The sequence below is a fragment of the Equus przewalskii genome, chromosome X (assembly GCF_037783145.1).
Source record: "Equus przewalskii isolate Varuska chromosome X, EquPr2, whole genome shotgun sequence".
Classification (NCBI taxonomy): Eukaryota; Metazoa; Chordata; class Mammalia; order Perissodactyla; family Equidae; genus Equus; species Equus przewalskii.
This window is the reverse complement of record NC_091863.1, coordinates 36,233,724-36,294,671: the sequence shown is the minus strand read 5'-3', so window position 1 is coordinate 36,294,671 and position 60,948 is coordinate 36,233,724. Positions and strand designations below refer to the sequence as shown.

The 60,948-nt window shown below is 41.4% G+C and overlaps 1 long non-coding RNA gene across 1 annotated transcript; it reads right to left on the bottom strand.

The window, feature by feature from the left end:
- Window positions 1-731: 731 nt before the first annotated feature.
- LOC139080971 (uncharacterized) lies at window positions 732-35,427 on the bottom strand. The gene is made up of 2 exons (XR_011535860.1): window positions 35,119-35,427; window positions 732-2,067 (listed from the first exon to the last, which is right to left on the bottom strand). It is a non-coding gene; the product is annotated as an uncharacterized lncRNA (long non-coding RNA).
- Window positions 35,428-60,948: the final 25,521 nt, after the last annotated feature.

Below are 60,948 nucleotides of genomic sequence, written 5' to 3'. Positions count from 1 at the left end.
ATTAGGTACCACCTTTATGATGTCATTTAATCTTGATTGCTTCCTAAAGGCCCTGTCTCCAAATACAGTCACATTGAGGGTTGGGGCTTCAACAGATGGATTTTGGGGGACACAATTCAGTCCGTAGCATTAGGCATATGATCTTCACATTAAGTGCCAATGCTACATTAGATAAACTCCATTCATTTCTTATGAAAAGTGCTTCAAAAGTTAGCGATATATGAACACTTTCTTAGCAAGATAGAGAAGATCTATTTCAAATCAATAGCTAACATCATTCTTAGTGAAATATGAAAGGTATTCATGTTAAATCTTAAACCAAGCAAGGATGACCCAGTGTTCCTATTATTATTTGATATTATTTAGGGGAAGATATGGCAAAGATCATAAAATATGTAACAGAAATGAGAAACAGTACTACTGGATAGGATAAGATAATTCTTTTATTTTTCTTTTAAAGAGAATTTATTCTGGAATTCTTATAGGAAACATTACTTGGCTACTAATTTATATAGATGTTTCCGCAATTAAACAAAATCCTTTGAATTTTGATTTCTTGCTCTGGACATTCAAATAAAAGTGTGACTTATACAGTAATAATTGCGTTTTAAAAGTCTTTATAGTATACAATGACAAATGGAAATATATTTATAATCTGTTGAACTTTGGTGAGTCAGACTGCCACAATTATTTTGGTGAAAGTAAGTAATTTTCCAGGGAATCTGGTCTTGTTTTGTTTTTTTTCCATCATGGAAGGATTATGGGTTTTTTCTTTTTTATTGTGGTAAAAAACACATAACATGAAAATTTACCATTTTAACCATTTTTAAGTGTACAGTAGTGTTGACTATATGCATGTTTGTTGTGCAACAGATCTCTAGAACTTTTTCATCTTGCAAAGTTGAAACTCTATGCCTACTGAACAACTCTTCATTTCCCCCCCCCCCCCCAGCTCCTGGTAACCACATTCTACTTTCTGTTTCTATGAGTTTGACTGCTTTAGATACCTCATATAAATCTAATCATGCAGTATTTGTTTTTTTATGACTAGCTTTTTCACTTAGCATAATGTCCTTAAGATTAATCCATGTTGTAGCATATGACAGGATTTCCTTCTTTTTTAAGGCTAAATAATATTCCATAAATAATAATGTGGTATGTGTGCACCACATTTCTTTATCCATGTTGATGGACATTTGGGTTGCTTCTGCCACTTAGCTATTGTGAATAATGCTGAAACGAACATGGGTGTGCAAATATCTCAAGATCCTGTTTTCAATTCTTTTAGATATATACCAAGAAGTGGGATTGCTGATTCATATGGTAGTTATATTTTTAATTTTTGAGGAAATTCCACTACTTTTCTCTAGTGGCTGCACCATTTTACATTCCCACCAACAGTCCACAAGGGTTCCAATTTCTCCATGTTCTCATCAGCACTTGTTATTTTCTGCGTTTTGCTTTTTTTTTTTTTTTTTTTAATAGTGGCCATCCTAATGGGTGTGAGGTGATACCTCATTGTGGCTTTGATTTGCGTTGCTCTGATGATTAATGATATTGAGCATCTTCTCATATGCTTGTTGGCATTTGTACATCTTCTTTGGAGAAATGTCTATTCTATTCTAAAATGAACAGACAGTTTTCAGTTGGGTGTTTTCTGTTGCTACTGAGTTGTAAAGTTCTTTATATATTCTGGATATTAATCTGTTATCAGGTATATGGTTTGAAAATATTTTCTCCCATTCTGGAGGTTTTCTTTTAACTCTGTTGATTGTTTCCTTTGCTGCACAGAAGCTTTTAAGTATGTTGTAGTGCCATTTGTCTATTTTTGCTTTTGTTGCTTGTGCTTTTGGCGTCATATTCAAGAAATCATTGCCAAATCAAATGCCATGAAGCTTCTCCCTTATGTTTTCTTCTTGTAATTTTATAGTTTCGGGTCTTACATTTAGGTCTTTATTCCATTTTGAGTTGGTTTTTGTATGTGGTGTAAGGTATGGATTGAACTTCATTCTTTTGCATGTACATAGAATAAGATGATTCTTATTTTCAGATGATAAGATAGGCTACCTAGAAAATCCAAAAGAGTAATTTTTAAAGACCATCTTACAAGTAATGAGACAATTCAGAAAAGTTATGAGTGTAGGATAAATATATAGAAATCAACAGCTTTCTGGTAAAAAAGTAATAACCATTTAAACAACACAATGGAAAAATCACTTTCATAATAACAAAGATATCTCTTAGAAGACCCAGAAATAACCTTAGGTTGAAACATAGAGCAACCATTTAAAACACACTAAAAATTAGCAAGAAATAAAAATGAAGACGTGGAGAAAAATACTATGTTCCTGGATAGGAAGTTTGAATATGCTTAAGATGTCAATTTTTCCCAAATTAAATTGCAGGCTTAACATAGTATAAGTAAAAATCCCAGTGAGGTTTGAAGAGAGAACTTAACAAAATGATTATGACGTATTTGGAAATATAAATATATGAAAATAGTTTTAAAACATGAAAAAGTTAATGAGCAGAGACTCTTCCTCCCCAGGTTTTAAAGTTTTAATAATTGAAGCAGTATGAGAGTAACATAGGAATAAATTGCAGATCCATGAAGCAAGTAACAGACTTCTCTGTGTGTGTGTGTGTATGTGTGTGTGTGTGTGTGTGATTGTCTATAAAGGCAACATTGACAATTAGTAAAAGAACTTCAGTTTCCCTGGTGATGATGGAGTAACAGGGTCCAAATTCACCCTTGCACCTTAAACAACTAGAAAACAAAATTGTGAAACAATTGTTTTCAGATATTGGTCAATAAGCAGAGCAAGACTGTAATTTCTGAAAACAAAGAATCAAGGGAGTTGAGCCCTATGATTGTCCCAGATTACTATCTTGAGGCAGTTTCTCTGCCACAGTAAAAGGAGGGGCAATATAAAGAAAGCCTGGTGGTCTCACCAAGTTCAGAAGACAAGAATTGGAGTTCAGGGAAGCCAAGGAGTTTGGAATTTGTGGGGAAGCGTCCTGGAGATGAGGGAGCTCTGGTTATTTGTAGACAGGTCAACTCTAGCATTTTGCTGTGGCTGACTTCTGGTCTTCTAATGGGTGAGAAACAATTACTCAAGTTGGGAGAAAGAATCACCAGACAGCAGTAAGCCAAAGAATTCCCAGAGCTCATCAAGGGCTGGAAATAATTTGTGTTCCCACAGAGTGGAAAGACCTTGTCATAGGTGGAAGGCTTGGGTAGAGTCCTCCTCAGGGGACTATTGCTTTAGTAGTAAGACTAGGTTAATCCTAGACTACAGACTATTCTAGATCTGCACTAACAAAGCTTAAAGGCAAGACTCAAAAGGATACAGCTGGCCCCAAGTGACTTAATGGTATACCAGAACAAAGTCCAATACTATTTTAAAGGAATAAAAAAAAAAAAAGCATTCACCAAAGTAAAATTCAAAATGTCTAGCATCCAATCAAAACTTCTCAGGCAGGCAAAGAGACAAGAAAATATCATCCACAACCAGGAGAAAATTTAATCAATAGAAACGAAGCCAGAAATGATAATGATGATGGAAGTCAGAAACAAGAATATTAAATCAGCTAATGTAAATATATTTATATGTTCAAGAAGGCAGGGGAAAACATGAACATGATGGAAAGAGAGGACGATATTAAAAAGGCCAAAATGGGACTTCTAGAGGTGAAAAATACAATATCTGAAAGGAGAAATATACTGGACAGGATTAGTAGCAGATTAGACATTGCAGAAGAAAAGATTAGTGAACATGAAACACAGAGAGAAAATTGATTAATTGAACTTGATCAAAATTTAAAACTTTTGTTCTTCAAAATATATAGTTAAGAACATTAAAAAAGAAGCCACAGACTGGGAGAAAATATTTGTAAATTACATATCCAACAAAGGACTTGTATCTAGAATAAATAGAGAACTTTGAAAACTCAGCAAACAGCCCAATTAAAAAAATAGGCCCAAAACTTGAAGAGACACTTCACCAGAGAACATATTTGAATGGCAAATAAACACACGAAAAGGGGTTCAAGAGCCAGCCTGATGGCCTATTAGTGAAAGTTTGGCAGTCTCACTGCTTTGGTGGCCCAGGTTCATTTCTCAGTCACAGAACCACACCACCCATCTGTCAGTTGCCATGCTGTGATGGCTGCTCACATAGAAGGACCTACAGCTAGGATATACAACCATGCACTGGAGCTTTGGGGAGGAAAAAAAATAAAAAGGGTGTTCAACATTATTTGCCATTAAGGAAATGCAAATTAAAGCCACAATGTGCCACCATTACACACCCATTAGAATGGCTAAAATAAAAACTATATATATTAACAATACCAGGTGCTGGCTAGGATGTAGAGCAACTGGTAGATATGCAAAATGGTCCAGCCACTTCGGAAAACAGTTTGGAAATCTCTTGTAAAGTTAAACATACTTACCATATGACCCAGTGATCCCATGCCTAGGTATATACCCAAGAGAAATGAAAACGTATTTCTGCACAAACATACTCAAATATTCATAGCAGCTTTATTAATAGTAGCCCCGAGTTGGAAAGAATTCGAACGTCAATTAACTAGTGAGTGAATAAACAAACTGTGATATAGATATACAATTGAATGCTACTCACCAAAAAAGGGGAACAAACTATTGATACATGCAACAACATGGATGACTCTCGAAAGCATTATGTTAAGTGAAAGAAGATGGAGAAGAAAAGTCTGTATGATCTATTCGTATAACATTCTAGAAAAGGCAAAACTGTAGTGGTAGAAAACAGATCAATGGATGCCAGGGGTGTGGGCAGGGGACTGATAGCAAAAGGTCACATGGGAGCTTTTGCAGATGTTGCAGGTGTTCTAAATCATGATTGAATTGGTGGTTACATGACTGTATGTCAATATTCATCCAATTTTACACTTAAAATTGGTGAATTTTAGTGCATGTAAATTATACCTCAATTAAGCTGATTAAAAAAAATCAGGAGTCTCCTGATGTGGTGCCTTGAGAGAGAAACAACATCACCTCTGAAATTTTTCTAACAAAAATATTTAACTAGGATCTACCCTTGAATAAACTCTCAGGCTAACCAGGTGGTGAGACATTCTACAAGACAACTTGCCTGAAATATTAAAAAACTGTCAGTATCATCAAAGACAACAAAAGGAGACTAAAGGCCCACAATACCTAAATACAATGTGTAATCCTTGAATTGGTTCTAGATCAGGAAAAATAAAACTATAAAGTATATAATTGGAATAACTGGGGAGATTTGAATATGGACAGTTTATTAGATAACAATGCTGTGTGAATGTTATTTCCCAAGTATTTTGTTTATATAAGAAGAATGCTCTTGTTTTTAGGAGATACATGGTGAAGATTTTTAGGTGAAGTTCAAGTGTCAAAATGACTGCATCTATCAAGTTGTTCAGGAAAAAAAACAAAACAAAGAGAGAAGGGGGAGGGGAGGAAGGCGGGGAGAAGAGACAAAGAGTTAAAGGAAATATGCCAAAATACTAACAATTGGTGAATATAGGTAAAGGGTATATGGATATTCATTGTATTATTGTTTTAATGTTTTTTAAATCTTTCTGTAATTTTGAAATTTTCAAAATGAAAAATTAAGAAATAACAAGTATTACAATGAAGTTAACTTAGCTTAAGACTTTAAGATAACTTACTGCAAGTTTTAAAGCAAGAATTAAAAAACATGATGCATGGTCAGTCGTATGCTGTTCACTAGAAACATTGATAAACTTTTAGAGAGCGAAGTGTTTTGGACCTTTAATAAACAAAAGCTTTAAATGTAAAGGACTTCAGTGGGAGAAGACAATACATTGACTAGAAAAAGAGCTCTTCAGAACAGAAAACTATGTAGTCCACCTTAACAGTAATTATAAGTGGATTAAATTCACTGTCAAAATTCAAACCATAGAAACTGAACGTTTACTGACTACGTATACTCTGACTAAAGAAGAACTTCCCACGTACAAAAGAAATTGAAGGCAACAGATAAAGATTAATGGATTTGTTAATGAAATTAAAACTTTGGAACATCAAAAACATAAAATCAGACCGTAGGTATTTTAAGCAGATACAACAAATGATGGCTTATCAGATTTATCTTCGATAGGTAAAACGTATGTCATACACAGTCCATGAGGAATATTCTAGAACTAATGGAAAATAAGTGAAGAACTCAGTCACAAAACAGAGAAATAAAAATGATTGACAAACCTAAAATTGTATTTAACCTTGAATGTAATCAGAGAAATATTAATGAAATACTATAATAAAGTTCTATTTCTATGAAATCATTGTCGTAAATTTTTAAAAGTGGTAATATCCTTACTGCTGAGGAAAATGGGGAATCCGTACTTTCTCCCATTTCTGCTGGTACAGCTTTTCTGAAAAGCTATTGGGGAATATCTATGTAGAGCCTGAAAATATCCATACTGTAGTAAGTCTTCCGAAGGAAATACTCAGAGATGCAGACCAAAGTTTATGCACTAAGTTAGTCTTTGTAACATTAGGTAAAATAGTGAAGATATGGAAATAGCAGAAATGGCCTACGATTAGAGGTTGATTAAATCCATTTCAATACATACAAGGAAACAATATGATGCAGCCATTAAGAAGCATTATGAAGCATTTTTTAATGACATGAGCAATTACTTAAGATATAAATTCTAAGGGAAAATAGTCAGAGTTCAAAATTTTATATAGAGAAAACTTCAGCTATTTAAATATGTATGCTCAGAAAAGGGCTTGAAGGAAATAGTCTAAAATGTTCACAGTAGTTATCTCTGGGTTATAGGATTTAATTGATTTTCACTTTTCCTTTGTACTTTTATGATTTCATATTTTCCTTAGGATATATGTCTTACCTATATTTGGAACATTGACAACATTATTAATAAGAATGAGACGTGGTCTCTGCTCTCATTTGGGGAAGGAAAGACTGTAGTACTTAAACCTTGCTGAATCAACCCTGGAACCATCTGGATTGGATCGTTTCATTCAGGATTCTTTCCTGCGATACCTCTGCCCAGCGGTCCCTCATCTGCAGCAACACTTCCAAGGCTGGGGGAGGTGGGGCGTGCCCGGGTATTTTGAGGCAACCCATTTACTGCATAGATGATTCCGATTCCTTGGAAGTTCCTCTCTAATGAGCTGAAATTGAAATCTTCTAAACATAATATGGCTTCCTCTCACTGTCCCTGGGCCAGCTAAGCTAAATGCACCACTCCTCGCCTTCAAATATCCAAAGCTGGCCACACACTGTGTCACAGTTTTCAGACCTTTCAAGACCATGGGCACCCTAACCACGCTACTCAAAGTGTGGTCTGTGGACCAGCAGCATGGACATCACCTGGGAGCTTGTAAGAATTTAGAATCCTGAATGGAATCTGCATTTTAACAAGATCCTCAGGTAGTTTGTGTGCACATTACAACAGTTTAAGAGGCGTTGGTCTTGAGGAGTACCCATTCTCATTTGTGAGCATTTCATTTAATAGGTGCTCTCCAGACGGAAAAATATTCCAATATTCTTGTAAACAAAGCAATTGTTAGCGCTTCTGTTCCATTCATTATGGAAACGAATAGTTATGGAGCTTGTTGCTTTATGCAAGCCGCTGTTGTCGGGCACTGTTACCTTTACTGTTAAGTGTAAGACAAATGTGAAAAATTAAGTCACTGCAAAGGTCTAAGAGTTTCAGGCCCCAGTGGAAGAATTGCCATAAGACATAAGTGATAAGTTGGCAAAAGGATTATATAAACAATGATGGCTATTGGGACTAAGAAGAGGAAGAGATCATCTGAGTACAGGAAGGTTACAGCTGGGTGAGCTTGTATCTGGGCTTGTAATGATTAAATACCCCTGGTAGGGGCCAAGCTGTAGTCAGCTCATCTCTGGATACGGTCATGGTGGATTTGTGGTCTAGGGCAGGGGTTCTCAAACTTTCAGGAGCATCAGCATTACCTGGAGGGCTTGTTAAGCCACAAACTGGTGAACTTCTGAAATTGTCTGAGTTTCTCATCCAGTAGATCCCGAGCAAGGCCTGAGAATCTGCATTTCTAAGCAGTTCTTAGGTGATGCTCATGCTGCTGGTCTGGGGAATCACACTTTAAGAATCACTAATCTAGTAGAAATGACATGGATCTTGGAGCTAGTTTTGGTTCTACCACTCATTCATTTAGGTGGCAAGTATTTTTTTCTTTTTGAGGTTTCTCTTTGAGAAGTGGAGAATTACAACACCCATCTTACATGTGTTTGTGACAAGCAAAGGAAATAAAGGTCTATGGAAGCAGCTTAGTACACTACCTGGTACATTGCAGGTACTCCTAGTAAAACTTAATTTCCATTCCTTTCCCCAAAGTAATCCTACATGACAATGTCAGCTGCAACGTCTTCTTCAGGGGTGAAGGAATAATGTTTTTGGTGTGAAGGTCACTTGGGAGCAGACGTAGGCCCTTTTTGGAGGGTCTTGGGTGGGAGAGCCTTCCATGCCATTGGCACAAACTCGTTAGTGTCTTTTGAGTGGCTGTGTTGGCCATCTTTTACTTTGATGACAATTTGTATTGCCTGGCAGCAAGTCTACACAAAGATACCTTAAGGCTTAGAGAGAGCAGTACCATTCCAGCACCCTACCTAAAGGAGTGATTTGAGAAATAGAAACTAGATTTTACATTCTACCAGAGAAATATAAAATCTATTTCTAATTTATTAGAACTAGAAATTCTAAGGTAACTCCCTTAGACTTTTTATTTTTGGGAAATTCAAGCAAGGCTGTTTATTTGGACAAATGTGAATATAGACTTTTCTCCTCTTTTTGTCTAATAAGGATCCTCTAATTTCAACACCATGAACAAAATGATTTGACAACTGAATCTATTCATCCCCGTCACAACTTCTTTGGGAACTACTAGAATCCTTAAAACGAGTTGTTTTTATTTGGGTGTCTTTATTCGCTTCAATTTTAGTGTTCACACTAACAGGATCCATTAAGAAAAATGAGACCTTCCTATGTGATATCCAGATTGAAATGGGAAGTCGATGAATTCTCCTTGTACCGCCATTAGTCCTTGACTCTTTATGGGAATTTGTTTATTAGATTATAGATGATAGCTAAAATCACATAGTGAACTTTTGAAGATTGAGACACAGAACAGGTACATTTTGGTGGATGTGGAGGAGAAAAAGGATCATCCTGAAGCTGGAGTCATTGCCTAGTTGAGTTTGGGACACTTAGTGGTCATGCTCAGGACAGTGGGCCTCTGAGGGAAGGACGTCAAGCAGAAGAATGAGATAGGAAAGGGGATGAAGTTTTCCCACTCTGCAGTCTCACTTGAGGTTTCTAAACTAGACAGAGCTTATTCTTGTTTCTTTACCCTCTCAATAGCTGAACTTTCACAGAGAAAACATGGCACCTCCCAGATTACGTGTCTTTACTGGCTGCACTGGTTGCCTTCTGGATCGAATTTAAACTGCCTATTTCAAGAGCAACCGGTATCCCTTCACTCCAGTGGTGCGTTGTATAAATAGCTATCGTGGGCAATTAGTGTCTCAGATTTTCTTCTTTCTAAATAATGTGGTTGAGTGACGTTTAATATATTTCAGTTTTTCTCTCCCCAAATCATGTCAAGTAAATTACATTTTTGTATGCCTTGCAAAGTTCACGCATATATCACTTGAACTGTGATTAAAAAGGATAAGAGGATTTTTTTAAAAAAAGGATATGACCCAGCTACTCACTAACATTTTATAAGCATAAGACTATTTCGGTCAGAAGATTTCCTCAGGAAAAAAACTTCTATTTTTCTTAGAGAAGACAATTTATTTTTTATATAGCACATATTAAGTTACTATATAACATTAAATGGGAATTTTGGTTGTTTATTATTCTTGTCTTTCTTGTCCACCCACCCACACCAATGTTACACACATTTGTTGCTCTGAATCACTTTAAGGTACCCATAAATCTGCACTCTCATAACCCTAATAGCAGAAAAAGTAGTCTGTCTGAAAATCAAGGGTGAGAATGCTCTTGACTGGTTGGGTTCTCTCAAGAAATTAACAATTTCTGAGGCTCAATTTCTGAGGGGGTTCTAACAGCACTTGGAAGGGGTGGCGCTTCACCTAAGTGCCAGGGTGCAGTCGCCGTGACCACACTTGTGAGCGATGTGCAGGCTCTTCTTTCCCAGCTAACCCTCTTTAAGAGCATCTATTTGGGCAATAGGAGGATCTAATTCCACTATTTTCTCTTACATTCTATTGTATTTCATAATCACTGCAGAGCAGGTGGCCAGCACTGGCCTAAAGAAGGCAAAAGGGCTCAAAATTTGTCCCAAAGGATGACTTCAAAAGACTGTGCCTGCAGACACCCCCTCGGTTGCTTTGTCAGCACCCCAAGCCACCACCCCATCATTGCAGCCTCTTTTCATAGTGCTCCTTGCCCTCTTGGTGCTGCTGTTTCTATTCACCACCAGCCCCCGGGCTCCTTAGCTTCGTTTAGTCACACAAACTTCTGTGCGTCACCCAGGCTGCTGCCCACCCAAGCTCTAAAGAATCAGCTGAGCCCCATCCAAAGCTCTGTCTTCCAGAGAGCCAGAGCAGAAGGCGTGCTTGGGCCTTTCTGTGCAGAAGAGCAGATGTGTGAAAGAGCTGAGTCTTAAGAGGGTGGGTTGACTTGTGGAGCAGAAGCTGCTGGTGGCCCCATTAAAGAACCCTCAACACTCACCATGCCCATGTACCCCGACCTGATGACTCCCTCCATCAACTGCATAGGGCTCTACCTGAGGGCTTTCTCTGGCCTCTGAGTTAGCTAGACTCGTGCAGGGGCACCGTGGAAGTGATGGGCAGTTAATGGGTCTAGAAGTAGCCCTCAACCAATACTGGGAGAAATTGGTGGATTTCTGTGCTCTCTGGCCTCTGGCAGGATAACTCTGAAGTGTGCTCTATGCAGTCCTCCAGAGGCCCCAGTGAGGCTGAGCCCCAGTTGCCCCCAGCAGTAATCTTCTCATTAGCTAACCCTGCATTAGTGTCCTTTCTTTCCCTGTCTCACTTACTGCCCCCTGGACCATTGCTTCCTGGCATTACCCTTCAAATCCTTGTCTCAGGCTTTGCCTCTGAGGGAACCCAGTCTAAGAGCTAGAACATGGGATATGTGAGGTGGTGGCTGCACACACCATCTGGGACCGTGTTGTGCAGGTGAGACTCCACACATTGAGGTGAGACTTTATTCCATGGTGACTGGGTGAGTACTTGATTGGACTCCTATGCTGGAGGATCATTCCAAAAACAGGGAGAATGGATTAGAGCAGTGGTTCTTGAAGTATGGTCCCTGGTCCATGAATCATCTGGAAACTTGTTAATAATGCAAATTCTTGCCTCTGCCCCAGACCTACTATATCAGACAATATGGGGCTGGGGCCCAGAAACCTGTGTTTTAATAATCCTCCCAGGTGAATCTCATGCCCCTAAAGTTTGAGAACCATTGGATTAGAGAGTGGAGGAGACGTTGGCAGCTTGGAGACCAGTTATCAGGCTATAGTGAGAGCCCTGGCGAGAGACTGTGAAGGCCCAAGCTGTCGGTTTTGATTCCCTTCTCCCTGTTCTTTATGCCGTGGAATGTGTTCTGCATGCAGGGTGTGCTTAATAAATATTTTGGCTTGATGTCTCCCATCCCATTCTCAAGTAAGTGTGAGTGGTAATGAGAGGGGAAGGGTTGGAGAGAGGTGGTGTCAGGTGACTCAGTTCATATGAGGTTCAGCTACCACTGACCACATGTCGTTTTGAGCATTATCCCCTTCTCAGTTCCAGGGACAAAGTCTTCCCCTAAAGAAATCATGACATTGGCCAAATCTGACGTCTTCTTCAGCAGCTACTCCCTCTTTGAGATCCCATGGCTTATGTGTATGGAGCTGAGGAATATTGTAAATCTGAGTCCCCATAAACTGGGCAATAAAAGCTTTTTAACTGAAATTACTTCCTGAGAAAGGGAACATTGTGTGTGGACAAGGGAAGGGAAAGAGTCTGGGAAGATGGATAGGAAGTCTCTTGCTAAGTGGCCTAAAATTCCAAATTAGTTTGTGTTAGTTTGAGACCTAATCCATATTATTATTATTTTCTGTTGCTTGAAAACCTTTTATTTTCTATTTTTAGAGTCAGCTTGACCCAGGTCTTATAAGTCATGAGTTTCTGAACCCCGTAATTATGCCCTGCAACCTTGTCCAATGGCATCCTAGACTTTCAGTGCCTGCTTATGTGGTTGTGGGAACTCAAAATGCTCCAACAGTCCCCAGGGTTGGGGTGGGTAAGGGAGACGTGGTTGGCAATGGCCCATCCCACTGGGGTACCAGCTCCCAGAACAACAAGGCCTTTGACTGAGGCCTTCACTGGAAACTGGATGACATTCTCTGGGCCAAAAGGAGCAATTGGAAAGGTAGTTTTGTGGGTTGGCTTCTGAGCCAGAGTTGAAACTAGGCTGTAGCAAGTTTGAAAGAAACCTGGCAGGGGAGGAAAAGGCCCTCCCTGTGCCAGGAACTGCATAGACTCACGACCAATCAAACAGAACCAGTGTAGCGAGGAAATCTTTCTGACTGGCAAAGATGGCTCCACTGTCTAGTGATTTACCGTAAGTGGTGACAACCAGTGTCCTGCTTGGTGGAGTGTGGCCTGTTGGAGGAGAGCCTGGCTGGAATGATTACTGTGTTATTTTTCTTCGACCTGGAAAAAAGCATGCCTTTTCAAGAGGAACTAAAGAGGGGAAATCTTTTGTGATTGCAAAATCTTAAAAGGGCATTGTGTGCCCTTCTTAACCAGACAGATTGAGTTATTGCTTGAGCTATGTTGCATAAAATTAATGAAAATAGAGATATACATGGACAAGAATTTACTAGGCGTATGTATATTTTTCATAAACAAAGAGAAATAATTAGTTTGAAGAACAGGCTGTGGTTGGCTACACCAAGGGACTTTTCGAGTCCACCAGGGTTGCTTTGTAGATTAAATACAAAGCTGTTGTAAAATGAGTAAGCACAAAACTTTGTATCAGATAGAAAGACTAATGGGGCCAGTGTTGGCCCTGGGCTGGAGAGAACAAATCCGAAGGGCCAACTCAGCCCCTTTAAAGGTCCCATAGCAGAGGGGCCTCTGGTTGTGTCCATTTCTCTCCACTGAGTCCTTGGCTTTTGCAGCAATGCTTCTGGTTGTCATAGCAACCACCCCATCATCACGTTTCTCCTTCTATAGTGACTTCCTAGCCTGTGGAATGATCGATCTAGATATTGAACGGACTACCCAGCTCAGTCATTAAAAACTAACTAATAGGTTTTAACTATTTCAGTGAGTTTCATGACTGATGTGAACAAATCTGGCAGCGATTGGCTTGATTGTTTAGTTATCAATCTGAGGGTGGTCAAAGAACCAGGGAAAGGGCCCCAGAGATTGGCTAGTCCAACTTCTTCTTTTTCCAGAACTGAGGCCCAGAGGGGAAAAATTACACCCCAGTCACCGGGCTAGTATGTGGTAGCACCAAAATGAGACCCCAGGTCAGAGTTCTGCACTTCTCTTTACCATCTGGTCAACCCGTAGCGCCTACTCTTTATTCACAGAAGTAAAACAAAGCTATTTTTTAAAATTCTGCTTTTTCCAAACAGAAGTTAATCCCCCAAAGACGTATCTTAATTAAGGTAACATAAGAAAAATAGCGGCAATAACTGTAAAAATGATGCAAGATAAATACGGGCATTCTTTGCAGCTTAATTTATTATGACTTTAAAAGGATTGCCAGAGCTCGCTTTGCTTCTGTGAAACATAGTGTTTTTTTGCAATTCCCCTCAGTTATAAATGAATACAGGCCATTAGGGATGAAGCTAATAGTGGATGAAGACTATCTCAGAGGGAATACACAGCACCTGAGAAAATGAACAGCTGTGGTATATGGACTCCCAAGTAGTCCTACAAATGACACAACTTGTCACAAAACTAGTCCCCACGGAGGCATATTAATTTCTAATAAATAAACCCAGCCACATTTTAAAATTTTGCTTTCCTCTATAAGCACGTTCCCATGTTGCTCTACCCGGAGTTTTGGTATAGGTATCTGGATGCTATGTAGGCCCATTTTAAGCCAACCTGCGTGAATGCTCTATGCTGACACTTGGCTCTTCCCTCTTGGAAAGTCAAAATTCACAGCTGAGATTATGTGCTAATGAGAAGAAAAGCTAACATATTTGCAGGCTGGTTAGCCATTGTCAGCATGCCCCAAAGTTTCCCTTTCAGAAATAGAAGAAAGCCTCAGAATCTTTCTAATTCCCAATGCAACAAAGTAAAATCTAGGGAGCTTTAGGAGAAATAAGGATTAGATGAAACAATGTATCAGAAAGTTTTTTTCCCCCTCATACAGTTACACAATGTTGCTGAGAGAGGCTTGAGCGAGCTTACCAACTCACTGAGGGAGGCTGGAGACGAAAGACAAATCTCATGCCCCTATAGATTTCTGGTTAGAAATGTAGTCGCTTTGAAACTGACAAACCAAGGCTGAATCTTACACTTATGGTGGCCTTACGGACTCAGAATAGCAAAGTGCTATGTCTGAGGACTGAGGATGTGTGCTGTTTTTCTGTGAACTGAACTGATCTCCAGGCAAGCCCTACCTGGGTGAGCTGCTGACTTCAAAGCCTCCCATCCCCCACCCCACCCCCACCCCCAGCATAGCCTCACTCTTCCTTAGTACTTTTGCTCAGGAGACTTAAATGTCCAGCCCTGCCTTTCCTCACCCAGGAAAATAAATGTAGCCTCTCTGTGTGTGAATAATAATAAAACCCCACAATAAATTAATGCAGAAGAATGAGCGTGCGTCTGGGGTTAGGGATTTTGATTTATTGCGGCAGCTCTGGGCTCCCAAACAGCCCTGGCTGCCAACTCTCTCTCTTTCTCTCTCTCCATTCTCTCTCTCTCTCTCTCTCTCTCTCACACACACACACACACACACACAAAAGGCCAAAGAGAAGTACTAAATGATTGCCAGTAGATGGGCCTTTGGAGAAGAGCATTGTGCTGGCTAGGCAGCTGTGGGTATCATATCAAACAGGGTGATCATCTGGGCTGCCCAGAGTCTCTGAGCATGAAGGGAACTGCCATCTGGAATACCTTCCATTGAATGGAAGGTTAGTTTGATTTTTCTCACTTTATTTCAGCAAGGGAACAAACATGATAAACCATAGTAATGGCCCAAAGTACTAAGTTCAGTCCAATCCAGAGATGAGGCTGATGTAGGACAGAAACAAAGCATACAATTGGCTACTATAAATTAGTTTTTTCCTTAAAAAATGTCAATGTCTCCCTGAAGGGATCTGCCTCTTATCAGAACAACTGTGACAGCTTTCAGAAAATGGAATCAGGACATAAGTAAGCTAGCAAGTCACCATCTGTGACCTGGAGAAACACAGGATTGGTGTCTTCACGGGCAATTCAACGTAGAGTATGGTTTTCTCTAAGTGAGAGGAAGAATAGGTAAGAAGGAGTCTGTGTGAAGGAGGTTGGCTATTATAGGAGCAATGGTTGAAATAAGAAGCAGTCTTGACTGATTGTTGATGTCCTTCTATTAATTGAGAGGATATAATATATGGGATTCAATATACCCATGGTCTACCCCCGGAACAATGACTACTGCAGTTTTGTAGTTTTATTCTCTTCATTCCCAGAACCAAGCACATGGGAGACTGACGAATGTGTGTTGAATGAATGGGTCCTTGAGTTGAAAGGGAACTCAGAGATCACCCACCTAGGCCCCCACCTCCTTATTTCAGAGAAGAGGAGACCAAGATATATATGTTCGGGAGAGGTGGTTTATCAACTCAGTCAAAGCCACCCTTGGGGCCGGCCTGGTGGCACAGTGATTAAGTGCACACGTTCTACTTCGGCGGTTTGCCAGTTGGGATCCCGGGTGCAGACATGGCCCCGCTTGGCAAGCCATGCTGTGGTAGGCGTCCCACATATAAAGTAGAGGAAGATGGGCACGGATGTTAGCTCAGGGCCAGTCTTCCTCAGCAAAAAGAGGAAGATTGGCAGCAGATGTTAGCTCAGGGCTAATCTTCCTCAAAGAAAAAAAAAGCCACCCAAGTGGTGAGGGGCAAAACTGAGACCAGAACCAGTTCACCTGATTGTCTACCCAGTGCTCTTTCTACCACCTCATAATGCCTTAGCCACCAACTTCTGTCATCCGTTTCAAGCCTGCTTGCTTTAGCTTTGCTGAAATTAGTTTTATGTCTTTTGTTTCCTTGCTATCTCGAATTTCATGGTTCGTAATAGTCACCAATGAAACAAGATTCAAGCTTTATCTGGATGAAAGATGCATACCCAGATAGGAACATGTTCCATTTCAGACATTCTCTGTGAAACAGCCTGGGCATGCTCAGCATGCCTGATGACTTGCTACCTGCAAACTAGACACCATAGCTGTGAGTTTCTTTATGACAGGCTATAATTTATACTCTTGGTTGGAAGATACTTTTGATGCCAGTCAATCTTGGGACCCATTAACATGCTCAATGCAATAGGGAACAGAAAGACATAACCCCGTCCTTCAAGCAGCTTATAAGGTTATTGGTAAGACAAAACTAGCACACATGAAATAATGCTAAATTGTGTAGCAGGAAAGAGGAGAAAGAACCAGTACCTGCTGAACCCAAAGTTTTTACACATATTATCTCATTTATTCCTCACAATAGTGCGGATGAGGTGGTTGTGTTTATCCTGATTTTAAAGATGAGGAAATGGAAGCTCAGAGAGGTGAGATAGCGTCCCTAAGTTCCCCCAGCTAGTAAGTGGTGGAGCTGGAATTCAAGTACAGGCAGTCTCACCCTGGAGTCTAGGCAAGCTTCAGCACACCACATTGCCTTCTAGAGCTTTGCAGCGCAGGCCACCTGAGTTGGGGATTACCAGAGGGGAGGGAGGTCTCTGAGATTTACAGTATTAGACCCAGGAAAGGATTCTGAAAACAGGTGGGATCCAAGTTGGTTCCCAATATGGATAAGCAGAGGAGAGAATACCAGGTGAAGAAGCAAAATGGGTAAAGGCCATTTGTCCAGAGGGACACTCAAGAACTTCATAATGCTTTCTATTTCTTGGGCACATGCTGAGCTGTTCTGTGCATCATCTCACTTAATTCCCCCCACAACCATAGGAATTATCCAAGGGCAAATTCTCAGTCTTCATATTACTTATTGGCAGCATTTGACCCAGTGGATCACTCCCTCCTCCTTGAAACACTCTTCTTGGCATCTAGGACACTTGGCTCTTGGACTTTTCATCCTGTCTCTGATCTCATTCTTCTTCATTTCCCTGACCTCTAATTAGTGGAGTGCCCCGGGCCTCAGTTCTTGGACCTCTTCTCTTTTCTATCTAAACTCACTCCTTTGGTGATCTTGTTTAATCTGAATAATTGTTTCAATATCATAACTATAAACGGTTGAAATATTATATCACAAATGCATACATGCACGCATAAAACTCCTAGAACTTCCAGGGCCAGTCAAGATGGAGTAAGCTCACTTGGTCTATCTCTTCCACTGATTACAACTGAAAACGCTGGACAGAATACACAAAGCAACTACCTGAGGACTCTAGAAATTAAACAATAGCAGGTGGATAGGGGAGGGCAGTCAAAATTTGAAGAATGACTAGTACCAGTGAGATTCCTGTTTCTTTTTTTCCTCTTCTGTCTCCTGACTTGATGTAGGGGCAGCCTGGAGGCCTCTGAGTCACAGAACTTTGAAGTAGGGGTGGGCACCCCAAGCTCCAACAGAAATCCCACTCCTTCTGGCCAGAGGACTGGGGAAAGGGACCCCTGAGACTTTTACAAAGGAATCCTCATTTTTTTCTTTTTCTGAGGCCAGCCCCAGTCGTGGATCTGCATTGCTGTGGTGACAATGTTGGTGGTGGTGCAGACACCTGAACCTTGTCTCTCTGACAAGTTCAGTGAAACTGGGAAAAGGGACCCCTTGTGTGGAGAGTGTTGGAGGAATCCCCATTATTTTTTTTTCTTGCTGCTTCACCCCACTGGGTAGCTCCAGTGACGCAGAACTGGATGACAATGTGGTAAGGGGAGGGAGGGCTGAAAGTCCGAGAACAAAATCCATTTTTCCAGCCAAAGGAATTGGGAAAAGGGGACCTTGGAAGCCAGAGAATGTTGAGAAAATCCCAGAGAGAAGAGAGCTGGAAAAGGGAATCCCTCTATTTCTGTGGATGAACTGACACGAGTCCTGGGCTCACCTCCCAGCTGTGCATGCGCAGCGCAGGCCCGAAAGAAGCGGAGGGAAATCTCTGAGACTGAGCTGTGATATAAATCACTCCCAAGTCTCAAACACACTCCTGAATGTCACATATATTAGGACAATAAAAATAAAGGCATTGAATCCTCAAATGATATTTGAACCACTGCCCACGGAAAGTGGGACAAAACTTGTGGTCTTAACTGTGTTGATTTCCTGCTAAAACAACAACAACACAATCTAGTGACATTCTATTCTCGAGGATTTTAACAGGACCCAGTCTCATAACAAAATTATCAATATATCCAGAAAGCAACCTAAAATTACTTAACATATGAAGAACCAGGAAAATCTGACCAATTCTCAAGGGAAAGGACAATAAAGAGATGCTAACACTGTGATGATCCAGAGGCTGGAATTAGCAAAGACTTTAAAACAGCTATCATAACTAGGTTCTGTGAAGGAAGGGTGAACATTCTTGAAATGAGTGGAAAGATAGAAACTCTCAAGAGAAAAATAGAAACTAGAAGAAAGAACTAAATTGAAATTTTAGGACTGAAAAATACATCTTAAATTTTAAAAAAATCAGTGGATAAGTTCAACAGCAGAATGGAGATGATGGAGAAAAAACGTGAGGGAATTTGAAAATAATTAGAAATTATCCAAACTGAAGAACTAAGAGAAAAGAGGATTAAAATTAAAAAAGAAAGTAGAGATTTAAAAAAAGAACGATGCTTCAACAAATGGTGCTGGAGCCAACTGAACACCCAATATGAAAAAAACACTGTACCTTGACACTCAAAGTGATTTCTGGACCTAAATGTAAAACATACACTTATAAGACTTTTAACAGAAGATAAAGAAGAATATCTTTGTGACCTTGAATTAGGCAATGAGTTCTTAGATATGAAACCGCAATCATGATCTGTAAAAGAAAAAAATGATAAACTGGACTTCATCAAAGTTTAAAACTTTTGCTCTGCCAAAAACACTTTTAAGAGAATAAAAAGACAAGCTACAGACTTGGAAAATATATTTACGAATCATTTATCTGACAAAGGACTTGTAAGCAGACTATATGAAGAATTTTCCATAGTCAAAAATATGAAAACAAATAACCTAATTAAAAATGGGCAAAGATTTTAATGGATACCTCACCAGAGAAGATGTTTGGATGGAAAATAAGTGCATGAAAAGACACTCAACATCATTAGTCATTGGAGAAAGGCGAATGAAAACCACAATGAAACACTATTACACACTTATTAGAATGGTTAAATAAAAATTAAAATTTGACATTGCCAGTGGAGACACAAAATGGTACAGCCACTTTGGAAAACAGTTTGGCAGTTTCTTATAAAGTTAAACACACACTTACTGTATGACCCAGCAATCCTATTTCTCATTATATACCCAAGAAAATGGAAAACTTTTGTTCACACAAAAAATCCATGAATGTTTATACCAGCTTTATGATAATTGCTAATAAGTGGAGACAATGCAGATGTCCTTCAATGGGTGAACAAACTATGGTACATCCATACAGTGGAATACCACTCAGCAATAAAAAGTAATGAACACAACATAGATGAATCTCAAATGCATTATGCTGAGCAAAAGAAACCAGATTCAAAATGCTACACTCTGTATAATTTTATTTACATGACATTCTGGAAAAGGCAAAACTGTAGAGATGGAGAACAGATCAGTGGTCATCAAGAGCTGGGGATGAGGTGTGGGTTTGATTACAAGGGAATGGCATGAGGGAATTCATTAAGATGATGGGACAGTTCTGTATCTTGATTGTGGCGGTGGTTACATGATTATGCATTTTTCTTTCTTTTTTGGTGAGGAAGATTGGCCCTAAGCTAATATCTGTTGCCAATCTTCCTCTTTTTGCTTGAGGAAGATTGTCACTGAGCTAACATCTGTGCCAATCTTCCTCTATTTTGTATGTGGGACGCCTCCACAGCATGGCTTGATGAGCAGTGTGTAGGCCCGTGCCTGGGATCCGAACCTGTGAACCCTGGGCTGCCAAAGTGGAGTGTGCAAATTTAACCACTACGCCATTCGTCCAGCACCTGATGATGAATTTTTCAAAACTCATAAAACTGCACCACACGAAGGAAGAATTTTGCTGTAAGTTAAAAAATAAATTTAAAAATTCTTCCAAATGTACATCTCCAGATCAGATATCTCAGTCATATACCTTCATATATGTCATATATGACTAATGAAGTCATATATGACCTTCAGTCATACACCTAACTAGCTGATATCTGCACTTGGATGTTTAATAAGCATCTTAAACCTAACCTGTCCTAAACCAAACTCCTGATCTTCCCCCCTAAAGGTGTCTCATCTACGGCCTTCCCCATCTCAGTTGACGGCAGCTCCATTCTTCTAGTTGCTCAGGCCAAAATGCTCGAAGCCGTTCTTCACCTCCCTCTTTATCTTATATCCCATATCCAATCTACTATAGCTCCAGTTGCCTCTATCTCTCAAGAACATATTCAGAATCTCATTACTTCCACTTCTCTCAACCTGGTCTAAGCCATCATCATTTTGCAATGACATTCTCACTAGGCTCACTGCTTGTGCTGGGTATGGCCATGCACCACCCAGCTGCCTCTTCCAGGAAGGACTTGTTGCCCAGCTGTGGGAAGCGCCGTCAGCAGAGAGCCTTCAGCTGTTAACTCCTTCAGAGCTTCAGCTGCAGAGAGCCCCATCATTCCCTCCACTCCAAACACACAGGTCTCCTTGCTCTTTCCCAATCAGACAGGTAAAAGACCTTTCTCAGAGCCTTTGCACCTGCTGTTCTCTCTGCTTAACCACTCTTCCCTTAGATACCCTCTGTATAAGTCTCCTTGGGCTGCCATGAAAAACACTACAAACTTGGTGGCTTAAAACGAAAGAAATTGATTCTCTCATAGTTCTAGAAGACAGAAGTCCGAAATCCAGGTGTCACAGGGCCATGCTTCCTCTGAAACCTCTATGAGAGAATCCTTCCTTGCCTCTTCTAGCTGCTGGTGGGTCCGGGCATTTCTTGGCTTGTGGCTGCATCACTCTAGTCTCTGCCCCCACCTTCACATGGCCTTCTCCTCTGTGTCTGTCTTCTCATCTCTCTGTTGTAAGGACACGTGCTATTGGATGTAGGGCCCACCCAGATAATTCAGGGTGATCTCATCTCAAGATCTTTAACTTATTCACCTCTGCAAAGACTCTTTCCAAATAAAGTCACATGCAGAGGTTCCAGGGATTAGAAAATGAACATAACCTTTTGGGGGGCCACCATTCACCCACTACACCGTCTTAGCTCACTCCTTCACTTCCTTCAAACCTTACCTCAGAAGATGCCATCTCAATGTGCGACCTTCCCCCACTATCCTACTTAAAATGGAAACGGCCTTATCCCACCCCCTTCCCTGCTTGTTATCTTCATCGCACTCATCACCATCCGACGTGCTGTATGTTTTACTTATTTATTCTTTATCATTACAAGAAGTCTGCCTCCCCATTGGAATCAGCAGGTGGTTTTTCTACGGTGTTGCCCGCTGTATCCCCATCCCCTAGAACAGTGCCTGGTGCAGTCTTGATGTTGGATGAGTCATTTCCCCCATTTTACGAATGCTTAAGCTGGCATAGAGAGGTTAAGAACCTTGCCCAAGTGTGGCATTCAAAGCAAAGTTTCTTACACCAAAACCCATGCTCCTAATGTGGTAAAAAGCCATCTGGACCAGGACAATTCCCTGGGGTGACAATGGCCTCTAGGGACATCTACTGTCTCAGGGTTGAGGAAACATTGAATTGACTTCTTGCCCTTAGATTATCTGGAACACACGAGACACTTCCCTCATTTAAAGGTCTTCTTCTGCTCTCAATTTCTCTCAATAGCATTCCTTGTTAAAGAAGTTTTCCCTTTAACCAGCCTAAATCTTTCATGCTGCAGTGGAGGTTCATTTCTTCTCTCCTGAGTGTGGAGAGAGAGCAGCTGCTCTCCAGGGCCCTTGCATTTGGAGATTATTATCAACTTGCCCTGTGGGCATTGCTGGTCCAGACAAAACATGCCAGACAAGTTCCTTTAGCTTTTTCCAGAAATCTCATTTTATTGTTTCCCTCCCTCTCCCTTCTCCCCTTCCCTGCAATGGGTTTCTGATAAAACGCAGGATGAGATTTTTGGCTTGTAGCATGCTCTGCCCTTAGGTGATGTTCTATAAATAATGAATGGAACAGAATAACATTTTTTAAAATGCATGTTTTGGCACAAATTCAATTAGTGGTGTTGGCACTTTCTAACCTAGCAAATAAATGCATTTTCCCTGGCAACCAATGCTGGGCTCCAGCTATTAATGCTTATTTTCTGGGAGTCATATTTGCAAACTGTACTTTCATAAACAAGAGAGAGTGCTCAGAGGGAAAGGGAAGAGGCAGGTAATAGTCCCACCCAATTCACAGCCAGAGAGACTGAGGTGCGAAGGGGCTGTGCCCCTCCAGGATGGGCAGGCAGCCTGGGCTCCCCATACTGGGTCACACTGATTCATGGAGCTCCAGAGGCCAAAGGCATTTGCTCATTCCATCGTGCAAGCTGCTCTGGAAATCAAGCCCAGATAAAATCCAAGCTGATGTTTGGATGGACAGTATTCTGTGCTCTGTCAGCCAGATTCTCAGCCTATGAAGCTTTGTGGCAATATATGTGGAGCCTCATCTCAGGCTAGTTGATGGGAATTTCTATAATAAGGGAAGCTGAAGCCAAATTCTCAACCAATATAACTCTGTGAATTCCCATAGTATTACGTAAGTTGAGAATCTGGCCTATGTATACATGCGTGTATATAACTCAGATTATTTTATGAGGTCAATCATAAAGATGACCATAAAAGTAGAGATGACCATAAAAGTCTCTTCAGTACATTACTATTTTTTGGAGGAGTCATGGTCTTAGACTGGGATTCCATAGTGGAATAAATGGGAAATTATATGTACGTCTGTGTGTATCTGTATATGTGTGTATGTATAATATATAATATATATATGTGTGTGTGTATATATTACACACACATATACATACACATATGCTGGATTCTGGATAAGGAAACTCCATGTTATTCAAATCCACTGGGTGCAGTTGTGATTTTGTTTTATTTTATTTTGTTTCTGTCTTTCCAGGAAGTTTTGTTTTCCTCCATTTTTTGTTTGATTGAAGTATGGTGACCCCATTTTTGGACAGTTCTAATCAACCCTGGACAGATGAGCTCTGTAAATTGTTCAGAAAGCGCTTGAGAATTCCGTTCAGGAAGTTCCAAACGCTAGAGCAATTTAGAGTTGGCTGTCGGTGCCTCCCCCAGTGCAGGTGGCTTTTATCTTTATTATGGATTGTTCAATGAAACATTTTGGTCATTTGAGTTTATTTTCAATGTAACATTTAAACCTGTAAAGAATAAATCCCATATGTGCAAGAGGGAATAACAGCAAAAAAGGAGACATGGAAACTTTCACCTTCTCCCTGCAGCCATTGGTTCAGGGCCAGCCTGGGTCTGCACTGGCAGAACATATCAGCCTTTCAGTGATTGCCATTTCTTGTGCTGTGTAAAAAAGGTTGGTGGTCTTGGTTGGGTGGGTCTGTGTGGGTAACTGCCTACCTCACTGGCCTGAGACCAAAAGTTGACACTGACTCCGTGGCACAAAAGCTAAAGAGTGGTTAGACTCAGTGAAGAGTGTCTCCCATGCCCCTGGGTCGAGGCTGATGTGAGGCATTCTTAGTCTTTGATGACTCTTCACTGCCTCCTCTCATCTGACTGTATAGGCTGGTTTTCTTCTGCGGGATGTGGGTGGTGTCACTCCTCTATAATTTCAAACTTCTCTCTCATTTCAAAGGCATCCAATTCTGCCAATTACTAGCAAATCCTACATTCTCCAGGCCTCAACTTGGGCTCTGATCTGAAAGAGGGAGTCCAAGTCTTAAGGAGGCCACAGGCTGACAAGGAAGGAGAAGGCCAAGGACATGCCTGGCTCATGACATCCTGGAGCTGAGCAGCAATGAGGTGCAGTGAGCTATGGCTTGGAGGACAGGGAGGGGACCCAGCAGAGAGGGGATAGCCAGGGATTAAGACCTTGAAAGATGAGTACGACTTTGTCAGGAAGTGGTAGTGAGGGTGAGGGAGAATGTTCCAGCCTGAGGAAACCCGAGGTGCAAAAGCACAAAATAGTCAAATACGCATATGGTTTTGGGAACCCCTTCAGTACCTCCCTTAGATATTATGCTAAAGGGCAAACATGGCAACATGCCTACAAAGCCCTTCACTTGGCTGGCCTCTCCGCCTCTGAGATTCTTCTTTCATTGTTCCCTTTCCTTTACCTTCTCTCCAAACACTCTTAAGTCCATGGGCCAAACCTTCTCATATTCCTGCATATTTGCATTTGCTACCTTAGTCACCTTTTTCCTGCTCCTTTTTCTGGCTAACTCTCTCATCCTTTAGAACACCTGCTAAGTTTTTGCAGGATCCCCTCCCTGACTCTTTCTCTCCTTCCCAGAGGCCACACTTGATGTCCCTCATGATATTCTCATGGCCCTTTGTACACAGCTCCACATTACTGTCATTGCTGAGCCCCTGGCGGCAGAGACTGGGCCTCTCAGCTCTGTGTCCAAAGCACCTAACATGCTACCTAGTGTTGGGAAGGAAAAACTTTTCCCCTACCCTCTTATGTTCAGCCTGCAAACTAAACTGGCAAAAGACAGATTAGCAAGAGAACCCCCCCCCCCCAGATTTAATTAAATGCCTATGCTCAGGAGTTCACAAAGAAGTGTGATTCAAGGAGGTGGTTAGAATTTTTATATACCACCTTAGTAGGAAATGGGAAGGGGCACAGGGGCACTTCTGGGAGAACAAATGACTTTTAGGAATAACAAATGGATATCTAAGAGAGTAGATGGGTGATATGAATGTTTTATGACAATGTCTGTTTAAGAGATTTCTCATCCAGATGATGACTTCTCCTCTTCAGTGATAAGAGTCAGTCTTTCGTGGTTGTGAAACTCCTGGGAGGGGATTTATGACAGTTAAATTGTTTTGGGAGGCTTTGCTTTTAGGAAGATAAGAGGAAATTTAGCAAAAGTCTCTTCCTGCAGCTGTTAACTCTCAAATGTCTTCAGCTCAAACTAATTCTTATGCCACTGTGGCATATTCTGAACCCCTTCACTAGTACATGGTAGATGCTGCAAAAACATTTGGTGAACAAACAAAGTATTCCAAACTTGCTCCTTTTCCAGTGTTCTCTCTCTTATTAAAAAGCACCATCATTGGCTAGTTGCCCAAGCCATAAACCTAGGAGTGAGCTTTGATTTCTCTCTTGTGCCACATCCAATCCATTAGCCGTTCTTGTCAGCTCTACTTCCAGGACATATCATGAGTTTATCCACTCCTTCATCTCCACTACTGTCCTTTCCCCTCAAAAGCCATCTCGTTTTCCTGGACAAATGCAGGAGCCTCTTAATGTGTCTCTCCTGACTTCCACACTTGTCCCTGCATAATCAACTGCCCACACAGGAGCCAGAGTGACCTTTCTAAAGGGCAAATCTGCACATGTCTGTCTTAGCCCCAGATTCCCCCAGAAAAGAGAGTCTGAGGTAAAGCTCACGTGGTACTATGATATTAGTGTATGAAATCCCAGGAAGCTGGAGTGGGGGGACAAAGGAAGTGAGGTAGGAAAGGATGACAAGCCAATGGAAGGTGTATTACTGAGCTGGCCACTCTTTGGTATGAAGTGAAATCGATTGCTTGAGCTTATGGGCTGGTTTCTAAGAAGTCATATAAAGATTGCATCTCAAGACAGTCTGTCCAAGGGGAGGAAGGAGCAGGAATCTACCGACTCCTGTCTCCTGTGGGTCAAAGACATCAATTCCCCATGAGACATCAACTCTCTTCGTTTACAGGTTGCATGTGTACAGGCTCTATACATGCCTCCTTGTCAATGGGGAAAGTCCTGAGAGGAGGTGAAAGGCACATGGAGGAGGCATGAGGTGAGATGATGTTGCATTGTGACTACATGAAGTTAATCACAGAGCTCATACAAACAAAGCTGATCTCCAATGTAGCCAGGGCAGACAAACTAGCCAAGGGCCCAGTCAACAGGTGAGGCTGAGAAGATTTTAAGTGATGTTTGAGAGGTGTTGGATATAATGCCACTCTCCTTCCTTAAACCCTCCAGTGGCTTCCTATTTATTTCATCTAACACGTCTAGGCTACAAGACTCCTGCTTATTCCCCAACTCATCTCCTCCTATCCCCTCTTCAGACATCTCCTTCAGCCACACTGAGCTTCTTGCTGTTTCTTGAATATATAAACCTTGTTTTTGCCCTAGGGGCTTCGTGTTTACTGGTCTCGCTCCCTGAAAAACCCTCCTCTCAGATTCACACAGCTGCTGTCTACTTGTTGTGGAAAAGGCACTCCAAAAGTCCCCTCCTTAGAGAGCTCTTCCCTGATGACCTATCCTCTCCCAGCCACTCTCCAACAGATCACCTGGTTTTATTTTCCACATAGCACTTATCTTCATCTGTACCTACTCCAGTCATTCCTTTGCTTGCATATTGTCTTTCTCCCATGACTAGAATGTAAACACCATGCAGGCTTAGAACTGGCTGGTAGAAGGTTCTGAATGCCGGGCTCAGGAGGAAAATGGACCCATTCTTATCTCAGCTGAGGACTGGGCCTCCTGAGGCTTCCAGGTGATGATTGACAAATCAGATATAGTCATTGGAGACAAAAAGAGAAAGCTAGAAGAGATCCACTCCCCAGTCCACGATGGCACCTTTATTTCCTTAATAATGTTAATTTCTGATTTTCGTTCCCTCTCCTCCCCATTTAGAATCCTTTGGCAGTCTCCCATTGCCTCCAGGATAAATTCACCAACACTCAGGATTTTGTAGAAGATTCTCCTTGATCTGAGCTCTGGCAACCTAGTCTCTGAGCTCTTCATCTCCCTGCTTTCTTCCCTACTTGTTCTTTCACAGGAATGCTGAAGATGGATAAGCAGGTTGTACACAGCACCATTCCAGAGGGATGTGACATTCCCTCGAGCTCAGAGTGCACAACCTGACCCAGGCAGCTCTGCCCTGCCCTGCCCTTGTTAGCAGCTCTCCGAAACACCCTGCTTGCTCTTGTCTCCAGGGCCCTCGTCCTTCCTATTCACTCTGCCTGAAAGGCAGAGTTCATAATGTCTGCCTACCTAAAACCAGTCACCTCCTCCAGGAAGCCTTCCCCCCTCCTCTGTGCCCACATAGCATCCTGTGGCATTCTGATCTCAATGCTCATCCCACTGTGCTGTAACTGGATCAGTTGGTCTTTGTCCTCCTCTAGTGTGGTAGATTGTATAAAAAATGGCCACAACATGTGGTATATCCATAAAATGGAATATTATTCAGCCTTAACAGGGAAGGAAATGTGGACACATGCTACAACATGGGTGAACCTTGAGGTCATTATGCTAAGTGAAATAGGCCAGACACAAAAAGGAAAATGCTGTATGATTCCACTTATATGAGGTCCCTAGAGTAGTCAAATTCACAGAGACAGAAAGTAGAATGGTGGTTTGCCAGGGGCTGAGGGAAGGAAGAATGAAGAGTTAGTGTTTAACTGGTACAGAATTCCAGTTTTGCAAGATGGAAAGAGTCCTGGAGATTGGTTGCACAACAACATGAATGTAACTAATGCCACTGAACTGAACACTTAAAAATGGTTACGATGGTAAATGTTATGCTATGTGTATTTTACCACGATCAAAAAGTTTTTAAATGGCTATAAGAATATGTTGTATGCACATATGTTCTTGTCAATCCACCATCAAGTGATGGAGTCTGTTTCTACTCCCCTTGAATCTGGGAAGGTCAATGTGGCTGCCTTGATAAATAGAATGTGGGAGAAGTGCTGCTACGTGGCTTTCTGAAAGAACACAGCTTCTGCCTGACTTTCTTGGGAAATGGGCCTTGGGATTCTGGATCCATCATACAAGAAGTACGGCTACCCAGAGGCCATGATACTAGAGAGGCTGCATGGAGAGATCATATAGAGATAGAGAGAGATGTCTGAGGAGCAACAGCTGTCCCAACCCCCAGCTATTTGAGTCTTCCTGGCATCAACTGCCAGATGTGTGAGTGAGTGAGCCTTAGATGGTTCTAGGCCCCAGCCTTCCAGTTTCTCCAGCTAATGAGTAGAGTAGATATGAGTTGTCTCCTTTAAGCCCCACCCATGTTAGAGATTTGTGAGCAAAATAAATGTTTTCTGGATGACCAATTTGTCCTGGCTTGCCTGAGTCTTTCCTGGCTTTTGCGCTGAAAATCCTGCATCCCAGAATTCCCTTCAGTCCTGGGCAAACCAGGATGGTTGGTGTTACGGGCTGAGTTGTATCCCCCCAAATTCGTATGTTGAAGATCTAAGCCCCAGAACCTCAGAATGTGACTGTATTTGGAAATAGGACCTTTAAAGAGGTGATTAAGGTACAATAAAGTCATTAGGGCGGGCCCTAATCCAATGTGACTGGTGTCCTTATAAGAAGAGGAGATTGGGATATACACAGCACACAGACTGAGGAGTGACTGTGTGAGGCCACAGTGGGAAGGCAGCCATTTGCAAGCCAAGGAGAGGGGTTCAGAAGAAACCAATACTGCTGACATCTTGATCTCAGACTTTTAGTCTCCAGAATTGTGAGAAAATAAACTTCTGTTGTTTAAGCCACCTGGTCTGTGGTATTTGTTATGGCAGCCCTAGCAAACTGATATAGTTGGCCACTGTTACAGACTAAATGTTTGAGTCCCCCTCCCCAGTTCATATGTTGAAGCCCTAACCCCTAATGTGATGGTATTTGGACCTGGGGCCTTTGGGAGGTGATTAGTTTTAGATGAGATCATGAGGGTGGAGCCCTTATGGTGGGATTGGTGTCCTAATAAGAAGAGGAAGAGGGAGAGAGATTTCTCTCTCCAGGCACACACAGAGGAAAAGTCATGTGAAGACACAGGGAGAAGATGGCCATCTGAAAGCCAGGAAGAGGGTTCTCACCAGGAACCAAATCTGCCCGCACTTTGATCTTGGACTTCCAGCTTGTAAAACTGTGAGAAATAAATGTCTGTTTAAGACATAGAGTCTGCAGTATTTGTTATAGCAGCCCGAGCTAACTAAGACAGTCAGCTTGGTTGTTCTCATTTTGAAACCCTAAGTTTTGGAGTGGTTTCTTATGTAGCAGCCAATAACCAGGCCAACTTGATGATGGACTCCTTGAAGTCAGAGGTCATATCTTTCATTTTTATATTCCTAGCACTTCGCTTCATACATAAATATTCTTTTTTTTTTCAAATGCAGAATGACTGGCTGAACAACTGACTACACTGGGGTGGGAGGCAATCACTTTCCCAAATGGGCTGCACCTTAGGTGAATTATATAACTGGGTTTGAGAATGTCTGAGTACATAAAGCTATGTGGCAGAATGATTGCCTTTAGCAGGTTAACCCCATCCTTTTCCTCCTGGCAAGCACAGACAGTATGATTGCTTCTACCTTTGCAATTGCTCAGTGGCCCAAATGTGGTTACCAATCAGACCTTTTGCTTATTTCATCTCCCACCTGGCAGGGGCTATCGGAATATATAAAAATCATCCTGGCTTACATCTGCTTCCCCAATCATCACTGGCTGGGATTTCAGACCATTATCTGTCTGCAATGATGTCTCTCTTCTCTCAATAGTGTCCAGATTTATTGAATTTGAAAGGCTTGGATTCTTCTTGCTAAGGATGAACCTCCCGGGTTTACAACTCCTCACCCAGGTCTCGATCTGAAGTCACCAACAGCTGCTCAGCATATACTATTTAGGCTGCAGGTGTACTCTGCTAGTAGAATAAATACCCTGTTCACATGTGCGTGACATCTAGAATATTACCCAGATGTTGGGACAAATACAGTGGTATCATCTGTGGGAAAAACATATTAGCTGCTGGGATGGGCAGCGGCCCGTGACAGAGATGATGTGCAGCCTAGAGTGAGACATGCTGGGGTGATGAATGTCGAAAGGCCACACCAGTGGGTCCCACTCTCAAGCTGCAGCCTGAGTCTGTCATTGCTGCAAGATTGTTGATTTAGGGATAAACAATCTATATTTCAAAAAAAATCCCACAGCTTTCTGCCCAGTTTGGAGCTGGACTCTGTTTGCAGTCTCAGGAGGTTGATAGTAAAGTTCTTCTGGTCCCAGCAGAAAGGCCGTGAGACACCATGTCCCCTCACTTCTGTGCTGTCTGCTTATAGCCTGTGAATGACTACCTGAGCAGAGGGTGACAGGGGCGTGGAGGGGACAGTGACAAGGACAAGAGGGGCCTTCTGGGACTTGCCCACCTCCTAACTCAGCAGTGTTATGTCAAGGCCCCCTAATCTCCCAGCTTGGGAGTGAGGAGGCAGCGGCAGAGAAAGAGAAGATAATTTTTAAATTTTAAATAGTTTATTGAAGTATAATAGACAAACAGAAAAGTACATGAATTATAAATGTACAGCTTGATAAATTTTCTTAAACTGAACACACTCACATAAACAGTACCCAGACCAAGCCAGAAAGTGTGACCTGCAGCACTCCAGAAGCCCTCTCATGCTCCCCACTCACTATTGCCATCTCCAAGGGTGACTTTTACCTGACATCTAACAGATCAATAATTTGCCCTGTTCTGGGGACCTTATATAAATTCAACCATCAATATATACCCTCTTTTTGGTCTCACTTCTATTGCTCGACATTATATCTGTGAAATTCAGTAAAATGTTGTGTGAAGTTATAGACCATTCTCATGGATGTATAGTATTCCTTTGTGTGAATACATCACAATTTATTTATCCATCCTGCTGTTGATGGGCATTTGGGTAGTTCCTAGTTTTGACTATTGCAGAGAGTGCTGCTATGAACATTCTAGTACTTATCTTTTGGTAACATAAGTACACATTTCTGTTGGATGTAGAGCTAGGAGTAGACTTGCCGGATCGGAGGGAAGGGGGCAGTAGGTTGTGGCTGTTCTAATTGATTCAGGAGAAGTTTGGTTGAAAGAAGTGGGAACATGGATGTTCATTATTTTGGGCTTTTGTCATCCCATGCTTAGTCCAAGGAAATTCCAAGAGGAGAAGAGGAGAAAGTGTGGCCTTTCCCCCTTTACTTTACCTCTCAGTGCTTTCTCCTGCACACACACCCAAGCATGCACACATGGCCTTTGCTCTCACAAAATGAGCTGCAAAGATAAGTCTTCTTCTTGACATCTTTCAAGGGACTGACATAGGCCCTTTGCCCCCAAGTATGTCCTCCATTGGCCTGATGTCGATTTCTGAACTTCCTTGGTAAGACATGCTAATTGAATGACAAATAATTGTGGAAAAAATAACGTTCTAACTTGAAAGACCAAAGCAGGCTAGTTTGAGGTCAGGATCTGAGAACATGGGCTGGACACCAACACTGAGTCAGTTAAGCCAGGTGGTTGCAGGCTGGGGTAATTACCAGGTCAACACAGCACTGGACATCCAATTTGAGTGGGGGTCCCTGTCAGAGTCAAGATTTGTAGACAAATCTGAGATTAACCCTGGTACACATTGGAATCCCTTGGGACATGTCTAAAACACCTGAAGTGCAGGTCATACCCAGACCAATCAAATCAGACACTCTGGAGGTGAGTCCTGGGCATCAGCCTCCCGGGGGCTCTAGTGTGCAGCCAAGAGGTGATTTTGCTCCACAGGGTGAATTTCAACCCCCAGGGAATATTTGGCAATGTCTAGAGACATTTTTTGGTTGTCACAACTGAGGGCGGGTGCTACTGGCATCTGGTGGCTCGAGGCTAGTGATGCTGCTAAACATCCTACAGCACAGGACAGTCCCCCCACAACAAAGAATGATCCAGCCCCAAGTGGCAATCGTGCCTAAGTTGAGCAACCCTGCTCTAGACAAGTTCTCACAGAGAGTGGGACCCTGCATGACCTCTTTAAAAGTTTTAGGCTTTGTCCTGGCAGGCTCCCTTGAGCAAGATAATTGGACAATAAATTGTAGTTTTGGGCAAAGCAATTTCCCCTCTCTCTTGCCTTCTGGAAAGTGAAGATGACATCTCCTTTTCCTCTTCATCTCTCAAAAGAAGTAACCTGCATGAAAGGAGCTGGGAAAAATGAGATGGAAAAATTCACTTCCCTACCTGTGGCAATATCCAGCCTGTGTCAGAGCCTTGGAATAGAAACTGGGTGACATGCCATTGTCCTCAGCCCTAAGTTTGGGCCAGGCCCCACAACATGGAGAATTAAACATGATCCCCTTGAATCAAAATCTCCTTTTATATGAAAGTGGGTAAGTTTAAGATTTTTTCCTCACTGTACTGTAGGACTCATTTATGGCCTGCTGGTTGGGCTTTCATGTGATTATATCCTAGATGGAGAGAAAGTGAAGAAAGTCTTCACATAGCCTCATGAAATGCCTTGAAAATGATCTGGACTATCTTGGACAGCTTGACACCTCTGCCCCCAAATTTTGTAGCTTACACTCTCTGAATCACTCACCCACTGGAGATGCTGGCTTACAATAACATTTAAATGTGTCACATATTTATACTTTACACCCCAAGGAGCATGCTCCGTAAGAGTACGAATTCTGCCTTTTGGTTTTTGGATAACATTCCCCCCTCCCATATATCAGTTATACCCATGTCTAGCAGAGTGCTGTGCACGTTTTAGGAGCTCAGGAAATGATTGTGGAAGGAAAGAGAAAGAAATGGAGGAAGGGAGGAGGAAAGGAAAGACAGGAGGGAGGGAGGGAGTGAAGGAAGGAAGGAAGCAAGGAAAGAAGGAAGGAAGGAAAGAAGGAAGGAAGGAAAGAAGGAAGGAAGGAAGGAAAGGAAGGAAGGACAGGAAGGAAGGAGGGAGATGATGTGGGTGCTGAAATTTCTAAATCACTTAACTATAGTGATGTTATGACGTTCTACAAGGTGTCTGAACATCCAGAAAACGCAGGATAGGTTTACCAAGCAGTATGTTAGCTACATTTTCAAATGTTTCTAGACTTTCTGGACACTCTGGAATATATTCATTTATAAATTTATAAATATGTATTTATAAATATACTTTTCTGTTTTCAGACATTTTAGGCATTCTATAATATAGTTATTGTCATATATTTAATATATTATATATAACTTTTTTCAGATTAACTATTGGGCCCATTGCTTTAAATTTACTGGTATTTCACCTTAAGAGACTTCTGGCGTTTGAAGAAAAATGTAGGGAGCATATTTGAAATAGAAACTAACATATTGTTTAAATATACCTTTGTCCTGTAGGTTCTTGATTTTTGGAATACTCTGTGTTAAAGAATTAGAAAAAATGCATCCATTTATTTGGGTAATCAGTGGTGCCTTCAAGGTTCGGGGGGAGCTTGTTTTAAGGAGACCATCTGCTGGAACAGAGCTTCCATGGACCCCTGCATTGGAGCTACCTGGGGAGGCTTATTAAAACAGCATGTTTCTGGGCCCTACTCCAGACTTGCTAAAGCAGAGCCTTAGAATCTCCATTTTAAGCAAGCTTCCCTGGTGATTCTTGTGCACCCCAGAGTCACTGTGTTAAAAGCAACAGATTTTATAAGTCCCCAGTGCCACCACATGACATGTGCAGATGCATAGTGAGCAGCAAACTCAGTAAGTCCCCTTGTAACTAAGGCCAACAAATAAAAACAGCCAAGTGGAGAGAAATGCCATGGGCACTGGCAACAGCCAGCTCAGAGTCAGGAGCATCCTTTTGGGGCTGCTTTTATGAGAAGCGGGAATTTGCAGTTTGCTTCCTGGAGGAATTGCCTCGTAATAATAATAATATTAATAACAACAACAATAATAATAAAACAGTTAGCAGCCATTGAGTGTTTACTAAATGTTAAATGGTGTACTAAGCACATTACATGTACATCTATCTGATCCTCCCCATGACTCTAAAATGTAGGTACAATTATTATTTCCATTTTACAGATGAGGAAACTGAGGCACAGGAAAGCAATTAGCTTATCCAAGATCACACAGCCAGAAAGAAGCAGAGCTGTGACCTCACATTCAGGCAGGCCAACCTCAAAGCCCATAGGTGTGACCACTGAGCCTTGCACCAGACAATATTTGTTCTTCCGAGCCGAATGAAAGGCAAAATTTGCACTTATAAAGACAGTAATTTCTCCCTCCCACCCACCCAAGAAGAAGGGGAAGAGAAAGAGCGAGACAGAGAGAGAAGGCCAAAAGAAGACTGTCACGTACTTGACAGCTGGAGTTATAGTTAACAAAAATGGCTATGGAAGTTTCTAAGCTCATGGTGGTAAATATTTAAACATGAGAATTGCTGCAAGGTAAACCTCCTCTTTCTCCCCAGACCATCAGTAATAAAATCTGCTACACACACATGACTTTTGCATGAGTGGGTTGATTTTTGGATGTGTGTGAATACACCAGGAAGAATGGGGATGACCTATGTTGCACACACTGGGGAATCTGGAACAGGACAAATTCAGGAGATGGAAGAGCTTGTGACCAGCCATGACTGGGACTAACATTAACCACCCCATCCCTTTATCCCTAATCCCTCCTCAAGTACCCAGAGAGACTGGCAGAGGTTTGGGGTCCTCTGGACACATTGGATGCAGTTTGAACCAATGTTCTTTGAAACTCAAGGGCAAGGTTACCTTAGCTGACATCGTTGTTACACACACACAATTTCCTTTAAATTCATGATAAATCTGCAAGTTAGTCATTATTGTCATTTTACAGAAGAGGAAACTTAGTTGAAAATGGAGGTGAAAAAACTTACCTCAGGTGCCCCAGTTTTCAGTGGCTGAGCTGAGATTCGAAGCCAGGCCTCAGTGGGTCCAAAGCTCATGCTTCCCCTGCTATACCGGGTTCCACAGAAAGAAATGATGTGCCAAGTTCAAATCGTTCAACCCTTTGCTGAAGGCACTGCCCTTCCCAACTGCTGGCTTTGATATGGCTTTGATATGATAGTCTAGTGTGGAGTAGCTTTCGGTCTAAGGGTAGGTATTTATCTCTGTCTACAGTATTTCCTGATTGCTTGAGGCTGTTTCTTTTCTCTTCCTCCTCCTCCTCCTCTTTCTTTTTCTTCAATTCCAAAACCTATTCTGTTCCCTTCCATAAGCAAGCAAGCATGAGATATAGACAGCCTCATTTATTTTAACTATAAAGGAAGAGCCCTGAGAAGTTAATCAGACTGCCAGGAATCTGGAATTTGCTGATGAATGGACATTTGGCTCAGCATAGTAAATTCTCGGCTAATTGAAAGCAGATAACAAGAGTAATGCACCTACCTTGAAAAACATCACATTCCTAATAAATAATTGGAAATGGCAATCTTTTGACATATGAACTGAGGGGATAAAGTCTTAAATAAATTCCGGACTAATTCTTGTCACATATATTATATTGTATTTAGCAGTTGTGCTATATGAGAAGATTAAAAGCTATAAATCTCTTTGTAACACCATCTATGGCAGTGTTTTAAACCCAGAATATATATGAATGGGATTCTTAGAATGCCTCATAGAGCACTGATTTCCATGGATTTAATGTTGTGTGTGCGTGTGTGTGTGTATGTTGAGGGGCGTTGTTATTTCCCTCTCTCTTTATCTCAGCCCAGAGTCAGAGGAAACATATTTGAAAAGATCCAGGAGTCATTCCATTCGCCTGACTGCTACCACACAGTGCATCTTCTAGGAGGTTCTTGGTAACCCTAGTGTGATCCGTGGACCAAAAAAACATGGGCATCACCTGGGAAGTTGTTAGAAATGCAGAATTCCAGGCTTCATCCCAGACGTACTGAATCAGAATCTGCCTTTTAACAGAATCCTCAGGCAATTCACGTACCCATTAACCTCTGAGAAACGTTGCTCTAGTGTTCAACCCAGGACAATTCTAGATAACTTGGGCAGTAGCAGAGCCAACTGCATTCATCCAGGATTGATTTCACTCCAGGCTCTGCGATAAGCCTAAGGCTCAGGCTATGTACTCACATAGACCTTTATTTTCCTCCTGCCTAGTCCTGGGAGCTGGACTCTGCCTCCTGCCCAGGCCCCGCCTTGACACTGAGTTCCAGAAGCCAGGTTCTTGTCCTGCCTCCTCACTCCTACTTGCTAGTTCAGTCTCTCTCTGAGGCCCCAAACTGGGGCCCATTTCCTCTGGACTGAGAATTTCTCCCTAGCCGGGCCCCTCTTCAGCCTCCTGGGGCCTGTAGCCAGGCCCAGGGCTATCTCAGGCCCATGCACCTATGGGTCCTTTTCTGCTGCCAGCTTCCTTGGATGGTACCCACCTGCCTGCTTGGTGAGGCCAGGGTGCTGTGGTGGTGGGGAACCCACACGCAGGCTACGGTAGGAGGGAGCAGAAAATCTCTAACATCTGCCCTGCTCTGGAGTCCTCTTGGATCTCTGGATGGTGCAGACTTATGAAGATATCTGAAGTCAGTTACTTTTAAGAAAGGTGTTTTGGCCATCATTTCTTGAATACCTACTGTATGTTTAAGTACTCCACCAGAAGATTCTTAAATTATCTCAATCATTCTTCACAACAGCCAAATGAGATAGGCATTTTTATTGAGATATATTGTACAGTAAAATGCATAGACCTTAAGTGCACAGTTGAATTTTGATACATATATACACCTGTGTAACCCACACCACAGTCAAGATACAAACCATTTTTATCACCACAGAGAGTCACCTTGTGCCCCTTTTCAGTCACTTCTCCCCACCCCAGATGCTGCTACTATTCTATCTCCATAGATTCTTTTTGCCTGTTCCAAAAGTTTATATAAACGGAATCATAATGGTGTGATACTCTTTTGTGTCTGGCTTTTTTCGCTCTACACGAGGTCAGTGAGAGGCATCCATGTTGTTGTGTGTATCAGCAGCTCCTGGTGAGATAGTTTAATCCCCATGTTACCTGTGAGTAAACGGAAGATTCGAGAGATTAGCTAACTTGCCCTGGTATATAAGAAGGGCCAGGGCTGTTATTAGAACCCAGCTCAGTCCGATTTAAGAGCCATCTCAAATTCCCCTTCAGGTTGCATCATGCCAAATATTTTAGATTGTATTTTCCTAAATGAATTTCACTCCATTGGTCTCTGCATTTGGAGATATTCTTTAATTCTCACTGATGGCTGCCCTGTCCCGGCTTTTGTTAATGATTTTCTGTTTTCACCTGGTTAGGTTTGTGGTGTCCAGCGTTGAATGGGATCTTTAGAGGGGATTTCTTCTAGGCCTTCTTGGAAGGAAGTGTTCTCAGGTGACCACCTGGGTAGAGCCTGGGAGAGAGCAAAGGTAGAGCACCCCTCCTGGAGTCGCTCAGAGGTGAAACTGCCCTCATGAGGTGAGATTAGGGGATGTGATGGTTAATTTTATATGTCAACTTGACTGGATCATGGGGTTCCCAGATATTTGGCTAAACATTATTTCTCAGTGTGTCTGTGAGGGTGTTTCCAAAAGAGATTAGCATTTGAATCAATAGACTGAGTAAAGCAGATGGCCCTTCCCAATGTGAGTGGGCATCATCCAATCTGTTAAGGGTCTGAAAAGAACAAAAAGCTGGAGGAAGGGAGAATTTGCCCTTTCTGCCTCACTGAGCTGAGATGTTAGTCTTCTCCTTGCCCTCAAACTGGGACTCCTACCATCAATCCTGGTTCTCAGGCCTTCAGACCTGGACTGGAACCTATGCCATCAGTTCTTGTGGGTCTCTATGGCTTGACAACTGTGGATCTTGGGACTTCTGACTTATTAATCTCATCAGCTAATTTCATATAGTAAGTCTCTCTATCTATACCTATATCTATAGCTATAGATATACCTTCTATTTCCTATTGGTTCTGTTTCTCTGAAGAGCTATGACTACTATAGGGGATATTTGAACATCCTATTAGTTCTGCCCCAACCATTTTGCCAACATTTCCTGAGAAGAGAGGGCTTTTATCTGCCAGAAGAGAACCAAAATTCCCACCTTGTCTCCCTCACAGAGCTTGCAGGCTGATCAAATGGGAAAAGAATGCAAAAATGATTTATAAACTGTAAAGTGCTTTATAAAACTAAGCTGTTGTTTCAGTTCTTCGCTCTTGGGTTCTGGGTTTCTTCAAAGTGAAACTTAAGCCAAAAGGGTAAGTTAGAGCCAATCCCCCATCTGCAAAGAACAATTTGATTACAATACTGGAGCTATATGATTTTTTTTTCGCTCTTCCTTTTATGAATAGAAATATCTACATTTTATTGCTTTTAACTCCTGCAGGACTTCACCCCTGAGACATCCTAGCCAATTAGTTTGTTTCAGTGTTTCTTTGAACATTTAAAATGGAGAGGATAGAAACGAGAACATGTTAAAATTATTAAAGAATTAGTTGTACAAAAAATTGCTTTCTCACACCATTCCGGAGAAAGAAGAGAATAAAACAATCTGGAGTTTGGGTTGAGTAGAAGAAAACTTTCCTGATAATTATTTAATTAGAATGAATTTATATTAGGAACATGCTTGGCAGATTTTTTTCAATTTACAATAGTTGAACATCTCCAATAAGATTAAACCTATAATTTCCTTAGACACCATTATTAAATTATTCCTATTTTTCTTTTTGGGTATTGTCAAACTCCTAGTTTCTTTCCCTTTTCCTCACAGATTTTATAGTTAGCCTGTTCCATCATCTCTACAGCTTTTCATGTAGACTTCCTGAATTTTTAAATAGTAGAAATTAGAGGGGGATACTGTACAGCGAAAGGATTCTTTTAGACCCTGTATCCAATATTCCTACTTATATGGTCTTTCTTGACGCTTGATTAAATGACAGAGCTACTTAGCTAATATGTTTAGGTGTTAAGTCTGCAGGTGTTTTACTCATATGTGGCCATGGCTGTATTGAATTTTATTGTATCGTATCCTAGAAATTACCTTTGCTGATGTCCTGCCTCTTCCTTTCGCACTGTTCCCCAAGTTTTACTAGGGGCTTTCAATTCTGTAGTCCCCAGCTTCCAGGGCAGCTTCTTCCCTGGAATTCCCCATGCCAAGATGGTGTTATGTGTAAACATGTTGAACAGACTTCTTTTTCTGTCCCCCAGGCCACTGTTGGAAAGGCTAAAATGTAATTGATCCAAGACTGACCTTCAGGACCATCGTTCAAGTGTGAGGTTTCATACTACCTTCTCACTGGTGGTAGAGTATAGCTGTCAACAGTACTGCATTTATTGGCTGAGTTTTGGGCAAGCTATGTGGTCGCTCTTGATGGGCAATTTAGATGAGGATGCTCTATAAATGTCATGCCCTTGTGCTGTTTCCAAAATGTTATGAGGCAGAGTAGTATAAAGGCTTGGACGGACAGACCTAGGGTTTAAAAGCAGCTTCTGTCACTTACTAGCTAAGGGATCTTGGGCAAGTCGTTTAGCTTCTCTGAGCTTCAATTTCCTCATCAATATAATAGAGATAATAGCAACTTCACAAAGTTGTCAGGATTAATGGAATTTGTAAGTTCTTGGCATGTTCAAGAGACTGCTATTTGGTGACCACTCCATTCATAATGAGTCTCTGGGTATGAACTTTAAGCTTATATCCTTCCCAAAAGCTGTGTGGTTTGGACCACATAGATTTTTCCAGTTTGCTAATGAATCTCTTGTTCCAAACAAAATCAAAGGCTCTTTAAAGTCCAGAGCAATTATACATATTGTCTAGCAGTGATTTAAGATGGGAAGTTCTATTGAGTTAATTCTTGCAGAGCTTTGAAGATTACTTTCCTGTTTCCATTTTCTTAGAATTTAACAGTTTATCTTGCTCCAATTTTATTCGAATATTTTCTGAAAAGCAGAAATAACATGTGTAGTTCTGTAATTTCTGGGGCCACTTCTCTTCAGTTTTTGTTATGTAAGATTTGCACACGCACTTTTATTATTCCCACACACCTTTTTCAGTCCAGATCTCCTTCCAAGTGGTAGACCGGTCACTTTCCTACGTATCCTGGAGTAAGGCAACAGGTCCAGCCCATTCACATGTAACCAGAACATTATACAATGTACTTGCCCATAAACAACACCACAACACATTGCTATCGTCCTTTCCATTTCAGGTATGATCTGTCCTTGTTTCCAGTTTAGTGGTCACTCATTCATGAGTAGTTTGACCGACTACAGGTCATTAGTAAAGATGTTACGTAAGGACTTCTCTGACAGCAAAGCCCACACCCCCTCAGTTGGAAAGCCCTGGAATGGTGAAAAAGGACACTTTATATTATCACAACAAACTATATCCTTTCAGTGAGTTATAGAAATGGTGGGTCCAGGGAGCGTGGAACATGTCACACATTTGGTGCTTAATGATGAGTTTGTTCCAGAGCTTAAGGTAATGTTTGTATACAACAAGCTAAATGTGGTTTGAACACGGACTTGGAGGTTGTTCCAATGGAAGCAAGCAGATTGAAAAGTCACAAACAAAGGGATGTTGCGATAATGTAAAATGTCCTGCTTAAGTTCACACTTCTGTGGCTTCCCAATTTATGAAAGACACATCTAACAAAGCTGCATGGGGTCACTTTCAGATGAATCCTTACTTAACTATCTTTATTAATGACTTAGAGTATCAGTTTGCAACCTCTAGGATATCGATCGATCTAGGCATTGGTCATCAATGGCTGGTAACATCACAAAAGACAAGCGTATGTTATGTACTTCTTGATGGAAGAACACCCTGCCACCTTTGAAGTAGTTTTGTCAAAATGAGCAAACCTTGGGGCTGGCCCCGTGGCCGAGTGGTTAAGTTCGCGCGCTCCGCTGCAGGCAGCCCAGTGTTTCGTTGGTTCAAATCCTGGGCGCAGATATGGCACTGCTCATCAAACCACGCTGAGGCAGTGTCCCACATGCCACAACTAGAAGGACCCACAATGAAGAATATACAACTATGTACCGGGGGGCTTTGGGGAGTAAAAGGAAAAAAATAAAATCTTTAAAAAATAAATAAATAAAATATTTAAAAAAATGAGCAAACCTTGGGGCCGGCTCCGTGGCCAAGTGGTTAAGTTTGTGTGCTCCGCTGCGGCAGCCCAGGGTTCGGATCCTGGTCGCGGACATGACACCGCTCATCAGGCCACGTTGAGGCAGCATCCCACATCCCACAACTGGAAGGACCTACAACTAGGATATACAACTATGTACCGGGGCGGGGGGGGGGGGAGGAGGGTTGGGCAGATAAAGCAGAAAAAAAAGGTTGGCAACCGTTGTTAGCTCAGGTGCCAATCTTTAAAAAAAAAAAAAAGAAGATTGGCAACAGTTGTTAGCCCAGGTGCCAATCTTTTAAAAAAAAGAGCAAACCTGAATCTGATCAAATCGCTGGATCTTGCTACCAATTTACAGGAAACACAAAGACAGAAAACGTATTAAGTGACACCATGAAGATGCAATCAGCAAAACCCAGACTGTGGGGAGTCTATAGAGCAAACAATACAGTGTCTTCACAAATCGAAAGGCAAAAAAAGAGATAGAGGGGGCACCTGCAGAATTAAAGAGATTTGAGAGAGAAATTATTCAATCTCAATTAAGTGTTGACTTTATTTAGATACTAGTTCAAACAAACAAATGGTTAAAAAAGACATGAGATAAATGGAAATTTGAGCACTGACTAGGTATTTGATGATCTTATGGTATTAATAATTTTTTAAGGTATGATAGTATTGTGTTCATGTTTTTTAAAGAGTCCTTATTATTCGGAGATGCATGTTGAAATGTTTACAGATAAAATGATCTTATGTCTGTGATTTGCTGCAAAATAATACGGGAGAAGAAGAAGTGAGTTGGAGTATAGATGAAAAGAGATGAAAGACGATTGGTAACTGCCGAAGCTGAGTAATAGGGGCTCATTATACTAGTCTCTTTACTTTTATATCAATTTAAAGTTTTCCAGAATTAAAAAAAGGTAAGCCAAGGCATTGTGAGATACTAAACCTCAAGAGAGAAAGCAAAATCAATAAAGAGATGTATGATGTGAGTATGAAGTACTGTGATACGCACTGTGTTTAAATTAATATTCAGTATATGCTTAGACAAAGAGGTGCATTAATTCCCTAGAAACTAGAGTTTCAACAAGACTTGAAGGATCCTGCTCAAGGTCTGAAATTGGTACTTGGCAGAATCTGGCTGTGAACTCAAGTCTTCATGGCTTAAGATTTGTACTTTTAACTCCCAAGCTATATGTCTACTGTGTTCAGGTGTAGGAGAGGCAAAGAAGAACAACAAAAAACCCAAACCTTATTTATCGGTTGGTATCTTTGGGCCAGGCACTTTACACACATACTATCTCATTTGAATCCTAACTTTAAACCTTGAGGTAGGCATTATTATCTCTAGTGTACAGATGGTGAAACAGGCTGAGAAAAACAAAATAACTCTCTCAGAATCACAGAGCCAGTAAGTAAAGGATCCAGGATAGTCACCTAGTTCAGTCTGTTGTCAGAACATCCTGGAGCCACGCTCAGGAGAGTGGAAAGAAACATGTGTAAATAATAATTAGTGTGATCATGTGGTAATTAATGTTTGCATGGATGTGCTGCTTTTAAAGGGTGAGGGAGGACCCTCCCTTCATTTCTTCAACAAGCTAGGGAATCTCCAAACTGTTAACGTAGTCCTTGGAACAAAGGCTTTTAGTGCTCCACACTGCTTTGCTTGTGGCGGACAGTTTCCACACACATTGACAGAGTCCCGCCCCAAGGGTCAGCCACTTCTAGCTGCTTTTAGGAGCTTAGTCCACACAGGGCAATCTGGGAGACCTTATTTTTTAGAGCAGTTTTAGTTTCACAGCAAAATTGAGTAGAAAGTTCCGAGAGTTCCCATATACCCCCTGCTGCCACACACCTATTGCTTCCCCCATCAACAATATCCTGCACAAGAGTGGTACATTTGTTACAATCAATGAATCTACATCAACACATCATCACCCAAAAGCCATCGTTTACGTTAGGGTTCACTCTTGATGTTGTAGATTCTATGGGTTTGGACAAATGTAAAATGACATGTAGCCACCATTGCAGTATCGCATATACTAGTTTCACTGCACCCACACTTTCACTTCACCCACAAAATCCTCTGTGCTCCCCTTATTCATTCTTTCCTCTCCCCTAACCCTCCAACCACTTATCTTTTTACTGTCTCCATAGTTTTGCCTTTTCCAGAACGTCATATAGTTGGAATCATACAGTATGTAGCCCTTTCAGATTGGCTTCTTTCAATTAGTTATATGCATTTAAGGTTCCTCCACATCTTTTCATGGCTTGATAGCTCATTTCTTTTTAGCTCTGAATAATATTCTATTGTCTGGATGTCCCACAATTTATTTATCCATTCACCTATTGAAGAATATTTTGATTGCTTACAAATTTTGGCAATTATAAGTCAGGCTGCTATAAACACCTGTGTGCAGGTTTTTGTGTGGACATAAGTTTCCAACATTTTGGGGTGAATAGCAAAAAGAGAACAATTCCTGGATAATATGGTAAGAGTATGTTTAGTTTTGTAAGAAACAGCCCACTTGTCTTCCAAAGTTGTACCATTTTGCATTCCCACCCACAATGAAGGAAAGTTCCTGTTGCTCCACATCCTCACCAGCATTTGGTGTTGTGGCATTGTCAGTGTTTTGGATTTTCGCCATTCTGATAGATGTGTAATGGTTATCTCAGTGTTGTTTTAATTTACAATTTGCTAATGGCATATGATGTTGAGCATCTTTTTGTATGCTTATTTGCCGTCTGTGCATCTTCTTTGATGAGGTTTCTGTTCAGATAGTTAGCCTATTTTTTAATCAAGTTGTTTGTTTTCTTATTGCTGAGTTTTAAGTGTTCTTTGTGTATTTTGGATAACAGTCTTTTATCAGATTTTGCAAATATTTTCCCCCAGTCTGTGGCTTGTCTTCTCATTCTCTTGACAGAGAACAGAAAGTTTTACTTTTAATAAAATCCAGCTTATCAATTATTTGTTTTATGGATTGTACCTTTGGTGTTGTACCTAAAAAGTCATTGCCAAAACCAGGGTCATCTAGATTTTCTCCTATGTTATCTTCTAGGAGTTTCATAATGTAGCATTTTGCCTTAAAGTCTACGATCCATTTTGAGTTAGTTTTCATAAAGAGTGTAAGGTCTGTATCTAGATTCATTCTTTTTGCTTGTGAATGTCCAGTTGTTCCAGCACCATTTGTTGAAAAGACTACCTTTTCTTCATTGTGTTGCCTATGTTCCTTTGTCAAAGATCAGTTGACTACATTTGTGTGAGTCTGTTTCTGGGCTCTTTATTCTGTTCTATTGCTCTATTTGTCTATTTCACCAGTACCGCACAGTCTTGGTTACTGTAGCTTTATAGTAAGTCTTGGAATAGGGTAGTATCAGTCCTCCAACTTTGTTCATCTCCTTCAATATTATCTTGAGCAGTCTGAGTCTTTTGCCTCTCCATATAAACTTTAAAATCATTTTGTCAATATCTGAAAAATAACTTGCTGAGATTTTGATTGGGATTGTGTTAAATCTATAGATTAAGTTGAGAAGAACTTACATCTTGAAAATATTGTCTTTTTATCCATGAACATGGAATATCTATTTACTTAGTTCACTGATTTCTTTCATCAGAGTTTTGTAGTTTTCCTCGTTTGGAACTTATACATATTTTGTTAGATTTATACCTAATTATTTCTTTTGAGGGTGCTAATTTAAGTGGTGTTGTGTTTTTAATTTCAAATTCCACTTGTTCATTGCTGGTATTTAGGAAAATCATTGATTTTTGTATATTAGTCTTGTCTCCTGCAGCCTTGCTCAAATCACTTATTAGTTCCAGGAGTTTTTTTAATTGATTCTTTCAGATTTTCTACATAATGATCATGTCATCTATGAACAAAGACAGTTTTATTTCTTCCATCCCAATCTGTATACCTTTTACTTCCTTTTATTTTCTGATTGCGTTAGCCAGGACTTCCAGTATGATGTCAGGAAAGAGTGATGAGAAGTGACATCTTTGCCTTATTTCTGATCTTAGTGGGAAAGCTTCCAGATTCTCACCATTTAGTATGATGTTAGCTGTTAGATTTTTGTAGATGTTCTTTAGTTGAGGAAGTTCCCCTCTGTTCCTAGTTTCCTGAGAGTTTAAAATTATGAATGGGTGTTGGATTTTGTCAAATGCCTTTTCTGCATCTATTGATATATTCATATGATTTTTCTTCTTTAGCCTGTTGATATGGTGGATTACATTAATTGCTTTTTGAATGTTGATCCAGGCCTGCATATTTGGAATAAATCCCACTTGGTAACAAATAATTTTTTATTATTATTAACTAGAGAAACAGAAATTCTTTTTGATCTTACTAAAACTACTTTATAAGTGAGAGCAATATTATTGAATATGCTTTGTACTTTTTGAAAATGTCAGTTTAACACTTTGTGAAAATGTGATTTGAAAGTCTGGTTCTAAGTTTCATTTATTTTGATGGCACCTGGTTTTAATGACTTGACATGGCTGGAAAAGACACTGACAAAGATATAGATTCAAAAGGAAGAAGTGGATCATGGTCTGCATTGACTAACAACAATCTTTTTTTCAAGCCATATGTCAATTATGCAAAGATTTTTGTTGAATATTGCCTGGTAAATTTCTATCTTTAATGTGAAATTGTTCTAATAAAACAAGTAGAGGATGCAGCATTTGGAAGATATCTTCATTTCAACATGACTGAAAATTTCATTTTGGCGTTTTTTATAAGTGTGCAGATATAAAAGTTTTTATGTCTCACCCATACACATTATTTTCTGCAACAAATATAACACAAAGAAGGAAACTTCGAAATATCTATGCTCTCTCCATAGCATAGATTTCTTTCAAAAAAAGGTTCATTTCTCACTCATTTAAAAAATATCATTTTTTTTAATCTCAAAGGGATAGATTGTGTGCTTTTACAAAAAGTTTCTGCTAAATAACAAAAATTAGGATCACTTGTCATCCTAGAAAAGGTCAGCAAATTTTGAACTCTTATTTAAAGTAAAAGAAAAATGCAGAATTATCTTTGTTTCACTTAAAATTTTTTCCCGCAAGATCTTCCCAGTCTGGTGCAAGCGATTTTCATGATTGTTGTCCATCCTATTAGGAAGTTTTATATAGATTCTTGTATTTAAGGTAGTATAATCCATAAATCCACCTAGCCGAGCGTCCAAACTTCAATCCCTCACAGTGCGCAGGTGGCAAGTTTACAGTTGAAACCTTGATCATTCTATTGTATTTTTTAAAAATTTTCTTTTAATTGAAATAAAATTCATAAAATTTACCATTTTAATCATTTTAAAGTGTATAATTCAGTGGTTTTCAGCATATTTGCAATGTTGTACAACCATCACCACTACCTAATTCCAGAGAGTTTCCATCATCCCAAAAAGAAACTTTGTACCATTAGACAATCACTCCCCAGTCTATCCTCTCCCCAGCCCTGGAGACCACCAATCTGCCTTCTGTCCCCATTGTATCTTGAAGCTACTCTCTTTTCCCTCAGAATACGGTGCCTACTGTGTGTCTCATGTAACCTCTGAGAGGATGCCAATTCAACCAGCATACTAAATATCATCAAAGCCTATTTAATTTCTTACTTTTTAAATTTAAAAATATTATAGAAATTCTAATGATATTTGTCTCTGAAGACTCCAACAAAACTTCATCGAGCACAGTTCCTAGAGTGCTGTAGATGTTCAGTAAATCATTGTTGGAGGAACAAAGCAATTTCCTCTCCCATTTGAAATCTCTCTCTTTCTCCTCCAACCTTCTCTCTCTCTCCCCTTCTCTCTGTCTTTGTCTCTCTCCATCTCTCTCTCTCTCACAGACACATAGATACACGTACGCATACACAGACACTTTTACATATAAAGCAAATTGAAGCCAATCATAATTTGTTACTTAAATTTCAGGTAGACAGAAAATTGAATTAGTCACCTTCCCCTCCAGGTCTAGAATTCTGTGAGGACATCTAATTGGTAGGGTAAACAACAACCATCCCTCTTTGCCTAGAACTGCGGGGTTTCCCAGGACACTATGGAAAGTCTGGGGCAAACCAAGACAGGTTATTCCCTTTGCCCCCTGGGTATCTATATCTTTGCTGTCTGCTGTCGTGTATCCCCTTTCCTCAGAGCCTCTTCCCTGGAGTGTGGGCCCGAAGCTCCAACTACCAGGCCTGCTGCATTCCCCTATCCGCAGACACTGCTCCTGGGGCTGAGTCGTCTTTGTGGGAACCAGGGGCAGTTATCATGAAAAGGGTTTGGGCATTTATGCGTTCCCTGGCCAAATATCCTCAAAATCTCATATTTATTTCTTAAAAACGCCAATTGTAACTTTGATCTAGTTTCCACGTCAATGTGGTTGCTTTCTTTTTTAATTTACAAATGGTTGGCAGTATCAGCTTTGTGTCCACGTGGAAATTGAGTCCTCACAGCAGTTTCTAGGCTCCTCATAGGGCCTTTGAGAGTTTAGGGGGTGGGGAAGCAGATGCAATAAACAGGGTGTCTTCTCCACCTGTCATGCAGGCCTCTTCAGATCCAGGGCACCCCAGAGCCCAGACCCCTGCCAGAGCCAGCCATGACATTGGGGGTGTCTTCAGGATCACCTCAGAATTCTTCTGGCTTATGGGGGTGGGATCACAATGTTAGAATTATTTGATAAACATAGTGCAGCATTTCTTTTTTGGCAACTCATATTTATTAGTTATTTGTACCCAAAGATGTTTAGAGAAAAATCTCAAAAAGTGGCTTTATATAAATTCCACTTTTTATATAATCTTGGTAGATAGATTTAAAAAGTAAAGTGTATACATGGTTAGAGAATTTGAACAGTACAGAAATGGACAAAATTAAAGGTACACATTTCTCTCCCTGCATCTTCTGTATCTCTCCCCAAAGGCAACTACTGTTAATACATTTTTTGTCTCTCATTACTCACCCCCCAAATTATTTAGACATATACCAGGAAATCAATCAGTCAGTTTATCTATCTATCTATCCAAATTTCTACCTTTATTTACACAAAACTAATCATTCCATACACACTCTTCTGCACCTTGATTCTTAGAGATATTTCCATATTAGCACAGACAGACATGACCATACTTTCTTGGTATTTGCAAAGTGACAACAGGGAGTATAGTGTAATGGTTAGGAACAAGACTCTGAAGCTAAAAATAGGGAGAGAGAGAGGGAAAAAAAAAGGGAGGGAGGAAAGGTGGGGAAGAGAGAGAGGGAGAGAGTGAGCGAGCAAGTGAAAGGAGGAGGGAGTTTGGAGCATAGAATGTACATGTAGGAGTATAGAGTATACATGTATTCTGGAAGGTTCTACTCCAGAAAAATTTTATTCAGGTGAATATTTCTACCTCATAGGAAGTGAGGATTTCTGCCTCATAAGAGTAGGCTTTGTGCTCAGACAGGTCTGACTGTCGGGCCTGATATCCCCACTGTGGCCAAAATAAGTAAGGAGAGAAAGATCTGGGGAGAGTAGCCGGCATGACTCAGTAAATACCCTCAGCACTGTAGAACTATTGCAATTCTTAATTTTACTTCAATTCAATTTAATTTCTGCTATGATCCCATCACTCTGGATTGATAGAAAATCCAAACATTGAGAAGTTCCCGCTACTTCTAGAGTGGTACAAAGGTCCTGTGGTTTTACAAGTGACAAGACCCCATCCCCCACATAGACACACACACTCCTTTAAGACTTTCAGTTAACTGTCCTGCTTGTTACTGTTTAGAAGCACTTCCTCCAAACCTGAATGTTCCCCCCGCTCCCTAGGTGCGCTTGGAGCACAGCACTCTGCCCTAGAATGGGAGCCCCTGTGGCCAGTGGAAGCTGCCCTAGGGTCATCCCACAGTCCTTCTCCGCTGAGGTTTGTTTGGCCCTCTCCCCAGAGTTCAGATCTCTATTCTCAGAAGCATCAAAATGTGGCCCCTGCTGGGTTTGCCTGGCTCTCTCTCCTCCAGGGTCACTACCTTAAGGCACCCCCTCTCTTTTTCTATGGCCCCAGTGGCACTCCACGTAATCAACTTCAGCTCTTCCACTGCCAGCTTTCTCTGAAGTGAGGAAACCCAGAGTCTGGTTATCAGCTGGCAACAGGAAAAGGAAAGGGAAAAAATACATGAGGAGAGGGAAGACATAAATTAATACCTCAAAAATTATCTTGTCACATTAAGATGGAACTAGAACAGTTTTCCTGGGAGACCTGTCCCTAATCAGGGATGTTGTAGTAAGTATACTATTTTTATTTTTTAGGCATGAAAATCAGTCCATCACTCTTAGAGTCTCTGATTTCACCACTGAGCAATCATGATGTCCACTATGCAGGAGCCAGTGTGCATTTCTGACAGAACTGCCAATATGAGATAGGACAGCTTTGAGGGTGAGTATGACACTGGGGTTGGGAGTGTATAATGCTCAGGCTTGGTCAGAAAAGGAAGTGAAGCCTCACATACGTTGGCCCAGGTTTGATTCTGGGAATCCATGTAGAGAGGCATACATCCTATCATTCATACAAGATGACAGGGAGAAGACAGTTCTAGAGTAATTTCCACCAAACCTCCTCTCCCTTCATACCATGAGGCAGCCAGGGACCTCTTGTGTAGTCCAAGTCAGAAGAGAGATTCAGTTTACTCTGAAGAGGGCTTATACTGCCCTGTGGTCTGGAGTGAACTCTTTCATGGGTTTTTCTGGAACAATCTAGAACCCAGCACTTTCAGACTATCCCTGGATCCTCTCTTCTAAAAGCCCATTGAGGGCAGGCCTGGGTCTTGGCCGACATTGTATTCCCTCATGCTTTGTGCAGCACTTGCCACATAACAGGTGTGTAAACGATCTTAGCTGAATGAACAAAGAAATGAAGAAAATAATGAATGAGCACACACGAGTGAAACAGAGAGCAAAAGTCTATTAAAAACCACAACAATCAAGATCATCTCCATGGGGATGCTATCCATCACCAACAGCCTTCCCTCACCAGGAGCAGGAGGAAATTCAATCCAGAGCTGGTATTCAGACTGGGCAGCGCTGCAGCTCCCCTGACTGTGGAAGGAAGAAACCGGCGTCTTCAGAGCAAGAAGAGTGTTACCCAGCCTAGTGGAGTCTCGGCTCTAAATTTCCGCCTCTTCCACATGCTGACAATCTTGGCTGATTTATTCCCCTTTGGTTTTATGATGTGAGGCTTCTCACATTGCTAACACATTACTCATTTTAGCTATATAGACAGCAAGGTCAAACAAGTGACCTATTGGAGCTCAGAAGTGACTGACGGCCGTGTAGACCTGGCTTCACTCAGAGGGGTCACCTGCTATCTCACTCTCTTGGGTAAATTTACAACTTTGAAAATTCTAATTTCCATCTCACTCCTCCCCATCCCCTGACGCCCCACCACGTCCAACCCTGGGGGCTGGGTAAATTATATTGCCTACTAATTGAGCACGCTGCTCCTGCTGCTCAGTAATGAGTCAGAGGGATTTGGCTATGTCTGCTCTTCTGGCTTACCCCTCTCATAAACATTCAGAGTGACAAACTTTTTCTTTGGCCTGGGGTCATAAAGAGGGAAAAAAAAGCTCTTAACTTTTTTTTTCCAACTTAAGACTTCAGTGAAATATTTTCCACCATCCTCAGTAAGACATAATACTTCATGTCATGAATAAGTTAATGAGAAAAATATGGATGCCCCCCAGTCTCTCGGGGATCTGCTGGGCATTTTACCCCTCTGAGGACCAGTTACTGTTGAAGTCTTTCCGGCTTACTGAGAAGTCTCTGGTTTGTGTCTTCTCCCAAGGTACTGGGGATTAGTTTGTCTCTCTCAGTGGTCTGCTATTGCGTTTACTTTAAACTTGGACACCCCTCCCTGCTGAACCATCCTTAGAATTCCCTGAGGAGCTGTCGATTGGGTGAATGGCCCACAGCAAGCATAGCCAAGGGCCAACTACCAAGTACTTCAATATGGCCCTTTTCATATTTTATTTCATCTCGGGGTCAAAAATGTGCTTACCTAAAGAAGAGCGTCCAGACTTTTAGCTAGGCATTCAGCTGGTTCCCTACCATCTGGCCACAACCTGCCTTGGCAACCTTACTTTCCAGAACCCCTTTCCAGCTCTAAGGAAACAATACAGCCACCATTGCCTGAACTCTCTTCCTGTCTAAAATGCTCTTCCCCTCAACCAATCTAAAGGCTTTCCCTTTAGAGAGGGTTGATGGGGGCAACAAAGTAATAACTTAGTGCTTTTTCACGCTGATATTCTTGAAATATTTACTTAACGTTTTTAGTGTGTGTGATGGAGGGAAAAGCTAGGTTTTTTTATTAATAAAAATAATGTAAAGAAACAGCTTCACTTTCTAATTCCCTTCCAAGGGCTGAACAGAGTCAGTGTTCTGAAAAAAGTCAACAAAACCTTTCTGTCCTTTAAATAGTTTCTGTTCTCTCTTTCATTTTCTTTTATAATTTCCAAAGTCACACAACTTTTTTGGAAGCATATTATGAGGTTTAAAATACAGCTTATTAAGTCTGTTACTCTTTCCTGGTAGGCAGTCTCCGCCAAATATTATTCAGGTTCAGAAGTTCATTTGATTGTAACTAGTCTTAGGTGTGTAGCAAGACCTGTGGAGGTTGTACTTGCCTGTTTGTGTCACAAAACAGTTAATGAAAATAGGTCAGCAAGGAATATATATATATACATATCACATATATATTATATATATGTATATATTTCATATATATACATATTAAGACCTGTCTTCTTAGGTGGGAGCAGAATCAATTTTACATTTTAACAATTTAGTGAGAATTTGCATGAGCAAACCTGAGTTAAAGGGCACTGTGTTTATAATTCACCCTAGGATTCTTTCAGGCTCCTCATGGGGCCTTTGTAAGTGAGAATCTTTGGTGGGACTTTTGCTCTGCTAGATGCACATTGTTCCAGATCTGCATACTTCCTCTGCGAAGAATTCCTCACCACTTTCATCTTTATTATCTCCCTCACCTTTATGTTCCTACGCAAGATTCCAGTATGTTCCACAACTAGAACTTTGCTACTCAAAGTGTGGGCCACAGACTGGCAACATTAGCATTACCTAGGAGCTCGTTAGAAATGCAGGATCTCAGATCCCACCCCAGAACTCCTGAATCAAAGGTGATATGTCTACACTTTGACAGGTTTAAGAAGCTCTGGACTAGAACACACTGTATAGTCTCGTATTCTTTCTGGTTGCTTCCTATGTGTGACTTGTGGATTCTAAGGAGCAGTCGCCATATTTTGTAGTTTTTTTCTCTCTCCCACATCACTTAGCTGGGCACAGAAAAGGCGTTAGGGGCACTTTTGTTGCAAGATTGGTCCATTTCTTAGTTGAATTCAACCCTGGAATAAGAGAGGAAATAGTCCTTTCATCATTCTCACTCCAGCTCAACCTTTAGAAGTTTGAGTTTGACTGTTTTTCCAGAAAGTAAAAGTGCTATTTCTCCTTCAAGGCCTATGTTTTCTGTGATTCTGTAATTGAGCTCCGAAGGCTGTTTTTAATTTGACCTCAAGTGCAGCTCATGAAGACAACTTTGACAATACTAGTTCCCCTTTGGGCAAAAAATACTCCCATTGGAAATTCAGAAAGTGTCCTATTGGGTAAAATGCTTCTTAATTTACTGTAAAAAGTGTATTTAGAAAAGCAAATAATCTATGACGGAACATAGAATTGTCCACTATTATGAAATCCAATGAATAATAAAAAGTAAACTGAGCCTTCCAAATATTTTTTATAATACAGCCAACAACTCTCAGCTTCCTTGGTGGATGTGTTTGCAGCACGTATCAAGTATAATCATGCAAGGGGCCTAATCTGCTATCTCCTTTCAGCAACCTGAGCTTTCAAGGCAGCATTTCAGTTCTAGTTGCATGAGGGCCTCATGGCCTCCTCCTGGGATACTGGGATTAAGGATCAAGATAAAAAGGGAAGAAAGCTGTATAAGTCTCTCTTTAGATCATGAGTGGGGAATTAGGGATTGTTACTGGGAACTCATTCTAGAGAGGGACAGAGCCGAAACATATGTGGATGTCAGATATTTGTTGGTCATCACTCCAATACTGTCTGGACCTGTCCACCAAAAACTTGCTTCCAGCTTCTTGATAGATGAGAGTTTGATGGTGGAGAGATAAGTGTGGCTTGTGAAGACGTAAAAAGAATTGTGGTTAAACCACACAGGCTGGCTGAAAGCTATGATTATTTGAGAGGAAAATACTTCCCTTATTAAGAGTGAAACAAAACAGAGACCTGCCCCTAAGAGTGGTCCTGAACATGGGTGAGAAGGTGAATTGTAGCTTTGGAGTAAGGATGAAAGCAACCAGTGAGGAAGTCTATGAGCCATTCTGGAAGAGGGGGCTGTCTGGGGCATGGGTCCCTAATGATGCTGGGTGGGCCCATCACTGACTTCCAAAGCCCCAATTGCTCCAAGTCTTGATTACCCAGGGACTGATGAGAGATAATAAAAGAGGAGTAATGAACATCCATTCATTTATGAGAACAAATATGCATTCATTAATTAAAACAAACCTTCATTCATGAGGTACCTACTGTGTGTCAGGCATTGTGTTAGGTGTTGGGGATAGGGAAAGGAATAAGACACAATTTTTCCCTTTGAAAAGCTCCCAGTCTTGTGGGGAGCCCAGGAAACAGATATCTAGAAGCTAGTATAGGTGCTGATGTGGAGGCATATCCAAGAGATTATGGATTGGGATTTAATATCTAGAAGTCGGGTTTAACATCTTGGAGGCATCATCAGAGAAGGCTTTCTGATTATTGGTCCTGATTCTTCATCCCTCCCTCTAGCTATGACTTTTGCCATGTGACTTTGTGGTTCCTCCCTCAGAGTGTATTTCCCCACACTTTGTCCTTAGACTTGGCCATGTGACATGCTTCACCAACGGGACATTTGCAAATATGACTGAAGCAGGCATTCAAAATGTGCCTGTATGGTTGATCTTGAACTCTTGTACTTCAGACACCAACATGAGAAGAATATACCTTGACTAGCCACTGGTCCCAGTAAGAAGATGAGACATACTTGGAGCTCCCTTGAACCAGCTGGATCTGTAGCTTGAAGTGGAACTTAGCTTTTCAGCTGACTACCAGTCCAGCAGAAAGGGTAAAGAAAGGAAGAAGAGTTAGACATGTGCAATTATTAAACACTCACTCTGTGTAAGGCACTGTCTTGCAGCCCTATACCTGAGAACAATGAGGAGAATAAGACACTAGATCATAGTGTGTCTGATTAATAAGAGCACTAGCTATAGCTACCATTATTGAGTGCTTCCTGTGAGCCAGGCCCTGTGCTGAATATTTAACATATTCTCATCTAGCCTTCACAACAACCCTTCAGTAAGTACTATTATCATCCTCATTTTACAGATGAGGGATCTGAAGCTCAGAGAATTTTGTAACTTGACCAAGGTCACAAAGAACGTAAGTGGCAGAGCAGGGATTTGAACCTGACTCTCTAACTTGAAAGAATCAACTCTTAACTGCTTAGCTGCAGAGAAGTGAGGAAGAAGGCCCAAGTCAGGACTGTGCTCAGGCCTGAATATTGGTCCCTTCCAGTCTTATCCCCACCCCTCTATGGGCTGGGCCCCACTAAGTCCTGGAATCAATGGAAGCTTGGCTTGATGAGTGAGCCTCCTCACCAATAGTTTGAAGGACTGGACATAGCCTCTTGTCCTGTTAGTAGACATGCCAGGAGGAAGAATTATGTGCTAGGCCGTATGCTAAGCACTGTACATGCATTAATTAAACTAATGGCGTCCTACCTGTTAACAACTACTTTTTGAGATGGGTACAACTAGTATTATACCCATCAGTGTTTTAGCTTTGCCAGCTGGGGACCCCAATCATCTTGTTCATTCCACACATTATTATTGAGCCCCGAATGTGCACCTGGCCCTGCTCCCAGCACAGGTGACTGTGTAAATGAAACAGATGGGACCTCTGTTCTCATGGAGCTTACAGTCTAGAGTTGTCTCTGCTAGCCCCCTCTCATAAGCCGGGTCCTATCTTTCAGGCTTGTTCATGTCCACTCAAACAGACGCCGGTAACACTGCTGCTTGGGAGCCTCATCACCTCCCTGCCCCACATTTGGCCAGACCTGAGTTTGCTGTGCTCATTTAGATTTAGAGATTTGCTCTGACATACCCTCCCTGTAGAGAGAGGCACCTTTGCTGGCCCCAGAAGGTGCCCCCCACCATTCCTACTCCAGCTCTTTTTGGTTTGTGCCTTCTTCGGGACTAGGAGTTCCCAGCATGCCTTTGGTTTGGGCCCTCTGTGCCGATGGCAGAAGCACAGACCCCTTTGCTTACTTCCTTTGAAAGCAGTGTTCCTGGATGGGCCACTCTGGTAACTGGCCGCTTTGCACCTGTGTGGGAAGAGGAGCCATTTCCCCGACTTTGGGTTAATCCACACTAGCTGTATGAATCGAAGCAAAGTCGATTTCTGCTCCCAAGTCCCCAGCAAAGGAAATCACTAGCCTCCAGCAAAATGCCATTCAGAGTGCCAGAAATACGTACATGGAAGTAATCTCAGAGGAATCATAATTCACTTGATGTACTCTCTAGACCAAATTCCCTTAAAGTGGCTGAATTGCGAGGCCTCTGTAATGGTGTTCCTCTTGGAAATGGCAGCCCGCCTCTGATTCACAAGACTTCCCAGGACATTTACTCAAGCGTGGACTCTCTCAGAGTTCTTATGAAGCAGGGCTCCCAGTCACAGTAACAGAAAAATGTGGCCTGAGCCACAGACTGCTGAATCTAGCTGTTTTCATGAGGAATAATTTAATATTCAAATAAGCAGTAACTAAAGAGCAACTCTGCCTCCTGCTCCTCACCCTTCCCTCCCTGACCCATGTTGCTGCTAGAGGCAGGCCATGAATCCTGCAATTGTGACGCCGAGGGACCGGCTTGATTGCCAGCACAGTTAAGCCAGGCAGCAGAGAAGAAAGTACAATACAGCTCGCTGGGTCATAATACCTCATAAATCAAATAGATTTTTCCCATAATCAAATGGTTGTGCCACATTTTGGTTTCCAGTTAGATTTATGAGCGTTTTCTCCACATGAGATACATACCACGATGGACTAATTGGCACAGAAAACAAAGAAATGCAGAGCACTTAGGAACCAAAATATAAGGAGCCTATTGACCCCAGTCAGGCTCTTTTCCCTGACAAGTTAGTTATTTTGATTCCCATTTGGGGACAGCTCAGGTCACTAATAGCTTCTCAGTGTCCTAATGAAATCAAGGGAGGGAGAAGGCACCCCAGTTGTTGGAGCTATCTTTCGTGTGAGTTTCTTCTTGGAAAGTGATTTTGGCTGGCTCCATAAAAGTTAGCCTGGCTCTCATTGGATGGCCTGAACCAATAAGGAGAACAGAGTTACTGAGAAGAGAAAATGACCTTTAAGCATGAGCTGAGAAGCTCTGGCATGGAGACCCTGTGGGCTAGTCTGCTTTCTTCCTTACTCCAGGCAGAGTCCCAGTCCTGCTTTACACTGTGCTGGATGCAGCACCTGAGAGAACACCCTCAGCCTACCTGCCAAGCTGAGTCAGGACTAATTCTTGTCCTATTTAGAGTTCCAAGGATTTGGTTAAGCCAAAGAGATGTAAAAATACTTTCTTTGGGAGGAGAAAAAGTATGAAAGTAATTTGGAGAAAACAGATGCTCTTCTCTTTAAACTTGGTGAGCATAAATCAGATGCAACCACCACAAAGTTGGGGGACTTCTTTAAAACAAGAAGGAAAAGGAAGAGGCTTAGCTACAATTAGTGAGATATCCACATTTGTTCAAGCTTTTATACTCTGGGATGTCTCATCCGGTATGTTGCACTGAATGCATTTTGTTTTGTTCTTTTGGCTTTGATAAAAAGTAAATAATACATATGGAAAGCCTGGTTTATCCCAAAAGCTGGGAAGCAATTAATAATGCATTGTGGGATTGTGACCAATTCTGGACTTATGACAAAGCCACCGTCATTCACATGGCTGTACATTTTGCTAACAGCTTTTGCAGAGCGAGGCATTCTAGTTTAACCAATGTACTGCTCTAGATTTACGAGTCTATAGTCAGTCAGGTAACAGCCAGTGCAAAATTTTCACAAAGAGTAGGATTTGAAGCCCTTTGGATAGTCTTCTAGGATGTGATTTGCAACACACGATAGAATACGACCTAACAAAATAAAGGTGACTCAGGGGCAAGGTGTTTAAACCTTGGGACAAAGTATGCACTCCTTCCCTCCCTTCTTTCTGTATCTTCCAACCATGGCATTTTTATTAACTTAAAATGAGGTTAAAATAAACCTCAGACAGCCTTGAGTAGATTAAAACCACAAAAAAGTCTGTAGCTTGAAGGAATGTGCCGAGGGAGAAGGGACAATACCACCCACCTGGACTTGGCTGAGTCATGGGGAGATGGCACAATTGCCTATGTCTCCAACTATTTTTAGTGCCACCTCCTTCTGCTCCCCTCTCACACCCCCTGAGTCACTCTAGCATGAGGGGCCCCAGGCCATTGTCCTCAGTGCCCTAAGACTGGCTCTGTTCTCATGGTTAGAGAAACTTTTACTAAAATCTCTTAAAGTATAGAAAGTTCTCCCATTGGAATCTATCTTTCATGGGTGATTTATGTACCAGAAATATATTCATGCAGCCCCAGTACCCTTATCGAAAGTAATCACTTAAGACATTCTCTTGTTGTTTGCATGTGTAGGGAATATACAACAGGAAAAATCTGGAAGAGCCCATCTGTTTTCCTCAATCTCTAACTTCTGCATGGCTGCTGGAAGGACAAGGTCTAACCGGTTTGTAACTTTTACAGAGCCCACATGACCCCAACTGAGTTGAATATTTTCCAGAGACATACAATAGAAAGAACGATATGTTCATTTGGAAGATTAACAACTCTGTTTATGCAGTGTTTCTGTGAGAAAGGAGTGTGTTTTCTCCTCTGCATCATTGTAAATTATACACAATAACCATCACGTCACAGAAAATAAGCAAATGTTAATGTAGTTGAGTGCATATTTTTTCCCTTTGTTGTTACGTAATCTAGAAAATGCAAAACACTCGAATATAGGGATGTTGTAGACAAGTCAAAGGAATTTTACAGAATCCCTTAGGGAGTTGTGTATACCTTCTCAAACAACAGGATGAAGAGTCTTTTATTAGAACCAGGATCTGTGCTCACTGGGCCCTGGAGCTGTTTGGCTGCCTTGCTGATCCATATCACCCATGTTTACTTTTACTAGACTGGAGCGCTTCAGTAAGCCAAGATGCGCCTGTAACTTTTCATCGGTTGGTAGTATCCTTGAACCCTCAGACATTCATTTTAACTGAGGAAGCAGGATTTAAGGAGCATCCTTTTGCCAAACTAAAGTTGGCTTGCTTTCTTATTTGCTTATAATAGTCTCAAGAGAGTTACTTCTTCATTACTCCTCCCACTAGAAAATAATTTTCCTTGAGTTGTTTTCATTGTCCAAGGTCAGAATCTCTTGTCCTTAGTAGAGTAAGCCCAGAGTCAAATGTTGCTTGTTCTCTTCAGCTGGATCTGGCTAACCAGTCAGTCCCTCAGAGGGCAACTTCTGAAAACTGTGGCCCTCTCTGGATCCACCAGTGCTCCTTAGAACAAGTGAAAGTTGGGGATTCAGATAGGGGATCACAGACTCTTGGCTTTCCTTCTTGGCTCAGCCACCCCATCCCTGAGTCATCCTGGGCAAGTCATGTAAACGTTCTGCTCCTCATTTCCTCCACTATCATAAAATGATAACCATCATAGTTACTTGGGAGAGAAGTCTTTGGTGATCCTGGGATGAAAGGAACCATTGTAAGTGCAAAACCATATAAAGGCCAAGGGATTATTACCAAGACTTCAGTGAATAGTCTTGGTCAAAATATTCCCAAGAAAAGAGAACATGGATTGACCTATACTGTTATGGGAACTGTAACATCTTTTTCCCAATTCAAGAAATAAAATTGTCTTTGAGGTTGATCAGAATAGTTTCTTCTGCCTGGGTGTCCTGCTTTTGATGGAGAATGAGGGGAGAGGGAAAGATTGTTGCAAACCACCAAGATCGTCATTTTCATCTTCATGAGAGGAAGTTCCTAAAATGTAACCAGAGGATGCATGGGTCTAAATGGAAAGTCATCCTGGGCAAATCCTGTAAAACATACCTGGAAAACAGCATAGTTCCTTAAAAAATTAGAAATAGAATTACCATATGATCCAGCAATCCCCTTTCTTCATATATATCCAAAAGAATGGAAAGCAGGGTCTTGAAGAGATATTTATATACCCACATTTATAGCAGCGTTATTCATAGCATTATTCACAGTAGCCAAAAGGTGGAAGCAACTCAAGTGTCCATCAACAGATGAATGGATAAACAAAATGTGGTGCATGTATATATACAATGGAATATTATTCGGCCATAGAAGGGAATGAAATTCTGACACATCCTACTTCATGGGTAAACCTTGAGGACATTATACTAAGTGAAATAAGCCAGACACAAATGGACAAATACTGCATAATTCCGCTTATGTGAGATACCTACTCAGACTACAGGAAGTAGAGTGGTGATTTCCAGGGGCTGGGGAGAAGGAGGAGTGGGAGTTGTTGTTTAATGGGTCCAGAGTTTCCGTTTGGGAAGACAAAAAGAGTTCTGGAGATGGATGGCAGTGATGGTTGTACAACAATGTGAATGCACTTAATATTAATGAACTGTACACTTGAAAATGGTTAAGGGGCTGGCCCTGTGGCCGAGTGGCTAAGTTTGCATGCTCCGCTTTGCAGCCCAGGGTTTCCCCTGTTTGGATCCTGGGTGCGGACCTAGCACTGCTCATGAAGCCATGTTGAGATGGCATCCCACATAGCAGAGCCAGAAGGACCTACAACTAGAGTGTACAACTATGTACTTGGTGGCTTTGGGGAGAAGAAGAAAAAACAAAAAGATTGACAACAGATGTTAGCTTAGGACCAATCTTTAAAAAAAATGGTTAAGATAATAAATTTTGTTACGTGTATTTCACTATGACTTTAAAAGTGTTTTAATTTTAAAAATTAAAAAAAGAAAAAGAAAACAATTAATGGAAAGTCGTGGTACTTGGGAGCTTTCAGATCTCTGCAGGCTGTGGTGCAAATGAAGTGTGTGTCCAGTACGGTCCAAGGCATTGTTCTTTCTCTGGCCTTAGAGCAATGTCCTGAGAGTTAAGGACAGTTCTTACTGAGTCCAGGGAATTTATATATGGGTCGTAGAAGGTATTTTTGAGAAGACAGGCAATCCAGCTTCATCTCTGAAATTCCCGAACATTCTTAGGTATGATCCTAAAATAATCCAGAGCTATCCTGTCCGAATGGAAAGAGAAAAGGCAAGTGCTCACTCTAAGGGCTGAAGGAACCCACAGTTGACTCTGCTAACTTGCTTGCCAACTGTGTGATGCTTTCAGGCCCTGCTGGAAGCCTCAAGAATGCTAGAAAGGGCAAAATATTTGTTATAACTTTATAAGGAGAAGGTACCCAAACAGATGGCTTCCTTCTCAGATGGTTGCTAGACTGAGCTCCTGAGTCTCGTTCTG